This window comes from Euphorbia lathyris, chromosome 3 (genome assembly GCF_963576675.1).
Source record: "Euphorbia lathyris chromosome 3, ddEupLath1.1, whole genome shotgun sequence".
NCBI classification, from domain to species: domain Eukaryota; kingdom Viridiplantae; phylum Streptophyta; class Magnoliopsida; order Malpighiales; family Euphorbiaceae; genus Euphorbia; species Euphorbia lathyris.
The window spans coordinates 61,697,649-61,757,497 of record NC_088912.1 but is presented as its reverse complement, the minus strand read 5'-3'; the positions used below and the strand labels follow the sequence as shown (position 1 = coordinate 61,757,497).

Genomic DNA, 59,849 nt, shown 5'->3' with positions numbered 1-59,849 from the left:
CAAACTGTTTGACGATTTCCTCTTTGACCATAAGAGCTTATTCTGGATGTAACCGTCTCAACTTCTGCTTAACCGCTCTAATCTTTGGATCTGTTGGACTACAGTGCTCAGCAATTTTTCTGTCAACTCCCAGCATGTCGTCATAAGACTAGGGGTGTGCATCGGTTCAAAATCGAACCGAAATAACCGAATACCAAAATTACTAAAATAATTGATATCGACACCAAACCGAATAGTATGTAAAACCAAAATATAACCGAATCAAAGTTCAGTTCAGTTTTAAACCGAATTAGTTAAAAAATAAAAAATAACATATAAAAATTACTATTTTCCCTTATTAAATTTATCTCAACAAAAAAAAATTTAAAATACTTTCAAAATATATCTATATTGGCTTATTACCTTAACAAAATTAAGAAAAACTAAACTTGTAACATATAATATATATGAAATAATGTAGAATATGTGTAATTCACTGTAGTGCAGTTTTTTTACATTTTTGTCAAACCGAACTGTACTGAGTACCGAAATGCACCTAAAACTAAAACCAACAATGAACCAAAGTTTAAAAAAAGAACCAAAAAACTGAATTCAATTGCTTCGGTATGTGGTCTAAACCTAACCGGTACATACCCCTACATAAGACCACGCAAAAGCTTTCACATGTTTCCTTAATGTTTTTATCATCTTTTCCCTTTCTTCAGAAGTTAGGTCATTCGATATAAAAACATGTTTAGGATCTTCCGATGTACCGAGATTTATTTCAATTAATGATGAGTTATAAATGCTAAATATGCCACTAGGAGGATCTAATGCATGCATGATACCGGTATCGGAGACATCACGCAAATAAGAAAATTGAGAATTCATTGCATTAAACTTAGTGAAAAGATCATTGTCAAAGTTGAATAGGGAAGAAATATTAACATTAAAGTCTTCCTCCAAGATAAGGAGCATTTTCTCTTCAGTCTCAGTCTCGATGTCATCTTCAAGCAGTAATTTTTTTAGGTCGGTAGAGAGTTTTTTCATCTGATCCTCTAACAACTATTGAACCTCGGCTGGAGCTAAAACAACATCATAAGTATGCTTCTTACCCTCGACAAACTTCTCTTTAACCGCATCAATAATCTTGTCTGTGCTTCGGCCTTCACTAGATTTTTGTTCTTCGTAGACAGTCGATCCAGAAGCATCATGATAGTGTGTAAAGTCTAGTGTGTCGTATTTTCTAATGATGACTAAATGTGTATTGCGGATGTAGTGTGATATGAGTGTGCTATGGGACTATGGATGTGGTCTTTCTAATTGCTCTAAATTCACTAGACGTCACTACTTAGGGGCAAGTGTACCCCGTCGTATCAAGTAATAATCCGGTTAAGACCGGGTATCGAATCCATGGGATTTATAATTACAAGTATTAGACGACTCGGTTTTATACGTTATCTAAGCGGTGTATACTTTGGGATTGGTGCGCGACACAACTACAAACTACTTCTAAACTATTGGCGACACAGGTTTATATAACGGAAAACTCCACGGAATGATATGGGCGACGATAAGTTATAAATATAAAAGGCAATGACTCCGAATATATTCGATTGACAATTTACTCTTGCAAAGACGACTACGTGTAGTTCGACCGACCCATGAAGTACTTAGACTATGTGGTTCCTAGTCAAGGCGTGTCTAATGCTGGGGGTCAGAAACTAGGGCCCGTAAGTTCCGTGGCTTGTCAGTTCCTACGGTTTCCGGTTTGTCACTTCCGGTAAGGCAACACCTATATGAGTCCCTAAAGATAGCCCGAATGGCGTCGAAAATCGCGTTCCCCTACACAATAGTCAATTATGAGTATCAAAACAAGCAATAAACATCAACACGTATATAGAAACGGAAATTGCAAATCATATATTATAAATATGGAAAGCATAAATGAGGAATACAACCAAGCCTAGTACATAGGAAGAGTGCAAGCTAGTTAGCAAGTGAAGAGGGAAGAATCGGCCCTCGGGACTAGCCAACCGGACTCAAGGCCGTCTCTTAGGACTTGGAGGTGGAACTCTCGAGCTTGGTGATGAATGATGGAGCGGAACGTTGATGGAACGTCGGAATAACCGAACAAGCTCTCGAGGTGGGAGAGTTTTATTACATAAACCCCATCTAAAACCAAAACTATACAACAACTATCTCGGTAAGGTAGAGGTAGAAGATAGAAAGTAGAAGGTGTCTAAATGAGTGCTAGTCACTCTTATTTATACATCAAGCTAGGGGTAGAATTGTAACTTCACAAGGTACAAGTATGGAGCAACATTATTTGGTGCAGAAATCCCATGATACACCCCGCGTAAGGTGATATACGCCCCGCGTAAGTGCCCATTCCGTCAGAAATCTCCTGCATGTGGACCAATTCTATGTCTACTTGTCTCAAATACGCCCTACGTAGCTGAAGTACGCCCCGCGTAAATGAGTCTCTGATCTTTTTACGTTGGAGAACTACCGTTTACGCCCCGTGTAAATGGTGATACGCCCCGCGTATGGAGAGTTGACTCCGGGAGACAATGCAGTCTGACTTACAGGATTAGGCCAATCATTTCCGACATGTGTCATACGCCCCGCGTAAGGTGTCATACGCCCCGCGTATGCTGAGTCATTTCCACATGGTGCCTGCGGATAAGGCAATTATTTCTGACACCATGTTTTACGCCACGCGTAAATGACGATACGCCCCGCCTAAATAATGATACGCCCCGCGTATTTGAGTAGATTTTCACTCATTCCTCGTACCTGAAATACAAATCTTGAGAGCCGAGTTAGCTTGACGTTTTATTTTCTAATATTAATAAAAAATAAGGAAAATTAACCGAAAGTAAGGAATTTATTTTTATTTTGTTATTTTATTAAAACAATCTATTTTTGTAATTAAACTTATTTATTTCTTCTAAAATTAAACCGTAAATCACGCCAAAAGATAGGGACGAAACGCCCCTATCAAATCTCCTCGGACTTTAAAGTTTTACTTGTCCTCAAGTAAAAGAAATCGAAAGACAAGGGATTGAGATAATTGAGAAACAAACCGAAGGTTGGTTTTACCAAGTGCGTGATTTCAAAGTTACGGTTTTATGCAAAGGTTTCGGTAAGTACCTACGCAAGCAATTGAGTACAAAAACTTATTTGAGACCTCCATGATTAAGTTTAATAGGCGATATAAACGGGAGCCGATCATTTTTTTGAGAACTCGGTAGTACCTCACCAAGGAATTTCACTCTTACGCTCAATTTTTGGTGGGTCGGTGTTTTCGCACTCTTCCTTGCACTTACTCGAGACCATGTTGAATTTGCATTTTCATCCGGGTTTTTCCTCCTAAAATATGGTTAAACAATATTAAAAATGAACCCGGAGGGGGGTTGTAATGTGGGTGGCTTCTTTAGTGGTTAGTTTAAAGAAACTCAAGTTCCAAAATACCGACTTATGATCGCACCGTATTTTGCTTCGGTCTTAGCTAATTTTACAAGATATACTTCAAAATTGCTCGGGTGGAGCTTGAGAATGCCTTTTTATTTTTATTGTATCCTTTGTTTTGATAGAGGCACAAAAACAATATTTTGAAAGCTTATGGTGCTCATTTGCTAAGGCCGTGACTTATTTCGGGTAATTCGGGTGCAAATTGATTTTGTCGGTATTTGAACAAGAGGAAAAAGGGTTAAATGTTAAAAGGGTATTAACAAAAAAAAGTTGGTTAATAGGCTCGAAGGGGTTTCCTAATGTTTAATGAAAACGAGAAAAATAAATTAAGAAAAATTAGTCTAAATAGGTTCAGTTTATCATCTATTGCCTTTTTACCAAAAATAAGTGTTCTTAACCTGGTATTAGATGCAAATTCTATGAGTCGAGTAAAGTCAAAGCCCTCGAAAAATTGTGAAAGAATTAGAGTTCTCGTACGAACTCTTTTAGGCTCAAAAATACCTCACAAAGATTCGGGTTTAAATTGTGTACTATCAAGTCTTCGCTAAATTCTCAACTATCCCGTTTTTATAGCCTTTTTAAAGTTCATTATGGAGATGACATGTGAGTTAGGACTCAATGCTTTTGTTTAGTACTAGCCTAAGCTTTTCATAAATTCCCTAACTTCAAAATCAAGACTAAAATTTCTCAATTAAACCATCCTTTGTGTTACGATGTTTTTATTTTTAACGACAAATAACGGAACTTTAATTAATTTCCGAGGGAGGTGTAGCGTGTCGGAAGAATTTCAAGAGTTGATAAATTTGTTTAATTATTTTGATAATTATTTGATTTTTATTTTTGTTTTTGTTAGTGCAAACCAAACTAAAAGTGCGGGGTTGCACGTCCTTCCGCGTTATTAAAATGACGCCTATTCCAAGGGCGTCGCAAAAAGAAAACAAAACAAAAACAAAAATAAAGAAGGACAAAATAGGACTCTTAGAGTTAGGTCCTACGCAAGGCGTGCCCAGGGGGGCGCCCCGCGTTGGAGGTGCATGTTGAGCCGTTTTTGGACAGAGACTCAAATACGCGAGGCGCATGAAGAGGGGCGCCTCGCGTGTTCCTATCTCTGAGCCATTTATACAAGAAAAACGGTGGGCACGCGGGGCGTAAAAATGGAGTACGCCCCGCGCGGCTTATTTTTGAAAAAAGTGGGATTTGTTTTTCTTTTTATTTTTATTTTTTTTATTTAAAAGAAATGACATAAGTCGGTAGGAAAACGAAATGCGGAAAATAAAAGCTGGGAAAGAAAAACTCCCTTATTCGAGCTTGGGTTGCCTCCCAAGAAGCACTACGTTATAGTCGGTGAGCTCGACTTAGCGTTTCCTCCTAGGTGTATGCTTCCTCTCGCGTTAGAAATGCAAATTCTTGAATGAACAATCCGTACCTACAAAACGGATTGTTAGATTCAAAGAAATTTAATGAAAACCAAAAACTATATTTAAAGAAATTATTGAAGAGTTTAGTTTGCTCCCTCTTTGACTCCTTGGGTAGCTTAAAGAGAGTGAAATAACCCGAGGTAGACGGAACCTCAAACTCTTCTAGTTGTGGAGTCATTTCCATGGGTCCGCACACAACCGGCTCATCGATTAGGATTTCCGGCTCCTCGCAGTTGAGACAACCTACATGATTTGGGGATTCCTCTTGAGAGGGCTCAATTAACTCGACATCTACATGTTGATCACCCGGATTGGTGTCTCGAATTGATTCGTCCGCGGTTGAATCGAGACGAGACATCAATCTAGTGATTTGATTTCCCAAATCCCTGCAATATGCCTCATTGTTAGATAATCTCACTTGAATACCTTTAAGCATAGAGATTACCCCATCGAATTGCGAGGACGATTGTTGGTGCGAACATTCGTCACCCATGAGATCGTCCCACAGATGACAACTATGATACCATGGAAAAGATTATTAGTACGAAACAAAATAAATTTTTCACAAAAAGAAAATGATATTTACAAATGCTTAAACTAACAATAAAACGTTTTTGTCTAATATTGTAGGAAATTATAAATCCCCGGCAACGGCGCCAAAAACTTGATAGTGCGTAAAGTCTAGTGTGTCGTATTTTCTAATGACGACTAAATGTGTATTGCGGGTGTAGTGTGATATGAGTGTGCTATGGGACTATGGATGTGGTCTTTCTAATTGCTCTAAATTCACTAGACGTCACTACTTAGGGGCAAGTGTACCCCATCGTATCAAGTAATAATCCGGTTAAGACTGGGTATCGAATCCACGGGATTTATAATTACAAGTATTAGATGACTCGGTTTTATACGTTATCTAAGCGGTGTATACTTTGGGATTGGTGCGCGACACAACTACAAACTACTTCTAAACTATTGGCGACACAGGTTTATGTAACGGAAAACTCCACGGAATGATATGGGCGACGATAAGTTATACATATAAAAGGCAATGACTCTGAATATATTCGATTTACAATTTACTCTTGCAAAGACGACTACGTGTAGTTCGACCGACCCGTGAAGTACTTAGACTACGTGGTTCCTAGTCAAGGCGTGTCAAATGCTGGGGGTCAGAAACTAGGGCCCGTAAGTTTCGTGGCTTGTCAGTTCCTACGGTTTTTGGTTTGTCACTTCCGGTAAGGCAACACCTATATGAGTCCCTAAAGATAGCCCGAATGGCGTCGAAAATCGCGTTCCCCTACACAATAGTCAATTATGAGTATCAAAACAAGCAATAAACATCAACACGTATATAGAAACGGAAATTGCAAATCATATATTATAAATATGGAAAGCATAAATGAGGAATACAACCAAGCCTAGTACATAGGAAGAGTGCAAGCTAGTTAGCAAGTGAAGAGGGAAGAATCGGCCCTCGGGACTAGCCAACCGGACTCAAGGCCGTCTCTTAGGACTTGGAGGTGGAACTCTCGAGCTTGGTGATGAATGATGGAGCGGAACGTTGATGGAACGCCGGAATAACCGAACAAGCTCTCGAGGTGGGAGAGTTTTATTACATAAACCCCATCTAAAACCAAAACTATACAACAACTATCTAGGTAAGGTAGAGGTAGAAGATAGAAAGTAGAAGGTGTCTAAATGAGTGCTAGTCACTCTTATTTATACATCAAGCTAGGGGTAGAATTGTAACTTCACAAGGTACAAGTATGGAGCAACATTATTTGGTGCAGAAATCCCATGATACGCCCCGCGTAAGGTGATATACGCCCCGCGTAAGTGCCCATTCCGTCAGAAATCTCCTGCATGTGGACCAATTCTATGTCTACTTGTCTCAAATGCGCCCTGCGTAGCTGAAGTACGCCCCGCGTAAATGAGTCTCTGATCTTTTTACGTTGGAGAACTACCGTTTACGCCCCGTGTAAATGGTGATACGCCCCGCGTATGGAGAGTTGACTCCGGGAGACAATGCAATCTGACTTACAGGATTAGGCCAATCATTTCCGACATGTGTCATACGCCCCGCGTAAGGTGTCATACGCCCCGCGTATGCTAAGTCATTTCCACATGGTGCCTGCGGATAAGGCAATTATTTCTGACACCATGTTTTACGCCCCGCGTAAATGACGATACACCCCGCCTAAATAATGATACGCCCCGCGTATTTGAGTAGATTTTCACTCCTTCCTCGTACCTGAAATACAAATCTTGAGAGCCGAGTTAGCTTGACGTTTTATTTTCTAATATTAATAAAAAATAAGGAAAATTAACCGAAAGTAAGGAATTTATTTTTATTTTGTTATTTTATTAAAACACTCTATTTTTGTAATTAAACTTATTTATTTCTTCTAAAATTAAACCGTAAATCACGCCAAAAGATAGGGACGAAACGCCCCTATCACATCACCCACCTCTACATGGCGGTAAGAGATACCCTTATCAAGGTCTTCCCCGAGGATTACCTTTATCCTTTTCATAGCACAAGATACCTTCTCTTCAATCTCTAGATCTACTTCCTCTTCATCCATAGGAAAAGGCTCGTCTATTTTTAGCATAAAAGGAGTATCTTTGCTCTTTAAAAATCCATGGTGTCGTTGAAAATTTCAAAAACTGGAAGATTCATTCCATCAATTACCATAGGCTCAGCTTCACCTATATAGGCACTGACTTCACTTTTCACAAATGGTAGAAACATCTTCTTGCCATTCTTACCTTCAGAGGCTTCTTCATATTACTGGGCTTAAAGCCTAAACCATGGCGGTGGCATTGACCAATTTCGATATTGAAAGAAGTCGCCCCTTATTGCTCTTTGCCAAGCCCTAAACCTGGAATAAAGTTTATATTCAGCATAACATTGGCTACCCCTTGAGGTTATAGAAGTCGATGACATGCCTATTTTGCTTAAGCTTAGGACAAGGTTTAACAAATTTATTTAAATGGGAGTTTGGATCTTCTCTTGGATCTCCGCCAAATTGGCCAGAGTTTTGTATAAGTTGAATCATTGCCGGCTTGATTTCGAAGTTGTTTGCTCCAATGGTAGGTTCCACGATACTTGAATTCATGTCCAAACGGGTTGGAGTGAGTAAATCTATGATGGAACATTCCTCTTGCGCCATATTTGCTCTTTGATTAGCTAAGTTCCTGTGGAAAGTACGTTCAATTGTTAAGCCCAAAATATACCTGTTAACTTGAGGAAAAATCCTTGATCGGAGCACTTCCCTGTGAGGCGCCATTGGGATCGGCCGGGGACACTCCGATGCCAAAGTCAGTAAGATGGATCAAGGAAACCAACGGAATTGACAAGAATTGTGAGAATGTGTGTGTACCTTGATAACCTAGGGGATCAGGCTATATATAGCTGGGAAGTTGTAACCTTCAGGTAACTAGAAAGTCTCCATTAATGCCTCATTAATGGTGGTTACGGGTTATTCTGAACCTGGCGGATTAGCTAATTAATAACTCATTAATGATCTTTTATGGCCGAGTCGGCGGCCAGCCGTTATAGAGGCGAATGGAGAGATTCGCCTTATAGGTCCGCCGGCGGATCTCTCTGAGCTGATCTGGGGAGATCCGCCAACCAGCTTCCTTTTGGAGACCACTACGCGGCGTACTTTGAGGTGAATATCCCTTTTGGTCCTCAGGATAATATCTCAATGTTATCAGAAGCCCCCCCAAAATGTCCTTAAAGTCCTTTAGGGCTTTTGAACTTCCGCGCGCCGTCATAAACACTTGCATTAATGAGCACATTGTTTAATGCCATTGGATGATTGACATGTGTAGTGGACACACTGTCCTAGGAAGAAGAAAACTTCTTTCTTCTTCTTACGCTTTCTCTTTCTTCCTCATTTCTCCATTTTTCTCCTGCGCTCGAAGCTTTTCTGGGATTTCTTCTGGGTTTTGCACCAAGCTTCCGATTTCTCATGTAAGTTTATTTTCTTTTCGCTTTAACTTTTCCTGGATGTTTAGAAGTTCGTCTTCATCTTCTAGATCAACTTCAGAACTTTTTAATTCCTCTCCTCCTCCTGAAATTGAAGTAGATTTTAGCTGGACTACCTTATCATCGGAGAACTCCCATTCTTCCGAGGACACGGTTAATTCCGATTTAGCTGAGTTTGATAACTCGGCGCGTAATCATTACTAGACTCGTTCCACTAGGAATCCCTCTCTTTTTACTTCTATCTCCGGTGTTGTTCCGGCCGGTGACCCTAGGTGGTTCCGGGGATCAATGGCCTCTTCTTCGATTCCTCCTAAGAAAAAGAATCCCCGAGCGGAGTCCACTCCGTCTCGCATGAATGCCGCGGATCTAGCGAACCTGGCGGATCGCTTTCCCTAGATCAAAAATTATGAGACCCAGCTCGCCGCATCTCATCAACGTCCTTCCTGTCCACCTAACGGCTTCCTCACAGTGTATAGTAGTCATGTGGAGAGAGGGTTCCGACTTCCTCTTCCAAAGATGATGGCGGACATCCTCTCTTACTTTGACATCACAGTCAGCCAGCTACATCCTAACTGCTTGGACATCGCTTTAGACTGTTACCTTGCCTCGAATTTAGGAGTTGTATACACGGGCCGTATCTTTAGAGCTTTTCACAAACCCTCAAAAAGGAAGTCCGAATCTTATCTCACGTTCGCCAAGTTCGGAGTTTATTCGCCTTTTAGCGAAAAAATGTCTAATGTTCATTGCTGGGATGAGAAATTCTTCTACGTGAAGATAAAGGATGGCAAACCATTGGGCTTTCCTTCAGTCTGGAATCCCAGGCCGCTACATATGGCGGGTGACATGCGAATTTTAACGAACAGTGATGAGGAGGTGGCGGAGCTCATGAAGCAGATTAAGGCGGATGCATGGACTTATGCAGATGCCTTAGCTTTCATGATGAGTGATATCCCATTGATTCGCTGGGAAGGGGATCGATTTCTTTACTCAAAGATTGCGCAATTTGACCAAGGTACCCTTTATTTCTTCGTGAACTTTGATTACTTTAATGTTTTCTTTGGCAGGGGTGTATCTAAGGCCAATCACGCTCTTGTAGAGACACGCAGGAAGTTTTTGGAGGCTGAAGCACGCAAGAAAGGTCAAGCGGTGAATTCTCAAGCTGATACTGGTAAACGTCCCGCAGAGAAGGTGGTTGAGCCGCCACTAAAGAGGAGGAAGCCCAACACCACTGGGGGCCTTAAGCTTATGGCGGACGCCATGAGGTCCGCCAAACCTGCTGAGGAGACTACACAGGTAGTCTACCTTTTGATTTCCTTTCGTTCATCAAGTTTTGGACCGGAGTATGACTCTTTCATGTTTGTGTAGACGGCGAAGCCTGATATTGGTGGATACTGGTCCGCCAAATTGGGAGCCCAAGGTTCTTTCGAGAACGAATCCATCCTAAATGATCTGGATGAGGCCTTGGGTCAGGTGGGCGAAGTGCAGAGGAACTATGACCAGATTCCTGGTTCAATTCATGCCCAAAAGGGGAAGACGGAGCTCCTTTCGGTGAGTTTCTTTTAGAAAAGATGTAGAAAGTATTAGCTCCTTAATCCTTTTGCTTTTTGATTGAATCGTTTGTTTTTGACAGTTGTATGCTCGCCTTCGCACCATGGAAAATGAGCTCCTTCAGAATGTGGTGGATAAGGCAACTATCGAGAGGTTGGAGAAAGAGATAGTGGAAGCCAATTCCACTATTGCTTCTATTAATGCAAGTCTTGCTTCTGCGAATGCAAACCTTGCTTCTGCCACAGCCGCCTTAGTTCTCAGGGATGAGGAGATTAAGAGTTTAAAGGCAAAGATTGCATCTGATGCCAAGAGCCACGAAGACGCCCTTGGAGAAGCTGAATACACGGCGGGTGTGCAAGCTTTTTATTACGGCGAGATGCTTATGGCGTATTTCTCCTTGGCGCATCCTGAGATTAACTTCACAGATCCGCAATTCGCCATCCCTGAACCAGAAAATATGGCGAGGTTCAATAAAATGCTAGACGCTAAGGAGTACCTCCGTGATTACGTTCGGAGATGGATGAAGGGACCTATGGAGGAAACCAAACCCTCTACTACGGTTTTGGTGGATGAGCTTGATGAAGTGCCCCTTAAGGAAACAGCTGAACTGTGTTCCATTATCGGTGATGATGGTATGTGGAACACCATATCTTCCTACGATGTTGTCTTTGACGAATTCCACCATTCATTCTGCAGTAATGGAGGAAACAGCTTCGGCTTCTACCCATTTGGTGAAATGGTCCACTGCCACTACCACGTACCTTCTTTGCCGACGAGTTGGGGGGAAATGGGCCGACAATATCTATTCCCTAGAGGGCGAATGGACGTCCTTCTATGATTGGCCTCTGAATGTGTTTGGTAGTATGTGATTCATTCGCATGAATCTGACAATTGTGACAAGATTCTACCAATTTTTGGGCATCCAATTCAGCCGTGGGCCAGTAGAAACCTGCTAACCTGGATTTTTTCAAGATGGTGGCGGATGCTTCATGTGCCCCACATGATCCCTCATGTAGCTCTTTGAGGATCTGTTGCCCTTCTTTCGGTAGAATGCATTTCAACCAAGGATGACTAAAGGACTTTCTGTAAAGGCCGTCATGATCAAGGCGAAATAAGCTGCTCTCCTGACTATCCGCTGTGCCTCTTCTTTGTCTTCAGGTAAGGTTCCATTTAGCAGATATTGGCGAATGACCGATCTCCAATCATCTTCTACCGTTGTGAGTAGGGATACCTCCTCTGAGGCAAATGCTGGAGCTATTTTAACTTCGAAGGGACAATCCGGCTCTGTCCAGTTTTCTTCACAAGAGGCCATTTTGGCCAAATGATCAGCCTCTGTGTTGGACTCCCTTGGTACGTGAATCAGCTCCCATTTAGTTTCCTTAGCTTCAAGGTGATCCAGCAACTTTTTGACTTCCGCTACGTATTTGGCCAGAACCTCGTCTTTCACCTCGTAATTCTTGATTACTTGGTTGACCATTAGTTTAGAGTCGCTATAGATCACGATCCGCTCCGGAGTGATTTCTTGGAGTAGGCGTAATCCCAATATCAGAGCTTCATATTCAGCAGCATTATTAGTGGCATGGAAATTTAATTTTGCTGCGTATCGTAATTTTATGTATTGGGGACCCTTGATCACAACGCCTGCACCCACTCCATCTGCCGAGGAGGCTCCATCGGTGTACATTGACCATTCCTCTATCGGAGGCTTGGGATGATCTATCCCTTCGTCAGTGAATTCATTCACGAAGTCCGCCAGGACCTGACTCTTTAAAGCTGACCTGCTTTTATACCTCACATCGAATTCGCCAAGGCGAATTGCCCATTCCATCAACCTTCCCGAAGTGTCTGGTTTCTGCAACACCTTTCTCATTGGTATATTTGTTCGAACCACTACAGTATGCGCCTGAAAATATGGCCTAAGGCGGATTGCCGTGGTTACAACAGCCAGTGCCATTTTATCAAGTTTTGAATACCTGGTTTTGGCGTCTTTCAAAACCTTGCTCACGTAATAAATCGGAAACTGCTGGCCATCCTCTTATCGTATCATGACCGTGCATACGGCTTTGTCCGTGACCGATACATACATGTAGAGGTCTTCTCCCTTCAAAGGTCGACTCATCATGGGTGGCTCTGTGAGGAACCACTTGATTCCTTCGAAGGCTCTTTCACAATCCTCATTCCACTCGAATGCCTTTTGCTTCTTGATGACTTCGTAAAAGGGCTGGCATCTGGGAGCTGAACAAGAGATAAACCTGCCCAAGGCTATGATACGCCCGTTAAGGCGTTGTACCTCTCTGATATTCCGCGGCGCTTGCATTTCCAGGACTGCCTTAACTTTGTCAGGATTTGGGCTAACTCTTTTTTCGCTGATCATGAACCCTAAGAATTTTCCAAATGTTGCCCCGAAAGTGCACTTCTCTGGGTTTAACTTAATGTTGTAGCGTCGGAGTACGTCCAGTACCTCCTTTATATCATCTGCATGCTTTTCTACGGTCGTACTTTTGATGATCATATCATCTACATAGACAGAATAATTACCCCTTTTACTATCTGCGAATATCTTGTTCATCATCCTCTGATAAGTTGCACCTGCGTTCTTAAGCCCGAAGGGCATAACTTTGAAACAATAAGTGGCTTGGTGTGTTACGAACGAGGTCTTGATTCTATCTGAGGGCTCCATAGGGATCTGATGATAACTTGACTTCACGTCAGTAAAGGAATACATTGCGTGACCGACGGTTCCATCTACAAGCATGTCAATACATGGCAAAGGATAGTTGTCCTTGGGGCAAGCTTTATTGAGATCTGTAAAGTCAATGCACATACGGTAAGATCCGCTAGCTTTTTTCACCAACACGACGTTCGCCAACCACTGAGTGTAAAGCACCTCCTCGATGACATCCGCCCTCTGGAGCTTGGCGATCTCTTCCTCAATCACCTTCTGCCTTTCCGGGCCATGATTTCTCCGTTTCTGAGCCACAGGAACTGCATCCTTATCAATGTTGAGTTTGTGAGTGATTACTTCTGGGCTGATTCCGAGGAGAATTTCATCCTTCCATGCGAAGACATCCTCCGCCTCACAAAGCACTTTGGTGATTGCATCTTTAATCTCGCCCTTGAGCCCCTTAGCCATTCGCACCTGCTTTCCATCTGCCATAAGGTACATTTCGATCTCGCCCAAGGCCATTGTGACGCGCTCCTCTTCATCTTCCTCCTTAGATTGGGGGCGAATCATTAGTGATGTCGAATACGTCTCTTGGGCCACCTTTTGGCTACCTTTGATCATTACACCTCCTTTGGCCGTGGGAATGTAAAGTGTTAAGTGGCGAATGGAGATAAGAGCTGCGACTTCAGAGATAAAAGGTCGTCCGAGGATGATATTGTAAGCTAACTGACCATCCAAGACCGAAAACTCTAAATCTCCCCTCCAAACTTGATCATCGTCTGTAAGCTCACAGTCCAAAGTAACTTGGCCTTTTGTTTGAATAGTATGTCCCGTTACTCCCAAGATATCGACCACGGTTGGCTCTACTTGAACAGGATAAATCCTGAGTTTGGCGAAAGCTCCTCGGGTAATGACATTGCATGAACTTCTAGTATCAATCATTACCCTTTTCATCTCCCAGCCTTCAACCATCATAGTGACGACCAGAGCATCTGCATGGGGTGGTATCTCAGGACCTGCATCTGAAAAGGGGCGATTTAATGACGTCCTGTCAAGGGCGGTAGTCCTTGCCTTTTTCAATGTTGGCTGGTACCCAGGTCCGCCTGCTATGACATTGATGGTACCCTTTCCTTTCTTCTTTGGGTCCTCCTTGGGTCTGTCACCATCTCCTCTTTTGCCTTCCGTTTGGATGAACCGATCCAATTTGCCCCTTTCTATGAGACGCTCAATTTCTCGAGCTAACTCCCAGCATGCATCAGTGTCATGGCCATTTTTCCTGTGGTACTTACAATAGTTTTTAGGGTTTTTACCATTATTGGTATACTCCCCCCCCTTTGGTTCGGGGTATGAAATGCTCCGCTTGTGTTGGCTGTTCTCGATCCACATAAGAACTTCACTCTTAGAAGCATTGAGACGTGTGAAGGAGGTGACAAACGTTGATTTATTCCTAGAATCTCTTCGCTTGTTTCGGGAGGAAGAATCCTGACGCTTGTCTTTGTCCCGATCTCGAGGACGAGATTCGCCCCTGTCCCTTTTTGGCGATGATGGTGAACCTCGGCGAATGTCGTCCACCTCTATAAAATCCTTACAACGCTCCATCAGCTCCGCCATGCTGGTAGGTTTCTTTCGGATGAGATCTTCCTGTAAACTCTTGCAGGTAGTGTTTCTTACGAAACATTCCACAGCTACGGAGATATCCACATCAACGATTTGTATGCACAATTGGTTGAAAGTGTCCACATACTCCCGAAGGGGTTCATTCGCCTTCTGCTTTAACTCAAAAAGCTTTCCAGATTTCACCACTACAGGAATACAACCGGCGAATTTAGCACAAAATTCTCTGCTCAATTGATCGAAGCTGTTTATCGAGCCCGGAGGTAGAGATTGAAACCACAAATAGGCTGGCCCCCCAGCATGGTGACAAACATTTTGCAGAGCATGGGCTCAGTGGCTCGGTTGAGCCTGGCCAGTATTCGATACTTTCGAACGTGAGCTTCTGGATTATCTTTGCCTGTGTATATTGCGAGATTGGGAATCTTAAAAGCTCTTTCTGTCTCCTCCGCCTCAATCCAAGCTGCAAAAGGCGAATCTCTATTGGCGAACGGGTTGTGCCTGGCATTTTCTTCATTCATACGGAGCACTAGGGCCCTTACTCTATCATCAAAATTTTCCGGATCCGCCCTGGGACGGCCTCTTCGTGGCGATCTGCTTGGAGAAGAATAAAAAGAAGAAGAACTTGAATCAGACGATGGATCTGATGGCGAACGTCTTCCTTCATTACCGCGTCCACTTCCTCCTCCGCCTCCTTCTCCACCACCACCTCTCCCTCCGTTTCCTCCACCTGGGGGAGTCGGACCGCTTCCTCCCCCCTGGCCTCCTGACGGGATGTGTCCAACAGTTCCTGAAGGCGGCGGCGGTGGTGGTCCACTTGCATGGGATGCCTTTTCTGACCTTTTACTTCGCCTACGGCCAGTAGATGGGGGCGATCTGCCACGACGGGAGGATCTTGCTCGTCGGGGCGAAGGTGACCTTGTCCGCTTATCTTTCTCTTTTCTATGCTTCTTGCGAGTTGGCCCTGTAGATCCGCCAAGGGATAAATTCGTCCGTGGACGCCTGGGTATATCGAACCCACCAAGATTCAACCCCGGACCCCCAGATCCGCCAGGAAGGGTCGTATGATTTCTTTGACTTCCTTCACCAGGGAATAACTCCCGATTAATTGGTCGCTCGCCACCTGATGTCGTGGCAGTTAACATGGAATCCGTGTTGTGAGCTTGAAGGAACAAGGAGCTATGGGCACCTGGTCCAAGGCCAAAGTTTAACAAAGGCAAAGATGAAACGGTTGAAGTAGACGTCGTGCTCCAACGCGGAGGAAGAGTCATGTATGTTCGAAGGCGATTTCCTATATCAAGTCCATATCGCGCCTCGATATCCTATGCACACATATTGATAAAAGCAGCTGTAGGCATGTTATTGTCGACATGCGTTATTGGAGCAGTTGTATCGGTGCGACCAGCACTAGATGGTGTAACTAACGGTGTTTTAATCCCTGAGGAGGGATTTTCACCTCCGTTGGTCATTGCGTTTTCAGCGTGAACGAAAAAACCCTTTGTTTGATTAAGGATTCCACCTTCACCGCACCAATGTTAACTTGAGGAAAAATCCTTGATCGGAGCACTTCCCTGTGAGGTGCCGTTGGGATCGGCCGGGGACACTCCGATGCCAAAGTCAGTAAGATGGATCAAGGAAACCAACGGAATTGACAAGAATTGTGAGAATGTGTGTGTACCTTGATAACCTAGGGGATCAGGCTATATATAGTTGGGAAGTTGTAACCTTCAGGTAACTAGAAAGTCTCCATTAATGCCTCATTAATGGCGGTTACGGGTTATTCTGAACCTGGCGGATTAGCTAATTAATAACTCATTAATGATCTTTTATGGCCGAGTCGGCGGCCAGCCGTTATAGAGGCGAATGGAGAGATTCGCCTTATAGGTCCGCCGGCGGATCTCTCTGAGCTGATCTGGGGAGATCCGCCAACTAGCTTCCTTTTGGAGACCACTACGCGGCGTACTTTGAGGTGAATATCCCTTTTGGTCCTCAGGATAATATCTCAATGTTATCAATACCTAAAATATCATTAATATTTACATCAGTTTTCCTATGAAATCATGTTATTTATATCTATTTAGAGTACTTTTACGTCCGGATATGTTTCTTTCATACAAGGTACCTAAATATTTGGTAAAATCCAAATAGGAACGAATACGAATCAAAAACGAAGGAAAACCCCTAAGTTACGAGCCAAAAAGACGAAGAATTCAGCACACCGATACGAGGAAGACGGGAACGGAGTCAGAACCGAGAAGAACATCCCGAATCTCAACAGAGATTCTGGAATCTCGGTAGAGATTCTGGGTCGGGACCGAGATTCCCTAATCTCGGTCGTGACACGCTAAATTCTGGCGCCTCTCTCCTTCGTTTCGAAGACAAATCAACAACTCCCTAATCTCGATAGAGATTTCCCCATCTCGGTAACATCAGAAATTCCTGCAGCACATCCTTCACATGTTTAAATTCAAAGAAACGCGTCCGTTCGGGTGGATAGAAACGTCTCTTCGCAGCGGACATGACCCTTCAACATGACTCATCAACATCTATAAATAAAGAGTTGATTTCAGAGTTCAAAAAAGTTAGATTAATTAAGAATAGTGCAGATTTTATGTAGAAACTCTGACTCGGAAATGAGTCAGAGATTAGATTTCATTTCTGTAAAAGCAATCTTGCCGTACACAAGTTGTTCTTAAATTAATTACAAACACAGTAGCAGTTAGATTTAGATTAAGATCTATTCGAAGACTAGTTTACATTTTGGTAGTAGAAATACCATCTCTATTCTGAAGATTCAGCGAGAAGATTAAGTAGCGGATTTGACCCCGGAGCCTGACAAACTCTAACGAGGTTTGAGGAAAGGATTGACGACCCAAAACTCTAATGTCGTTTTGAATGCTTCCATGCTTTTTATTCTCTGTAAACTTGTATCAATTCACACTTCATCTAATAAAGTTCATGCAATTCAATATATTTTTATGTAGCACTTTGGTAAATGATCCGAAGTGAGTTCTGGTGTTTTCATTAAAACGTAGTTAAATTCAATATCTTTACAAGGAAACTTTGTTGAACACTTTGGCAAATTCGTTCTTATGGACGATATGATCGTTACGTCGGCTTATCGGAAATAAGTATTAATTTGATTAAGGTAGCGATCTTGCCCGACCGTAGGAAGATCGTATGCGGTTCAAAGCCTTTTAATTGAAGGAGTTTACGTTTATTACACATTTATAGTTGTTACAAAGTTTAAAGTTGTTTTCTTTGCTTAATGCAAACGAGTACAATTATTCTCTTACTTTAAACACTAAACGTTCCTGTTTTGTAATTCATACTCAAAACAGAATTGATTTCTAACATTCTACATATTTTCCAATCTGATTCTTATTAATTCAATCTCAAAACCAAATTCAATTAAACGATTTTCTATATTATAAACCTAAAACGTGAATTAAACTGAATCAAAATAAGTTTTCGTTAAAAAGTGTTCCCTGTGGGATCGATATCTTTTTATTACTACAAGCGAAATCGTGCACTTGTGAAAATCGCTCAACAGTTATCTAATCTGTATGTCTTCGGGAAGGCCTTAAAGAGTGGGAAATTAGGTAAGGGTTCGATTATATGTTAGTGAAAAATACAACAAGGCAAGTGACTACCTTATGTAAGACAATATATGGGTTCAAAGTACATGCCTCCATAATGGGGAAGACGAAGACATTTCAAATAAAAATGTTCAAAACAAAGCTTGAGTGTCCTAGGGACAATGTGAACAGATTGGTTGGGTCAACATACATATTAGAAAGGTATATGGTAGAGTTGGGAGAAAATTACCGCGTCTGTGTCCTTAATTTTTATTTATTATACCCCGAACCCTAAGTTATATTATATTCATTTTAGGATTGGTCGATTAATTGGATATTACGAGTATAGTTTAGAGGGTAATTGCATATTTTTAGAAGTAATTATAAGTTTAGAGTGAATTTTAAAAGAAATTTGATTTTGGGGGACCAAAAATGATATTTTAGAATTATGATATCGGGCTATATAAAACCTTATTTTCAGAATTAGGATCATTTAGATCAAAAGGATTGTGCTTATATCCTTCTCCTCCACCATTCTCTCTCCCTTCTCCTCCACCTTCCACCACCACCAAAATAGGGCAGCTCCACCGTTTTTGGTACTGCCGGAGATCTAACCGTCCAAATCACTTCAAATTTTAACTGGAGACTCTAGACACATAGGAGAAACTTATTACTATAGGGATTTTGATTTGGAGGTGTGTACAGAGAATACATGCTAGGCAGATTATGAGGCAGATTTGGGGTTTTGTAGTGTTATTCTCAAATTTAGGCTAAGGTAAGTAACTATCAACTAGTATTTTGGTTTGCATGTATAAATATATGTATATTGAGCTTTAAAACTCCATAAATTTATATCCTAAGGGTTTTCTTAGAAATGATATGGGTATTTGTTGTTGATTTTTGAGTTTGTGTTCAAGGTTTGAAGGAAATGAGTTTACAAGGGTAATTTTGGATTATTTTGATTCATACTTTGATGTTGAATTGATTTTCTTAAGGGTTTAATGGTTATTTAGTCAATTGATGTTGAATTGGTTTTCTTAAGGGTTTAAGTGTTATTTGGGTTCAATTGATGTTGAGTTGAATTTCTTTAAGGGTTTTAATGCTATTTTGGTTCAATTAGTGTTCAATTGGATTTCTTTAGGGGTTTAATTACTATTTTGGTACAGTTAAGCTCAATTGATGTTGAATTGAATTTATTTAAGGGTTTAATGATATTTTGGTTCAATTGGTGTTAAATTGGATTTCTTTAGGGTTTTATTTGCTATTTTTGGTTTAGTTAATGTTGGATTTTGATTTATTGATGATTGTAGTAAAATTTGATCTATTTGATGAGAAAGTGTATAAAATTGAAGTTTGGTTGGATTTTGGGTAAATTTTGTATCCATCAAGAGTAGTCCGGACGGGTGGTTTGATATTTGAAGACCAGGTTCAGTGAGGAACATGGCTTGTGTACACAATCTAAAGACCTCGTCGGGTATTGGAAGCGAAGTGTTGGGTAAGACCAATACGGGATTAGGCATGGTTAAAAAGACGTCTCGATTATGTTTTCATGTTATGGATTGATTTACAAAGGGATACTCGGTGATGGATATGATGTTGAATTTGATTCGAACTTCGGTTTTTAGTAAAATGTTTATATAAACATCATTACAAAAATAGAGACTGGAATGTTGAAGCAATGCAAATGAAAATTCAAAGGGAATTGGGGGCAGAGGTTAAACCATCGAATTGTTATAAGGAAATGAGAAGGGTTGCCAAGAATTTTGAAGGTGATATTAAAGAGCAATACAAATGATTGTATGACTATGCAGAACCATTAAGGAACAAATACAGGGACCATGGTAAAGATTCAAATTGAACTGCAATTTATGAAAGATGAAGATGAACCAAGTTCAGCAAGTAATGCGACAAAAAGACGGAAGGAAATTATTGGGTTCCAATATATATACATGCGGTTTACAACTCAGAGACATGGATACTTTGCTGGTATGAGGCCATTAATAGGGTTATATGGATGCTTTTTAAAATCTTTGTTGGGTGGCCAATTATTGTGTGATGTAGCTAGAGATGGGAATGAGAATATGTCCCAAATAGCAACTGCTTGTCTGGACATAAAATGTAAGGCATCTTGGTAGTGGTTCTTGCCGTTATTGGTTGAGGATTTTGGTACTCCAGCTGAAACCAAATGGCATGTCAGATCAGCAGAAGGTAATAATTATCCATGTTTTGGCATATACAATATTGTTTGTTAACTGTTGGTTTGTAAATAATTATACTTATATTGCTTAATGTTTGTTAATGGCTGGTTGAGGCGGTAAATACAGTGATGCCAGGTGTGGAGCACAGGTTCTGCGTGAGGCGTATGTGGGATAATATGAAGTTACAATTTAAAGGGACTGAATATAAGAATATGTTATGGAGGGTAGTAGGAGCTGGTAGAGAACGATATGGGAATTTCACATAAAGGTCATGAAGAACCTTAATGAGGCTGCATACAATTGGGTGATGAAGCATGATGAGGCCAATAACAACTGGTCCTGCTTAATAATCTGTTTTTAGGAACTTTAGAAGGGCATCTGATTTACTAGGAATTGCCAATACCAGTGGACAGAAGAAAAGAACTCCAAGAAAAATTAGTGGTTAGGGTTGGTTTTATAGCATTTTGTAGCTATTTTGGACATTTTTTTATGTAATGAAGATGCCTATTTTGGTATGTAATCAATGTTCGAATTTTGGACAAATTGGTATGGTATTTCATATGTCCATGTTTTGATATGTAAACAATGGTTGTATTTTGGTCAATTTGGAGTAATGATATTGACATTTTATTTAATTTGGAGTAATGTCAATTTAGAGTAATCATATTTTGGTCAATTTGGAGTAATGATTTTAGGTCATTTTGGAGTATTGATATTGGCATTTTGGTCAATTTGGAATAATGATTTTGGCCATTTTAGAATATTGATATTGGCATTTTGGTAAATTTAGAGTAATGATTTTGGTCATTTTTTGCAATACTAATGCATAGGTTTGTGTATATGGTCATTTTGTAATGACTGTGTTAGGGTTTATGTATTTGGTCATTTCTCTTTTTAAGTAATTATGTCAGGATTTATGTATTTGGTCATTTCTCTTTTTGTATCAATTATACACCTTATTACACACAAAATAGAACTTCACAATATAACATTGACAGTGGAAAATTACCACAAATGAAAATAAGAATAGAACATTACCACAAAATGGACCAGTTTATAGATAACAAAAATATAATAAATACAACTACTTTTATTACAATTTATATTGATCCATTGGAAGCTAATATTTTACCATTATGGCAATTTCTTCATCACCTCTACCCTTTCAATAGGCACAACTAACACAATTGCTATTACAAGAATAGAGACAACAACATATCCAACATACATCACCAATTTCACTAAATCAAAGTTTCTTTTCTGATTCAACTCTAACTTTTGTGCTTCTGTTTCTTCAATCTTCTTATGCAACTCTTTTTCCATTTTAACACAATTAACCTTAGATTTATTGAGTTCCACCTCCATCTCTACCACCTTTTCATGTGCTTCTTCCATCTGTTCTTCATATTCCTTGATTTTTTGCTTGATCTTATGAATAACCTCCCTCCTTCTGCTATATATTGGAGGACCCAACCATACGAAATAATTACATTTTGCTTGGTCTTTATATTTGCCACAACCATAAAATCTTCGCCCAATATTTGCATTTATTAAAGTTGTGCGAATGGGACAAATCAACGTCCTCCAATTCTAAGAGTCTGTTATGCTATCCAGAGACGACTCGATACTTGAAGCCATCACGATTTGTAGGTTGTTTATTTAACTCATCAAGTCGAATTATGGATTAAATACGAACTATCGAAGAAAGAAAACATAACAAGCTTGAAGAAATTGAGAAGAGTCCAGGAACCAAATCGGTTAGGGAATTAATATCAAACAAATAATCAAACATACCAGGCTTGAAGAAATTGAAAAGAGTCAGGAAATAGTTTTAATTTAGGGAGTTGAGAATGATTATTTTGGGGATTACAGGTATGAGGTTTTGGGCTTTTATAAGGAAAAACTTCACTTTATCCGGACAAGAATGCCCTTTTATGTCATATGAGTTTTTTTGCCACTTCATCAACATATAACGTTGTTTTCACCAATTGACTATTATTAATAATGATTTGAAGCACAAGGTACTTGTTTACAAATTTTTTAAACCACATAGTTTATGATTGAAAATCGGTGTAATCACATGGTTTATTTTTGTACTTTTTCCTAATAATTATACGAATAATATTATCATATGAATGGTAGTAAAAATAATCTATATTATCAAATAAGTTTAAAAAATATTCATGATGGGTTTGGCCTAAGAGCTCGATCACTGACTCCATCTTCAGAGGTTTATCTATGCTAGGGTAGGCCCATTGGTTACATTCTGATGTCAAAGTTAGTAAGGTTGTAAAAAAAACACTAACTATGAAAAGTAACGTATGTCATAAAGAGAGAGAAAAGCAAATTATTATAGAGGGTCTTTAGAGGCTGAATTACCTTTTGTGGCCTTGGGTGAGGTTGTGGTTGTGGCGTAGGGAGAGAGGGCTTTCTATATCCTCTAGAGGGATGTGCCCTTCTAGGAGCTTCAGGCCCATTTGGTCTTCGATCTTTAATTTAGAGGATATGTGACAGATGTCCCCTCCTTTAGGTATATTTCAAATCATTGCATGTGACGTAAAAAAATGCATGTCATTTGATGTACGTCTCCTAAGTAATAACTGCCAATTTTTGAGTGATGGATGATTGTGATTTATATATATAATTTATTGTAATTTGATAACAAAAGAGTATATAGCTCTGAACTGAATGAGGAGGAATCATTTCACCTCATAAATTACTCAAAGAACTCGGGACATGGGGGGTTCTATTAAAAGCCTTTCTAACGAGGCTACAAAGCAAGTTAGTTTTTCATTTACATCCTTTTTTATTTCTTTTCCTCGATTTATGTTATTAGTTTGTTAAATACGAAGTCGTACTTAGGGTTATATTAGTCGAAGATATCCAAACTTTTCTCGAATTTAAACATTTCTTGGACCAGTGATTCTAGTGAGAATAGTTAGAGCCATTCCATCGAAAAGTCTGAGGAGCTTGAAGGCATAATTAGATGTAGGCATGCTTTCTTTCCTACAATGGACATTATACCAATGAGTTGTGGCCAACCGATATGCACAATAGAACCAAAAGGGGTAGCCGCTTTGGACAACAAAAGCCTTAAATTAAATACCCAATTGTATCTCATGGACAACATGTTAAAACACCTTTCCACATGATTTTGATTTGACAAAATTATTTAAAGTATAGTTAATTTCCCATGATAAAATATTCTAACACATTAAATTTAAATGCTTTGATTTATTAATACTAATGTGTTTGTTCAATGTTGAGTTAATTGATTTATAAGAATCAAGACATTAAAAGTTTAAGGCCCAAAAGCTCATAAGAGAAAGTCAAGCCCAAGTCAACAGTTGAAAGCCACACGGCCCAAGTAGAACAAAACGCAGCCCAGTAGAGAGAAGGATCGAGAAGCCTTCTCAATAGCTTTAAGGCGATGCTGCTAAGTCAAGCGACAAGGAAGTCAGGTCAGCAGCTGACCTGGACAACTTGGAGACAAAGTATTTCCACTAAACGAAATGTTCAGACGAAGCAGAAAGCTGCCTGGAAGACTTTTCCTAAAATGTGGAGACACTCTGACCAGCCTGAGCAAAAGCAACTGATCCCTGACGAAGACAGAAGATGCAACGTTCTTATTGGCCGAAGACACTAAGCACTGACCGGGTGAAAGCGACAGAAAGCCATTTCCCTCCAACGGTTATTTCGAAATTCAAAATGACCGGTGCCTCAAATGTCACTATAAATAGGCCTCTCAAATGCTTCATTCGATGTAGATCTTCATCAAGTCGAAACGCTGACCAAATCCCAACTCGAAGTTCTGTTTTGAAAAGCAAAGAAAATTCTTACACCAATTCATACCTTTGTGTAAAAGTCTAGAGTGATTCAATCATCTAAAGTGTTCTTAGCTTTTGTTAGAATAAACACTTTATCATTTCTAGAAGAATAGAAAGGAGAAGCTGAGTTGCTCGGTTATAGCACTCAGCAGTAGTTATAGTATTGAGTAGAAGAATAGAGGAAGGTACTCTTGTATACTCAGTAGCTATTTTGTAAACGGTTTGTGCTCTACCTTTAAAGAGCTCAGTAGAGGATTCAAAAAGCTCGGAAGGATTTCGGGGACTGGACGTAGGCAAGGAGGCCGAACCAGGATAAGTCTGATGAGTAACATATTTCTAACCCTTTACTCCTTTATATATATTGCTTGATAAGTACTGCCTAGTAAAACGCTAAAGAACATACGCTGAGTTCAGTGATTTGAGTGTTGAGCTCAGGAATAGACTTAAGTGATATCTCCTAACTCACGATAGAAACAGTTTTAGTCAGTAGTTGACTAAGCCTGCTTCTAACCTTACTCAGTATTGCTATACTAAAAGACTTAATAAAAGTCTTAGTTCAAAATATAAGTCAGCCTTACGTGAAAATTTTAAATAGTTCCTAACCCCCCTTTGGAACTAATCTTGTCACGTTACACGGGACCAACATAGCATGGCGGGTTTATTGAATCCTGAGGACGTTTCCATGATCATTGTCGTGTAAAAATTTCAATAGAAAAATGATTCCTAGGATCTCATGCATCAAGTAATGGCAATAATATTTACCTTTCACCGAAGAGTGGGTTGAAGAGGCTTCTGAAATGAGATTAGAGATCACAAATGGCAATCTCCTCTACCCTCCACACATAAAATCTCCCGATTGAATTGTTAGTATGCTAGCACTCATTTGATTCACTGTCAAAATACGACCATCAACGTTCTTGCTTCAATGGCCGAGGGCTGGGGCTAGGGCTTGAGATTTTCTCCTAAAGAAAGTATTAGTGAATAATTATTTGATTAGGGTTGATGTGAGCGGCCGTGGGACCCGATTACCCTACTTTCGAGGTGTGTTTCAGTAAAAAGGGTTTCGTTTTTACATTACACCGTCACTTACCGTTTTTAAGAACGAAGCTTAGTGTGTCCCTTCTAGTGTATGCAATTGATTATTTTTCTAACCCTTTTATCATGTTTTAAGGTTAGATTAATTATTTCAGAGTCGCCACCCAAGTTTTAATGTTCGGGAACATGTCAAAAAGTTAGATGATATACAGACTCACAACATGTCACCTCTTCAGAGTTAGGTTCGTGACTTAAACTGTTTAAGGGTCTGATTAATAAACTCGTAGATTTGTCTCTTATTAAAACACCATTTATATTCTAATTAAATTCCATTTAATTATCGATTTACATTCGAAAGCGATAAATAAAATACGGAAATGATAAAAAATATTAGATCATAATTCAAATGGCACAAATAGCCCTAATACATCAATTCTAGTCCTAATAAATAAAGCTATTAAACTTGCAAAACAATAAGCGTTAGCCAGAGATATCAGGACCCGTCTTTCGGATCTAACTATGACATCAGACTCGATCAAATAGGACTTACTCAAGCCTAAGATCTAACACACATCGTGCAATTGTGTACACAACCTAATTTAAATGTCTAGTCAGTTTAATATCTTTAAAGGACGAAAATACCATTTTACCCAAGATTGCTTTTATGTCATTATATAAACAGAAAATGATTAATTTATCAAAATGAAATGAAATCTATCCTACCCGGACCAGAAGCGGAAACCTGTCTACATGTCTCTATCACCGATCTGACATAGCGTGCCCAATCGGTAGCAGAGGTCATTGATCGGTGACTGGTTACAGATAGATTGTCTCGTTTCGTGTCAGAAAACCCGTAAAAGTCAGAAAATAGAAATGAATAAACAATTTGCAATTAAAAGGGAGGACTTTTAAAACCCTTCAGAAGTTACCTCTTAAGCGCTTTTTCCAGTTTATCATGTGTGGCGGACCGACGAGTACGAGACGAGAACGTGGATCAGCAACCCAAACCCGGAAATAATACTTTAAAAGATTTGAAAGATGGATTCAAAGGGTAAATTTCACCAATGGTGTACAACCTTTATCCAATTTCACACTTTAGTGTACAACCTTCAATTTGTCTCACTAATATGTACGAACTTATAGGTGACCTCCTACTATGGTGTACAGCAGGTAAAAATGACCGGTCAACCCGAAGTCAACGCGCCACATCAGCATTTTTCATTCAATTCATTAGTAAAAATGGGACCCACAAATTATAAAAAAATTAATTTTATCATTTTCTCTATTTTACCCCTATTCCTCACTCTCTTCATCTTCTTCCTTATATTTCTTTCTCTCTCTTCAAAATTTCTTTCTCTCTCTAACATCTATCTCTTTAAATTTCTTTCTCTCTCTAACTTATCTCTCTCTATCCTTCTTTATTTCAAGCATTACAAAAAGAAATAACTCTTCTAATGGTTGAAACAAACTGTAAACAAAGATGTTTAAGATATAAATTAAACTCATAACAGTTACTTTATCTTCGAGATGATTAAACCTATTCCATAGGAGTTGGACCATTAATAAAAGATCATCTAACTCCATCTCTGGAAGAAAAAAAAGACAGAGATACCACAAGCTCATTCAATGGAAATGTGGGTTCCCCTTGAACACCACTGTAATATAAATCAGTAACCGCACAAATTGAGTAAAGAAAAAAAGAAACACCATATATTCCCAAGCTCTGAGCCACCTAAAAAACCCAGGGTAAAATAGAGTCATATATTACCATTTATACTGGATTCGCACCTTTTGAAACTAAAGGTTTTGAGAATTGGAGCATTGGATTTATGTGGCCTTGAATTGGAAATGGGAATATTAGCTAATGCTGCTGGTCTTTTTTTTCTTGTAAATGAACACTTTATAACGATTTTTCTTGTAAATGGAAGTTGTGAAAATTACAACTATTTTTCTGGTAAATGGACATCTTTGCAATTTGTTTGAACTACTAGAACTATTTCTTTTTGTAATGCTAGAAATAGAGAAGGTTAGAGAGAGAAATGAATTTGAAGAGAGAAAGAAATTTGAAGAGAGAGATGTTAGAGAGGGAAAGAAATTATGAAGAGAGAGAAAGAAATATAAGGAAGAAGATGAAGAGATTAAGGAATAGGGGTAAAATAGAGAAAATGATAAATTTAAATTTTTTATAATTTGTGGGTCTCATTTTTACTAATGAATTGAATGAAAAATGATGATGTGGCATTTATAATTCGGGTTGACCGGTCATTTTTACCTACTGTACACCATAGTGAGAGGTCACCTATAAGTTCGTACATATTAGTGGGACAAATTGAAGGTTGTACATCAAAGTGTGAAATGGGACAAAGGTTATACACCATTGATGAAATTTACCCTGGATTCAAAACCCATTTTACTCCAAAATGTGATTATGTCGAAGATCTTTAACCCAAAATGTCGATTCTTTGAAGTTTAATGCCTTCAAGAACTAGATTATAGTGAAATAGGATGTAGGAGACCCGATTTCGCCTATATAAGACTAATAAATAGTGTTTAGAAGGGTGTTTGTACTCTCCACTATCTCAATTTTGATGAAAAACTTGTGTTTTCACTCGCTTTCACACTTGATTTCACTAACTTTCTCTCTTTTTCACTTACTTTCCCTCTGTTTCACTTAGTTTTCTTCTTTTTCACTTAAAATACCGCCCTCCTTCATCCCATGTCTGTTATTTCCATTGAAATACTGGTTTGGGACAAAAAAAAACTGCCTGAAAACTACTAGAAACTGCCGGAAAACCGTTGATCATCGCCGATCGGTGACCGACGTGGCAGGCGCAAATTTCTAATACCAGGAAATAATAAAAGTTAAAAGATTTTGATAAAAAATAAATCAAAACAAGAAGACGGGGCTTGCGTCTTAGCTCGTGTTCCCGTACAACGTGACGTGAGGCCAACCAGCATAAAACCATAAGCAAGAAAGTAACATATACTCATCACTACAGTCGAAAAAATTCCATGCTCATAGGCTGCCTCCCAATTAAGCGCTATTTTGAAGCCAATACATCAACTGTGACCTTGGTAAAAAATAACTTAATCGAAAAGAGCACAGTGAGAGGGAAAAAAAAGCCATACATGAGCAGTTGACTTGTCCTCTCATGGTATATTTTCATATTACCTGCATCCTTCCTCAATTGAGTTTTGATCAAACAAAATATTTTGCCTCCCGATTGAGAATGATGAGGTGGTGAAAATATGCCTCCTGCTACACGATCCTCACTGTTTGCGAGGACATGACTGACGCAAAACATGTGGTGAAGTGAGGAATTGGACTTTATATTCTGAGAAGTGGTCGGACTTTATAATACCTCGTCCTAGAGGTTCTGAGATCTGGCCGGACTTCTAACCTAGTCTGGAAGATGTTGATAATCAAGACCTGTTTGACTTAGTCTAAAAGGTATTCTAAATAGATTTGACGTCCCAGACGACCAGACGTTATTTTGATTTTGTAATGACCCATATGGCGGCTTATCATTGGTTTTGGATTTGAACAAATTGCACCTGGGCAAGAACGTCCATTTTCGTTTATTGCTTGCATTAAGAGTACAAATAATTCCCTTCTCTCTGGGAGGTTAAAAATGTCAAGAAGTTAATTCTAAATTAACTATGAGATAATAACTGATAGAATTGCATTCAATGCATTTAATCTGATTAAATGAATTTGAATGACATACCATTAATTCTCATATTATGAATATGGAAAGTTGGTAACTGATCGACGGTTTGATCGCCAATCAGGGACTAGGTAGCCGGTGATCACTGCGAGCAAACAACCTATAAATATTGCATGGGAATGTCATTGTTGGTTACGCAATTTTAACCAACATTTGGCATTCCAAGGTTTGTGGTACGAAATCAAGATCAATTTCTTTCACTGTTATTCAACAAATCTACGCTACAAGAGATAACCCTAAATCCGTTGTTTGTTTATTATTAAATCTGACTTCATTACCCATCTCGTTGAGGTTAGAGATAATATATATTGGTTGTTTCTGACGGTTAATAACAGGATAGTGCACGAGTTAAACCAACACAAAGCACAAGATAATAAAATCACTTTTTAAGAATATGAAAATCTTTTCTCAAAAAAAATGACAATCTACTAAACCTCTATAAGATTTAAATTATTTATTATAATATATATGTATAATATATTAAAAAAAAGTACAATCCATCTCAGATCCAAAAAAAAATCAACTTTATTTATGATGAAAAATGTTTTTATTTATATTTAAAATTCAGATTTGTTGTTGAAATAGATATGATAGTATTCTAGTTATGGTTGAAGTTTTGATAAAGGAAAGTATTTAGGCGGGTATAACTGAAGTGAAGTGATTCTGAAATTGAAATCCGAAATCAACCCGACGTAATTTAGTCTGTAGAGCACAAACTTTTATTTATTTATTTACACCCAACAACACATACATACAGCTACAGCTACCATACAATTTTATTAAAATTATGTTAAACATCAAACACATGGCGATGCTGTCTTGTGGTTGTGGTTGTGTTATCCCAGTCTATAACAAAGGTCCGGATTTCCATAGGGGCAAGTTCCACCACCAGTTTTTGAGGATCCACTGCCCTTCCCCTTCCCCTTTCCACTCCTCTTGACCTTTCTTCACCTTTCCACACAAGTCTTTTCTTTTCCATTTCTCTTCTTTCCTGATTCCCAGATAAGCTCATTTCTACCACTTTCCCCATCTGAACATTGTAACCCAATATTAACTCTACTCCAAAACAAACAAACAAATACTACATTTAACTATCATTACCTTCTTCCTAGGGAACAACTTCTTCAATTCAACGCTTGTCATTACTGAAAGCTCTTTATCTTCTCCAACCTGTCTTGTGTATCATTTCATCAACATCACCAAATATACATTCATTGATTCCTATAAACCACACCAGACAACAGCAACATATAATTTTTATACCTCGTATAAATGTGCTAAACGAAGGAGAACTTTTCCATCATCAAGTTCCTATATTATAACCAAAGTAAGAGATCACTGTTAGAAACCAAAAAAGGACATATCCAAGCAACTCATTGTTGTTTGGAATCCCTTGTCTGTTACTTGTTCAAACTCAACTATGCAAATTAGGAATAGCACAGAAAGCAATTCTCATTTTCAACCATCAAGCCAAGCCATACTACCTCGAGAGTTATAACAGCAACATTATCAGGTAAACTGTAGGAGGCATCAATGCCTGAGAAAGAGGTTACGTGAGAACTCATCCAGTTATTTCCATCCTGCAAGAGGGAAATTACTTTTATGAGACCAATCCACAAGATAAATGAATTGTTTTTTTAGTTTACTTATGATTCACCTCTTCAGCAAAAGCCAGCAGGAGAGGTGAATATATCTCTTGGCCAAAAGAACGACGCCACTTAGCACCTTCTCCTACAGGATCAATTCTGAAATAATATTTTCCTTGTATCTGCACAGAGTACCAGTCGAGATATTGATTCCTTTAAACATATGGATCATGCAATATTCTTTTTCACATTTGGGTAAGTGACAATTTATTGATATATAGTCTATTTCACATGAATCCAAGCGCTTGAGACTTTTCTTTGGCTTCCAATAACCGGGATGCAGTGAGGTCAAAAGTATTAAGAAAGAAACCAAACAAATTTTGACTTTTGACCCATAGTTGTTAAACGCGCAAGGCACGCTAAGGGCTCAAGGTGCAAGGCTGAGGCGCGCACCTTAGTAACAGGAGGCACATAAAAAAAAAAATATAAATATACATATATATACTCTTTTACTAGTTAAGTATAAACAAAAAAGACACACTTATGACCAAACAAACAAAACAAAACCACATAAAAACATAATACTAAATCATAAATGTCAAAAACACCAAGTTAGATATTAACATATATTTAACGTCTTAACCTAAGTACTAACTATAACTAATGCTACTAAACCGATAACCATTTATTGTCAATCAAAAAGAATACACACAATTCCAGGCCTCTGGTTGTTCTTCACTGTCTGTTGCAATTTATGTTTGCATGGAGTGGATGAGACTTCTTTCTTTAAGTGACTGCTCTTAATCCTTCTCTATTTTTTCTATATTTAGTTATGCTCTTAATATTCTTATTTAGATCAAGGGTTAAGAATAATTTTCTTTAAATTAGATTAGTAGTTGAGTGAGATTAATCAAACAATTATTTTACAGAAAACACTAACATAAAAATAAAAATAAAACCCTAGTGAAAACCCTCAAGCCCGCCTTGATCCAGGCTCTGAGGCGCAAGCGAGGCGCACAAGGCGAGAGCCTTTTGTACAATGCCTCGCTTTCTGCATTCAAGGCTCAAGACCTTGAGCCTTCAGTGAGGCACGCCTTTAACAACTATGTTTTTTGACCTACAAAGCCAGAACTCTTTTGAAGAAATAGCTAACTGCAGCTCTCAGGTTTTATAGAGCAAAATATGCTTACCGTCAATCCTGCACATTGATCAAGAACACAGACCGTTTCATTTAGAGCCTCCGCAACACCCCTAGAATCGTCAAGCAGCAGTCTCCTATATCAATAGAAGTATTAATTATGATTCCTGTAGTGTTGCACAATGAAAACAATAGACAGGATTCACAGCCACTTGCATTTGTAGTCAATGCTAAAAGAGAGTAAACGTAATGTAATACTGTAAAGCAAGTCCTCGTAATATGGAAAATTTGACTTCCACTATCAACTAATAATTTTTTGGGGGGGAGAATTTGAGTATAATTTAAATATTTAATAAGAAGGCCATTCAAGGACAGGAGAGACATGACTTGGTTCTGAGAGAGTAAAAACAGGGTAGAGGGCCTGAACAAGTATAGATCCTAAAGGATGGCAGTAGGGACAAGAATAAATTGAACTCACATCGGAAATGGAGTAGTTGGACTATAAGTAAGGTGTAATTTCCAATACGTGTAGAAGCATTTTAAATGCTCAATGAATGAGACTTCAGCCAAAGCACACAGTATCAACATGATATATTGGACCAAGCTATTAAAACCAGGTTTTCCGAGTACAATACGTTGGTCCAGAGATGAACCAGATAGAAGTTGCTGAGCCTGTATTTAATTACCCTATCCTGAGAGGGCGGTGCTAGAGACAAATGGACTGAACAAGAAACAGCCCTAAGAGACTGCGGTAGGAGCAAAGTTAGAAATGGTGAGGGAGTCATTGAGCTATATAAGTAAGGTGTATTTCCAATATAAGAGACACATATTAAAGGCAAAACACCCAAAGAATAAGAGTTGGACAGTTTCTATATGGAATTGGGTTAGGCTCTTATTAGATCTCTCTATGATTTCACTGGCAGTCAGCCCCATACTAACTTAAGTTTCTGTAGATTCCCTTGCATGTGCGCAATCTCTCTTTTATGCATGTTCCCCATCTCTTTGGTGCCACATTGTAATGTTTCCCTTTTTCAACAATTGACAACTAAATAAAACAAGACAAAAAGATCCCCCAGTTAACTAATAAAATCAAACTTTTTTAAGATGGCAGTTAACAGCTGTTCTAAGTCATGACATGTTGACGTCAGAAAGGTGATGGCATACCGATGAAGCATCAGCTCTATTTCTCCATCCACTAAGCTAGCTCCGCCAAGAGGTCGATCAACAAGAACTGAAAACTCTTTCTTATCATCTTTGGCATAAATTCCAAGATTAATCTGAATGCACAAGTATTTTACAGAAATTCATGTTATCACTTTTAGAAAAGGTGGCTTGCACAATGTGTTTTGATAATCCAAAAATATAAATCATATTCATATTATATTTGGAAATTTTTGATATTTTCCAAGTTTATGCTTGCTACAATTCTCCTTTTCAAAGAAATAAATCATCCCAAAAATGGCATGACTCTGCAAAAATTCAGTTAATTTAATAAAACCAATTCAAATTTTCAATATCTAACTTTCGTACTAAAAATACTAACTTTGGCACTAAAGTGAAAAGTTTATTAGTTTTGAGAATATTTGATAACACCACTTAAAATTTTTTAGTTAAGTTAAAAAGTGACTTAATGGATAAGTCAAATATTTAACATAAAAGTTTAACCTAAACATTAATAACAATAATAATTTAAATTTAAAAATTTAAATAAAAAAGTGACCCATCTCTCTTAAAATATCTTTATATTGTCACCTTTGATTATAAATATTCTTTTATCCCCAAACTATCTGTATATCCTAATATTCATTATTCTATATTTTCAGCATTTACAAAACATAACAATTTTGACATTTATAATACTCAACCCTTAACATTTAATACTTGTTTTCCAGAACTTAATTTTTAATTTTACTAAACACCACCAAAATTAATGTCAATGCGGATAAAAGTAAGTTTCTTTTCTTTGTGAAGATATTTCCATCAACAATGATTTAAAGCCGGATAATCTAAATAAGTTATACCACCTTTATTATTATTATTAAGTTAGAAATAATCTGAATCGAAATTCCATTAAAAAAAATCAAATCAAATTCTTTTAATAAAATTGTGCTGAATTACAGAGAGTTTTTCCAAAAAGGGTGTTAGAGATACATACTGGATAATAATTTCCAGCAGCTGGTTGATTTACTTCCAGATCCCAATCTGATCTATAATCACGTAACTGCAAATAGGCTGGGTTAATTTGATGCTCGAAAGTAGAAAATGAATGATCATCTCCACAAGCTATGGGGCCAAATAGGAAAATGTCAAAGATGGCATTTCTGCAACTTCATATTCCATAAAAATAATCAAGTCTACTTTAAATAACATAATGGAATTGTCAAGAAAAAAAAATAAACTTTAGCCTAATAACACTCATTTCACCCAGGCAATTTTTTTTATTAGTATATTTAGCACAAAACAGAATAGCAAATATTCAACTCACTCGTTTGATAAAATCACGTCCATTAGAATCAGTATAGAACATTTTCTGAGTTGCCATGGTAGTCTTAATTTGTGTTGCAACTTCTTTTCCAATTCCATCATCTATTGGCACAGGTCCAACCTGGTATGGCAGTTGCATCAATCATTGTACCACATGAAATGTTCAATAATTGAGTAAAAATACAAAATCTATGAATAGAACTATGAACAAACAAAAATTGCTTAAAAAAAAAAAAAAAAAAACTACGAACAAACTTGATCAGCATCAAAAGTTAAATAGCTTTATTGAACAATTCACGTAGTAAGCTTACAACAAATTCTACTTCAACGTGCTCTCTCCCCTTGTACAATCTGGTGATCTGCATGCATGTAAAAGAATAATAAGAAAAAAAAGACAACATTTATTAAGGGTAACATATACTGAAAATCCTCTAGATCAAAACAAAGTTTGTAAAAAACACTAGGCGCTAGGCGCTAGGCGGACGGACAGGACCCTTGAGGATTAATCAGGGAATAGCCAAGATTAACCGGAATTGTATTTTTTATTTATAAATCAAGAAAAATGTCATAAATTCAATTAAAATATGTATTATACTATCTAAAAACACATATATTTGTAACATATATCTTTAAAAATGTATAAACATCAATATTTTAATAACAATATCATTGAAACAACTCAAACAAATAAAATATAATGTTCACAAGTAATATAATTCACCAAAAATTATTAAACAATGTCCTTAAAAAGTCTTAAATCATATCATCAATACAAGTAGAGAATGCAATTAAACAAAAATATTCGAAAATAACAAACGCTTTTATTCGTTGTCGTTTAGGCAGCACTTAGGCGGCCTAGGCAGCTAAAAATCGCCTAAGGGCCAAAAAAACGCTAAGAGGGACTAATCGGAGAAAATCGGGGAAGATTTTCAATTCCGAACGCCCAGGCAGTCCAGGCGGCCTTAGTTTTGAACAGTGTTCAAAACCTACGATTCAAAAACCAAAGAGCTGCAGAAAATTCCCCAAATTTAGGAAGCAGCTGCAGCTTGCAAGTCAATAACCAATCATGGTTTGTAGTTACTATAATAACGCACAAAGTTTGCCAATAGTTTTAGGCTCATACAACGAGAACCTACTCAACCTCATGAAGAAAAGAGAATTACAACTTCCGTCAGTAATCAAGCATTAGGTTTTACTTGGAAAAAGTGTTCAAGATTCATAATTCGAGCTTCGAACCTATATTCTTTAGTTTGTACAAGATAAAAAAAAAAGCATCGGCTTGCAGAGAGAAATAAAATATCATGAAGTTAATAATTGAACATAGGACACGGCCATGTTATGAGCAAGGTACCTGATAAATCCATTGATTTATTTGTTGATGTACTTCATCTATGATAGGTCCGCGCATAACTGTCAAAGGAACCTGGAATTTTAACAGAAGTTCTATCAGTAATCACTATGACTTTTTATGTTGAGAAGTATTTCAGAAAACATCACAAACCTGACTACTGGGATTGATAGGGAATGTGCCATTTGGACGGAAGATGTATGCCCCAGCATTCTTAATGGAGAGAAAAGAAATAATAAGGGATGAATTAAGGAGATCTTCTAATGATAATATGCAAATGAGGTAAAAAAAAATTCCACCCAACTTATGTCCATAACATATACCTGTGGATCTTTATCATTTCCAGTTCCATTATACGCAGCATAAAAACTGAAAGACTGTTCAACCATCTCCTCTACCTTCACAAATTTGGAACACACACATATATTAGTTAAACAAACAATTTCACACATTTAATTGAAGAGAACTTGTTGAAACACAGCCTAAAAAATACAAGAACAATACTAATGATCTTTCAAATAGTGTACGAGACACAGATTGAGTAGAATGATTCTGTTGATACATACCGAGCTTCTGCTATTAATATACTTAGTGTGTTTGGTTTCATCTGCAGAAAATGTAAGCTTCAAATTCCCCTGACCCACTTTTATAGTAGATTGTTCACTTCTTTGAAATGTGTGTATCGCTGATTTGACTGAACGAGCACCTATATTTGAAGCAATTATAACATAAAACAAATGTCAATAACTAGGACACATGGGCTTTAAGGTTGCAAAACTTGGCAAGATCAATTTCAAAGGATATGAAACCCTTCCAGCTAACCTGCACTTTTGGCACCTGAGATGGCGTAAGTGCTGAAACCAAAAGGCGGAACAGAGACTGCAAAAGCAAGCTGATACTTAGGTGTAGCCTTTGGTGGTTTACCCAAGTATGCCTGAACATATGACTTCCTAAGGGTCAGGTATGCATCTGCTAGAGGAAGAAGTTGCGATTCAATTTCTCTTCCCACAGAATCATGCACAGTAACTTCATCATCAACAACCTACAGTTAATTAAATCTTGCAAGTTAATAAACGAAACAATGCTCATCAACTTACATTTATTAAAAATCATTACATGCTATAGGAAAAAGGTGTTCCACAAAAATGTAATATCTCTATAGTCATGCATACTAGCAGAAAGGATGGGAAGTACTCACAGGAATTTGAATTACATCATTTCTCTTCCATCCAAGAGAATTGTAGACCACAACAATCTACAAATTGGAGGATATACAAGTGATATATCTCAACATGGAACAAAAAGTTCTAAGTTCACAACTCAGGAAATAAAATACTTATAACACTCTTACCAAGTTTTTCCCACGGTACTGGTTAACTTCTGACGCGGGACAGTAACTTATATTCAGAAGTGGACACTGGAATATAGGAAAAAAACGAAGGAGAAAAAGAAGAAAGTTAGTTTACACCTAAAAATCTAGATACTTAGAATTTCAACAGCAAAAAGAAAAAAAAAAATCATCTTAATCTTTAGCAAAGAAGGTCAAAATTCCATACAAGAACAACGACAAATAAGCTTTAATGCCAATTGGTTGGCTTAGCTACTCAGGTTCCTCTTTTGCAATCAGTTCTGTTAGAAATTCACTGCTCTGAGAGATCAGGTCAATCTCTATAACCATTCTTTCATTTGAGTTAGGTCAGAGATTAATATAAGATCTATGATTGAGCCTTAAGCTGTTGGTTAAAATGGTTCCATGACATGGTATCAGAGCCTCTTGGACCTTTCGGATGAGAGTTCGAGTCCTGGCAACCTCATTAATTTGTGGAATTAAAAACACAAATTAATATAAGATCTATGATTGAGCCTTCACTATCAGCTTGAGCTGTTGGTTAAAATGGTTCCATGACAAGTTCCAATCTTTCTCTTCCCTTCTTGATTGTACTTAAATTTTATTTCCTCACATTTGCGCGAGAGACCATCCATGAGTTAGGGTAGGGTCAAAAATGTCTAAACCACCCTAAATGTCCTCTTATTTTATCTTCAATGGGGTCATGCCACACCTAGCTTCTCTATAAAAAAAAAAAGGGCGGTCCGGTCGCACTACGCGCCCCCACTGAGCGAGGGTCCGGGGAGGGGTCCCACCACAAGGGTGTACTGGGGGCAAGCCTTCCCCTGCCAATTTATTTGGCAAGAGGCCTCTCCTAAGACTCGAACCCGTGACCTCTTGGTCACACGACAACAACGTTGCGCCAAGGCTCGCCCTCTATGATGCAATCATTTCTGGTTCTATCCATCCTTGTGTATCCACTTATCCCATTATCCATCTCAACATCCTCATATCTGCTACACTAATTTTATTCAAGTTTCATTTTCTTACTGCCCAACACCCACTTTTATAGAGCATAGCCAGTCGGATAGTTGTGTAGCGCTTCTCCATTTCATCCATCTGACCTTGATCCTATTCTTTTCACTGTGGATAATAGACCCTACGAATTGGAATAAATTGCATGATGGCACTATTGTCCCCCTTAGGGATACTGTTGCATTATCCTCGATTCCATAATTTTGTTTAATAGTGTCAAGGAGCAATTTGATCCAAAAGCTTAACTCGATAGGTAAGGCCCACAAATAACTTTTATTATCATCTCTGATGCACCACTGCACACGAATGCTATTGGGCTTGAAGCGTGTACAACACAAGCTCATCTTACTATGTGTTGAAATTCCATTAACAAATGGAGAGGCTCTAATACTATGTAAGCAAAGGTCTAACTTAACCCAAAAGTTACCTCAAAGGAGGAAGATTGCCTCACATAAATAAAGAATCATATAGCTCTGTAATCATGCGCAGAACCATCTGAGTGTCGAACAAATAGTTCATGGGTGAACCAACATTATATACAAGGCTCTGGTACCATGTAAAGAAGCTTAAGTTGATAGGTAAGGCCTGCGAATTACTTCTATTATTATCTCTCTGGCAGATAGCTTCAGCTTGATGATAGACATATGCCCATTTATTATCAGTTTATCGCAACATAAAGATACGGATATCACTAGGACCTTTTATATGTCTCCAACATAAATGAGAGAAAAAATATAATCAAACAAGGGATATAATGAAAAAAAGAGAAATGAAACTAAATAAGTTTTTCATTAACAGAAAAGTAAGATATAAAGTTCAAAGATGCTTGAGTGTTTGCCTGTTGAAATTTTATAGCTGGATTTTGACATCCATTTTGTAATGTAAGCTCAGTCAAGCAAGCAAGAGAAGAAGCCACTACTTTTTCAGCCTGCATAAGAAAATAATTAACATAAAAAAAAACTGAACGCACAACTTTCTGATCATTAACCAAATGTTGCCACAAAAATTGTGGTCAAACAAGATATTTACTTCTGTATAGCCTATTGACAGCCGTTTTGCATAATCATTAGCCACATGTTGCTTTTCTGTACCAGTAACAGCATCGTGATGCTGAGCAATTGCCATTGCATCTGCCAATGAGTCTGTGTTTGGCCTTGTATTACTTCTCCCTTTAAAAAATTCTAGTTGCCTTGCAGCCTGATGTCAATAAGTATATAAGATCATAGCATGAAAATTGTTGTTGAACCATGATGAAGTAATTGTAAAAAAACTTAATCAATCTAATGATACCAAATAGTAGCCACTCATCATCCTGATATAGCGTTTCAAGGCTGGTCTACTTGAAAAGTATCCTGTCCAATAAGCATTTGCTCGATCTGCATAACTGAAATACATATACCTCAAATTTTAGAGTGACTCAAGGCAAGGAAACAATTGCAAACAGATCATAATTGACAACAGGCATTCAACTCACGGGAAGAAGTCATCAGTCTTTGATGGCCAGGACTCATTTGTGGCATGCTTTGCATCGGTATACATGGATGGGGTAGAATAGAGAGCATTGACACGTCCATCCTTGAAAGTATTTTTAAGCCACCCCATTTGGAATTAATAGTGTTCAACAGATAAATCGGATGCTATAGGAATGTAAATTATAAACTCGTAACTCATAAAGGATGCAGATCAATGACTATTCAAAAGATGTTCATCATATGGATATCTCTACTGCAAGAAGGCAATCCATATGGAAAAGATGTTCATCATATGGATAAAGGCTTAATGCATAATTACACCCTTAAACTTGGCACGTTTTGCCTATTGGCACCCTGAACTTTTAAAATAACCTATCACACACCTATAGTTGGCTTTAAAAACCTATGACACACCTATAGTTGGTTTTAAAAACCTATTACACATCTATGGTTGGCTGATTCGGACCTCCTACACACAAAATCGTTGATTTTTCGTCTTTAACGGATGAGGTGGTATAGGTAAAAAAAAAAAAAAGGGCGGCCCGGTCGCATTACGCGTCCCCGCTGAACGAGGGTCCGGGGAGGGGTCCCACCACAAGGGTGTGAGTTCGTTCGGTATGTCACCTCATCTTTCAAAAATGAAAGATCAACGATTTTGTGTGTAGGAGGTCCGAATGAGCCAACTATAGGTGTGTGATAGGTTTTTAAAGCCAACTATAGGTGTGCCATAGGTTTTTAAAACCAACTATAGGTGTGTGATAGGTTATTTTAAAAGTTCAGGGTGCCATTAGATAAAACTTGCCAAGTTTAAGTGTGTATATATGCAATAAGCCTATGGATAAACAAATTTTCCATTAGTCCAAAGTGGCGATTCCCAAGGACCCACCACAGCTATGCATGACTTAGAAATGCAAACAAGGATTCAATGATAGGTAGAGATGTGCCTTTCAAATTTTCCCACACCATCAGAGCATACAACTAATATTCGTATCAGTAACCGATGATTGGCTTAGTTCAAATGATCTTATTTCACTTTGTACATTGTAAGGTCATATTGATCATTCATGAGCATTTGTCTAACAAAATCCCTATCAATGGTCACCATTTCAGGACGTACTAGAGACTCGAAAGAGATAGCAAAGATAGTGATGATGCCTAATAATCAGCTAAAAGTCAACTGAGAAGTCTTTATTGAATGCTTACCATGTTAACATAATGGATCAGCTTATCCATCTGCCGAAACCATGACTCTGCATACTGATACTTAAAATCGGTTCCCATGGTCCACATTATATGATTTGTTCGAGTAATATTAGCCTGTGAATGGGTTAATAGACATTGTAACACAGCAGATACACCATTAGATTGATAGTATTTGCTTTATCATCAACACAAATAAACATATCACGTAATATGGAGAGATCCATTGAGTGTCAAGCTAAAAAAGGCATTGTGACTAGATTACCTGAGATAACGCAGCACTAACAAAGTCATTGACTCGCTCTTGAACATTGTAATCAAACAAATTGATGTCATCCTTTGATGGACAAAATAGAAAATGTTAATATACTTTTGCAGACTGGCAAATATTCAGGAGACTTAGAGTAAAAGTTAACTCGTTATTGAGTTTTACTTGCACAGGAGGGCCTGGATCATTGACTTCAAAGTAGAAACCACCAGGTGGAGGCTCATAATTTTCTGGGAATGCACCAGCAAAAATCTGCAGCAATGAAAAGGGAAGATACGAATGGCATGAAAGAATTGTTCCAGAGAAGAAAAAATATCTAACATATCTTCCTATAGATAAGACAATTTATTCTATTCACCTGTGCAGATGAACCCAGACTCTTGGAACCTTCCCAGACAACTTCAAGACTCTTCTTATTTTTACGCTTAGCCCTATCTTGGTAATCGATCCGGCCAAAGAAAAGAGAGTCAAATCCCAACTACATAAAAAAGAATTGCATCATTCTGTTTCCCATTTTAGAAGCTTGATGGAAAGGGATCTTAAGTTATGCATATAGAATTGAAGTTAAAAAAATGGAAGAATGTACTTCAGCTCCCAACAAGTAAGCCTGCACAGCAGAATGCCCAAAAGGGTCTATTTGCCAACCAATTCTTGGAGTCACACCAAAATCCTTTTTGATAAATCGATGCCCAAGAGTTGTCTGGTCAATCATGTCAATATAATGTGTAACTGCCTCATCATGCATGCACATACCCCCATTTCTGCAACACAGAAACAGAAGCAACGGTTTAAATATCCAGAGAAACAGATCCAAATGTCCCTAGAAAAGAACAAGTGCATCAATAATGAACAACAACTGCAAACAAAAAATCAATATTCTATTAGTAGAGATCAGCATCTCTAACAGTGTGTTTTACATGAATTCCAGTTGACCCGAGCTCACAAGTTGCTTGACGATATTCTGCACAGCCTCTCTCTGATTTCTCCACCATCTTTGGAAAAATGCCTACATAATCAAGCAAAAACTATACCCATAAAGACATAGTACAAGATTTTAAGGGATGAACATTACATGTAACACCATAGAAAGAGAGTGGCCAATTAGCAATCTATGTCATAAATGCTTATAAGATGAAGTTTGACAGTCTGTGCCATAGAAGACATAAATGGAACTTCAATGGAGTGCTGGCTGCATAATTGTGAAATTTCATTGTTTGAGGGCCTTCCCAAGGTACAGAAAGCAGACATATCTTAGAACCTAATCGTTCCAATTGTTTAGAACTTGTCAATGGTATTACAGGGCTAAAAGCTAAAATGCAGCAATAACGCAATGATCATCAGCACAATTTGATTTATATAACTTTCTCTGAATTTCAAATTGCAACTGGTTATTCAACCAATATTCTAAACTCCATCGTCCCATGTTACTAAGGCCTTGCTTGGATGGTGGTATTTGAAGGTTGGTGAGGTTAAGTGAAATTAAGTAACCTTGATTGTTTTGAGGTGTAATTTTTGAGGTGTAATTGAAGAGCATAGTAAATGAAATGAGGGTAGATATGAGTGAATTTTGGGTAATTTTCCTTACATCCCATGCCGGGGAGGAATCATGGTACATATATTTTTCTTCCAAAATTACCTTTTGTATTTTATTTTATTTACATTATTAAACCATCACCTGCTTTAGCTTCAATCCAAACACAACTTATTTCATAGAGCTCACTTACTTCACCTCAGATTACCTTAAAATGTAACAATTCTCGAGTCCGTTACCAGGCCAAGTAGAACTAGACTCAGAACTTCTGGGGTCGGGAAGACCAGAAAAAAAGCAGCTCAAACAATATCATATAGTAACTTTCAATTTCTTAATCGTTGAAAATAATTGGTTCTTTCTCCACCATTTTATCGGGAATAAAGTAAAGTTACTAAAAATTCAGAAAGATAACAAAAGAGAAAGATAATACCTGCTCGACATAAATGAATTTGCGATTCTTGTCAGCCAAAAGAGCAGGAATGAGAGAATCCAATACATTTTGCACACAAGCACCCTGCACCATTAAAAACCATCAAGTACACTCTTCAGTCTTCACTCTTACTCGTCCACAACCATACACGCAATCGATCATATATAATACTAAAAAAGAAAAAGAAAAAATGAGGAAGATGATGACTTGGATTGAATTGTTGGAGCCAACATAGTACTGATCGACGGTCTTTAGCCAACCAACATCGTCATGGGTGTGAGCAACCAAATGAACATTGAGCTTTCCGGGAACTATGCCTTGTGAAGTATTATATACCATAAACTTGGATTCCACCCATGAAATCGGAAAAGCCAGAAACAGAAAGAGGAACAGCGAAAACAAGACTCTGATCTCCATTTGATCACATAAATAGATCCAGAAAAGTCAAAAAGTAGTAATCAGAGACTTAGCAGAGTTCGTTCGGCTTTGGAATGGATAAGGATAGAAGGGTTGCGTCGGAGTGAGTCAAGTGTTGCCAACTTCCTTTTATAGCAAATGTTACAGCCGGCGAGGTTAGCGATCACAGTCAAGTGCCTCAGTAATTTGCATATAATATGCAAACGTGTACCATTGATATATATATTATAAAGTCCAACAGTATAGTTTGTAAAATTTTACATTTAGTGGATAAAAATATCGAACAAAATTGGATGGAATATTTATTTTAATTCCCTTTAAAAAGCAGCAGGACACTTGTAGATCTCAATATGCATCAAATTTTGTGAAAAGGCAATAAAGAAACTCATTTATTAGATGCAATAAATGCAAGTGTTGATAAAAAGAAAATGGAGCGAGGAAGATGAAATTTGGATTGGGTTAGAGCAATTCGCACTCTATGTGTGGAAGGGAGGGGTTCGTTACGGAGTTAATAGCATTTTCGATTGAGAAGAGCAACATAATATGCTTGTAATTAAACAGTTAGGTAGAATGTGCACTAAGTAACCAAGATTAGGTTCGATACCTGGTTTCTCCATAAAAAAAAAATTATTTTTCGATTTTTCATTCAATATTAAGCAATAAACGTCTTCATATTTGAAATTAAAATTCAATTTTTTTTTGTTTTCCAATTTAATCCCTGCATTGGAATCCAAAATGATATTAATATCTGAACCATTCTACCATTCTACCTATCTATATATTTCTCCCCCCTCTATATTTACTCTCAAATTACCATTCTACCATTCGGTCTTAATTCAGTGTGTAACTCACTAGATTCTTACCACTACCAATCGTATATGTTTATTGCAATTAACTTCAACAAATCAATTCAATCAAATGCATAACAAAATGAGTGCCCAAACTATTTTATCAGAATCGCCACATTCTCCTAGAGCCATAAGAAATCAGGCTGAGTCTAACATTTACCTTTATGTATTAGATGTAGTATACGATACTTCATTAACTATATCCTTAAACGAATTTGTAACTATGAGAACTGTCAAGTTACATATATTTAGACGTTTGTTTTGCTAGTTGAGGTAGAATTAACTCTAATTAGATAAGTTAAATGAAATCTCCATTTCAACTCTTAGCTCTATCACATTGCAACAATTTGAAGTTAATTCTCCACAAGAGACCATGGATATATCTCCTATCTATCAGGAGGGATGAATGCTCAATCTATTATTAACTATCATGCAATTACTTTATGTGATACCCAATCTCGGCCCAAGACACACCCCATGTATCCTTCTTGTTGGATTGTGCTAAAGAATAGAGTCAAAACATCACACTCCATAATCCAGAATCACTAATTAATAATTGTTTGAGTTTGAGGATTACTTATACCTACTAATACATTTAAGATAAGACAAGTGACACTAGATATCCAAATACCTAAAGCTCGTGAGATCAGCTTTCTGTTCATGAATAGAAGACATTGTTACATGCAAGTCTCGATAGCATTATGCTAATCCCATAAACATAATATTTGACTTGGGTTAATTTAAATTTATCAATTAACTAGAATTAATTAGAGTCATAAAGTGGTTTCACTTCATGCTTGTATGGACACTTTATGATTACTGTTATAAACATGTGATTTCTTTTATAACTTGTTTAGTTGTGACAAAAGATAAATGCCTTTATATAGTTAAAGTTACTATTTAAAATAAATCAAATGACTTAATAATGAATAATTCATCTATTAACAAAGTTATAACCTAAAACAATTGTCTATAGGACACTAAACCAGCATTCTCCCACTTAGACTAAAGCCAATTATTTCTAAGAACAATCCCATAAGCGTTTGCATGACGATCATGAACCTTGTGGAGTAAGGCCTTCGTTAAATGATCTGCGATGTTGTCTGCAGTGGGCACTATTTGAATTCTCACATCCCCTCTGGTTATTGTCTTTTTGATGAGATAATACCACTTAAGATAGTGCTTGAATGATTATGAGATTGTGGTTCCTTTTATTGCAAAATGGCTCTATTGTTGTCATAATACATAGTAATGTGATTAACAATGTCAAGCATCACTCTTAGTTATGTCACAAACTTCCTAATCCAAACAACTTCCTTTGCCGCTTCAGCAGCTGCGATATACTCTGATTCGGTCGCAGAGAAAGCTATGTTTTCGTGTTTGGAACTCTTCCAACTAACCGCACCATTATTTAGAATAAACATGTATCTTGTTTGGGTTTGAAATCGTTTTCATCTATTAGATGACTAACATATAAAAATCCTTATATTTTCAATCACCCTCTCCATGTACAAGGAACATGTCTTTAGTCCTTCTCAAGTACTTAAGAATGTTCTTGACAGCCGTCTAGTGATCATCACCTAGATTTTCCTGATAGCGACTTGTCATGCTCAATGCAAAAGCTACATCAGGTCTGGTGCAAAGCATAGCATACATAATCAAACAGATCATATTGGAGTATGCAATTACAGTTATGCGTTTCTTTTCATCCTCAGTTTTAGGGCACTGATGATTACTTAACTTGATCCCATGACACATGGGTAAGTTACCTCTTTTCTATTCGTGCATGTTGAACCACTTTAGCACTTTATCAATGTATGTGGACTAGGATAGACCAAGCAGTCTTCTAGATCTATCTCTATAGATCTTAATCCCTAAGATATAAGTTGCTTCTCCCAAGTCCTTAATGGAGAACTTACTAGGTAACCAAATTTTCACTGAGTGCATTATAGCTATCTCATTTCCCATTAGTAGAATATCATCAACACATAATACTAAGGAAACGACCGAGCTCCCACTAGTTATCTTGTACACACAAGCCTCTTCTTTATTTTGTGTAAAACCAAATTCTTTTATTGTTTTGTTAAAACGTTTATTCCAGCTCCTAGATGCTTGCTTAAGTCCATATATAGACCTTTGAAGTTTGCAAGCTTTATTTGCATCCTTTCATGTAAAACCTTCAGGTTGCACTATATATATATCCTCAAACAGGTTTCCATTTAGGAAACCTGTTTTCACGTCCATTTGTCAAATCTCATAATCAAAATGAGAGGCAATAGCAAGCAAAATTCTGATGGATTTAAACATGGCTACTGGAAATAAAGTTTTGTCATAGTCAACTCCTTGCTTTGACGATAACCTTTCGCTACCAACCTAGCCTTGTAGGTATTAACCTTTCCATCTATGTCGGTCTTATTCTTGAAGACCCACATGCACCCTATGGGTTTTATCCTTTCTGATGGATCAACCAAAGTCCACACTTGGTGTGTACACATGGAATCCATTTCAGAATTCATGACCTCAAGCCATGATTTGGAGTCTGGGCTTACAAGAGCCTTCTCATAAGTCACTGGCCCATCATCTAACAAGAGAACCTCTTCATTGTCTTCCACTTGAAATCCAAATGTCTTTAGGATTTGACAAACTAGACCAGACCTATCAGGTAGTAGTGTCACTTGTGCATCATCTTGTGAGACAGATTCGGGTTCCACCACTGCTTTCGTTGTTTCAGTCGATGCCTCTTCTTGAACTTTATCAAATTCAATCATGCTTCCAACTTGTGTTTTTAGTAGAAACTCTTTCTCCAGAAATACTACGTATTTGGATACTATTACTTTCTTATCATCCGGATGATAGAAGTAATATCCTAATTATTCTTTCGATATCCAATGAAGAAGCATTTATCAGATTTAAGATATAACTTATCTGATGTTATGTGCTTAACATATGCTGAACATCCCCAAATTCTTATGAAAGAGAAACTGGGTTTCTTTCCTATGAACAATTCATACGGAGTAGAACTGGCGGGTTTAGTGGGTACTCGGTTCAAGGTAAATAAGGCAGTTTTTAGCGTGTAGCCCCATAATGTCTTTGGAAGAGAGGTTGTGCTCATCATGGATCATACTATATCTAATAGAGTATGATTTCTCCTTTCAAATACATTGTTATGTTATGGTATATATAAAGGAGTCTGTTGTGAGGGAATGCCATGTTCATTTAGATAATTCAGAAAACAAGTAGAAAGATATTCTCCACCTCGATCTGATTGAAGTACTTTGATATACTTTTCTATTTGTTTTTCTACTTCATTATTGAAGCATTTGAATATCTCAAAAGCATATGATTTATGCTTCATCAAGTAGATAAATCCATATCTGGTACGATCATCTGTGAAGCTAATGAAGTAACTGAATCCTCCCCTTGCTTGTATTGACATAGGACCATATACATCTGAATGTATTAGTCTTAGAGTGTTTGATACACGTTCACGTTTATTGTTAAAAGGTGTCTTTTGTCATCTTTCCTTTTAAACAAGATTCATACGTTCCCACTAAAGGAGACTAGCTTGTTAAGTTACATAAATAGAAACTTTATCTAGATAGGATCCTAGCTCACTAAAGAGTTTGTGAAATTCTTCGAATTAATAGAGAGGGTTATTAATTTGGTAAAATAGTGGGAGCAATTTACACAGTAAAAGTCCTATGTTTAAATTGAATGTATAAATCAAATAAATAACATACGTCACTCTATCTCACTCTCAGGTTAAAGTAAATACTCAAAATCAACATGTCTAAAATGGATCTGCGTAATATTCTAACTGATAACAAATTGACTGGTTCAAATTTCACCAACTGGTTTCGCAACCTCAAAATCGTTTTGAAGTTCGAAAAGACTGGGTATGTATTAGATACACCGATATCCATTGTTCCTACTAATGATGCTCATATTGAGAAGATTGATGTTTATCAGAAGCATCAATCAAATGACGAACATGCATGATGCATCATACTTGCAGCAATGACTCCTGAGCTACAAAGGCAACATGAGAACACGAGTGCGTATTCCATGGTCTTGCACTTGAAAGAGTTGTTTGAGAAATAGACTCGATGCGAACGTTATAAGATAGCGAAGTTGTTGTTTTGCTCTAAGATGCAAGAATGGCCTTTTGTTTTAGCACATTTTGTCAAGATGATTGGCTTTATCACCAAGCTTTCTAATTTTATGATAGATCATGAATTAAATATCGACTTAGTTCTTCAATCCCTCCTAGAGAGTTATTCACAATTCATTATGAACTATGAATGACTTACAAACCTCTGTAGATGAGCTCTTGAATATGCTCAAGTCTGTTGAGCCCAATTTGAATAAAGAAAGGGTGACATCTGCACTTGTTATTGAGGGATCTCACAACAAAAAAATGAAGTTTCCTGATTCTAAAGGTCCCAAGAAGAATAAGGGCTTTAAGCCAAGTCAAGCTAAAGGAAAGCAAAACAGTAAAAGCAAGAAGCCCAAAGGGGAATGTCGCCATTATGGTAAAGAAGGGCATTAGAAGAGGTACCTAGACTCTCTCAAGAAGGGCCAAGGCGGTGCTTCTACTTCGGTTATGTTCTATATTTAAATAAATCCAATTCAACAGTCTGATGCTTGGGTATTAGATACCGGATATGGATCTCATATTTGTACATATATGCATGAACTAAAGCAGACTAGGAATATGAAGAAAGGAGATGTAAACTTGAGAGTTGAAAATGGAGTAAGAGTTGCTGAAGTATTACCATCTGGACTTAGCATTGAAGAACTATTTGTATGTACTTGATATGTCTCGTAACATTATTTATAATAGTTGTCTTGTGGATGATGGTTTTAATGTTTCAATTAAGAATTCAAGTTATGTTTTCCATAAAAATGAAATGTACTATTTTCCACGAATATCATTAAATAACATATATGTATTAGATGATAAAGTTTCTAGAAAAGATAATACAACTTATTTGTAATATTGTCGTTTATGCCATATAAATGAGAAGCACATGTCTAAATTGCATCAAGATGGGCTTTAAGGAATGTAAATTATCTAGCATAGAGAATTTGATTCATTAGATCTATTGTACTTCTTTTCAATCGATAAATCACAAAGCAAGCTATGAAGTGTTCTTGGTAAACTAGCTACAAGATTATATTTTGCAAAATAACTATTAATAGAAAATGATTTATTTTGCATTTGTTTCTTTTGCAGCGATAAAGATTTTAAGGATAATGGGTGTCTATCAATTGAAGATGCTTAAGGCTCTACTAGAAACATGTATTTAACCGCCGATTGAACTTTTAATCACATAGAAATAGTATCAGAGTTCTATTCAACCAACTAACAATTTTTTTTAAGAATATAAGACCGATTGCTACGGAATATCCATCCGGAAAATAATTTACGAAAGTTGCAGAAATAATTCTTCTACAAACATCAGTAGCAAAAATCAACCGGAGATTTATAATTCTCCTTGAAACATCTGTTGGAAAATTGTAATTTTCCTACAAATATAATATCGGTAAATGTCTCGGATTCTAATAAAGACATTTACCAACAAGAGATGTACATGAGCTGATGTATGCTATAATGAAGTTTATACTTGAAATAAGTGCCAATTTAATTACGAGGTAAATCTTTTTTTTTTTGTGATGTTATTGTTGATGTCCAAAAAGTTAATTGTACATGACTTAATTTATTATCTTTTTTTTTGAAACGAAAGAATACTTTATTAGCTGAATTCAGCCGGAAGAATAGTAACAAGAAATGGGGGGTTCTCGAACCACTCCATACGAACAGACTCAGAATTCACTGCTCGAGCAAGGCTATGAGTAGCACAATTCGCTGAACGTTTTACAAAAGAGATAGAGACATTGTCTAACTCGCTTATTAATGCAATACAGTCAAAAATAATGTCAAAAAAGTAGGATAGAGCTTGATCCGCTGCCTTGATGGCGTGAACCACAGATATGCAATCCGTCCTCAACTCAACATTGTTGATTCTATTATCCTTTAACCAGGGTAAGGCTTCTTTGACTGCCATAGCTTCAACAATGACTGGATCATGAATTCCCTCAATTATACCATGTGATGCAAACGAACAAGCACCTCTGTGATCCCGAATCAAAAAGCCAAAAGAGTAGTACCCTCTTTCAGAAAATACACCTGCGTCCGTATTACACGCCAAGGATCCAATTGCAGGCCATTCCTAAACAGCAGGAATAGAATTCGATGTTCCCTTGTGTTGCTGTCGCAGTTCCCAGGCGATGCGCCATTCTGCAGATTCATGTGTTGCTCGGTGGATGACTTCTGCTGCACTCGACAAATGCTGGTTCCATACCTTGTCATTACGGTTTTTCCAAAGCCACCATATCAGATACATTTCCTTATCTGAATTTATATTTCCATTGATGATCCTAACAAGCCAATCCATGAAATCCAGATTGCCTTCCATCCGGTTATCGCCATAAAAGGACATCCAAACTTGCTTGGTAAATTCGCACAAATTGAAGACATGATTTTCATCTTCAACATCATTATTACAGATTGGGCAAAGGGGTGATAAGTTGCTGTGTCTAAGTTGCAGGTTTCGCATAACCGGCACGCATCCGGATATTATTCTCCAAAGGAAATTCTTGATTTTTGGTGCGATAGCAAGCTTCCATATGTTCTCCCAAATACTACCATCCATACTGACATCATCCTGTGCGTTTTCATCAGTGAGCCTGTACCCAGATTTTACTGAATACTTCCCAGACTTCTCAAAACCCCAGAACCATATATCCTCTGTTCGATTGCTTCTCCTTGGGATAGATAGTATTAGTTGTTGGTCCCTACCATTAAACACAGTCTGAATGAGTTGTCGGTTCCATAAGTTATCCTCCATAAGTAAATCACGGACACTGCCAGTGGGAAGATCAGGGTTAATCACAGATGTGATTTTTGGGTTTGCAGCATCAGGAATCCATGGATCCTCGTAAATTCTAGTTAAACTTCCATCGTTGATTTTCCGCCTAAGCCCTTTGATTAGTAGGGGACTACTTGCATGTATGCTCCTCTAGACAAACGAAGGATTATGGCCCACAGTCGAGTGTAGGAAGTCTGTTGTAGGGAAATACCTTGCTTTGAGCATTCTGGCAGCAAGTGATTGGGGGTTCTGAACTAAACGCCAGGCTTGCTTTGCGAGTAACACAATATTGAAGTCATGAATTCACCGGAAGCTTAATCCCCCTTTGCATCTAGGGGCACAAAGTTTCTTATAGCTCATCCAGTGAATTCCTTTGTCAGAATTGATATCGCTTTTCCACCAGAAGCGATTTAAAAGGCGCTCGACATCTTCACAAAACTGCTTCGGAAGGAGGAATATGCTCATGCTGTAAGTGGGGATCGCTTGTAATACTGCCTTAATTAGAATTTCCTTGCCAGCGCGTGAGAGATATTTTTCCACTTAATTTATTATCTAATATCATAGGTATCACAAATTTTCTAATGCAGAAATTAAAACCTTAATCCTTTAAGAACTTAATTATTAGATCAATTCCTCCGTTTGATAAATAAGCTTTATACTCGGTGAGTGAATTTTATAAGTTATTTCCAATTAAGTGACTAGTTGTTTCCCTTTTTCGGGATTGCTTTTTTTTTTTTTACCAAACTCGGGATTGCTTTTTGACCTTTAATTTAGGAGATAAAAAAAATGTTTAGTAAAAATTCGAAACAGTTACTTTTAACATAAAAATCAACTATTATCTATTATTTTAATTTGTTCCATAATGTTTGTCGTTTAAAGAAAATGCACACAAATTAAAAATTGTAATTAATGTTAATATTTTATAAAAGAATTTGACAGATTTACCCTTACTAATTGTGGGACCATTTTAATGTTGGGTCAAAACTTAAGGCGGTTACATTAAATTAAAGATTACGAGTAATTAATGTTAAGAGAAAAGAACTGAGCTCTACTCCTTATGGGCGGCTGATTTGGGATTAAAATTTCAAAGGGTAAATTACTCCTATGGCCACTTAACTTCAATTCTTAAAGGTATGACTATTGAACTTTACACTTTTTAATACCGGTGGACACTCAACGCCTCAAAATGACTGTTGCCGGTCTCAAAATAAAAAATTCAAAGTTTTAATGATATTTTAAGGAACTTTAATTTTTTATTTTGTTTGTTTTGAGGTCATTTAAGTGTTGTTTGGTTATGAGAGATAGTGAATTTTTAGAGAGAGAAAACTTAAAAAAAATGTAATTTTGAAAAATAAAAAAAATATGGTTTCATAGTAAATGTCGTTCTGAACTTTAATTCTTGAACATTTTCATTTTGAGATCGTTAATGGTCATTTTGAGGGGTTTGTTAAAACTGAATGGCCACTCAGTGTTAAAGTGTTAAGTTCAGTGGTCTTACTGTTAAAAATTAAAGTTTAGTGGTTATAATATTAAAATAAGTAAAGTTCAATAGTCATGAGTGTAATTTATCCAAATTCCTAAAATCATTTAAATAATGCGGTGCACTACTCAAATTTTTGATTAAAAACTTTTTCTTTTGTCATTTATATATTGGAAATCTAAAAAATCAATAAATAAATGAAAAAATTGGAATACCGTATTATTGGGAAGATAAAGTAATCAAACTAGGGGCAGAATGGATAGTTCATAAATTTATTCCTCTTGAAAGGAGCACTACCTCAATCAATATGAAACAAAATTGAGTATCTCAAACGACAAACTTTGAGAAACAAAGAGAATAGTAAATAAGAACATATGAACTAAACGCATCTTGTTTATTTGATGTATTTTCTTGGGGAAGACTATCTTATTATTATTCACATTTTCCGAGTGAAGAAGTAACTCGACTTCTAAGGAGAGATTTCTTACACTAATAGGTATAGGTGTTTAAGAGGTGGTCGGGGTGTTACCGGTGGATATCCCCTACTATAATCATAATTACCCAACCAGGAAGGGTTTGGTTAAAGGGTCGGTGGATTTCCAGCAAAGTATAACCATAAACTGAAACTTCCACTTTAAGTATAACCATAAATTTGTTTTTCTATAATTTAGAGATAATATATTTATATTATGAAAGGAAAATCATTTTACTAGAGAACCAATTTTATAACTTCCAAGGATACAAGAGCCCTTTAGAAGGGCTTATATCCTTAAAGAGGTACCCAACTTCATAACTTACAAGATATAAGAGCCCTTTAAGAATTATAATTGATGGAAGTAGTGTACTCTTTTGTAATCACCATCATCAATTCATCATGCTTACAGGGAATAATATTAACTGCTCTTACTTTTTTATTATCTAAATCATTTTATTACTCTTTTATTATTTAAATCATTTTATTAACCTAATATGTTATACATTTTTTTTAAAGTTTGCGCAATGCACTTACATTAAAGAAGAAAGAAAAATCTCCACAAGATCCGGATGTGATTCGAACCCATAACCTCCCAAGGCATAGGTAAGCTCTCAACCACTAGGCTAAGAGCTTCACCACACCTAATATGTTATACATAATTTATAGGTCTTTACAGATAACCTTTTCATTTAAATTAGTAAATATATAATTTAGTATTAAGAATATTTACAAAAACATATATACACAAATACCTAGATACAATATTTCAACAATTTCATATGAAATTTTTCACATATATATATACAATTCCCTATAAAAAAACACATATACACAATTAGTGAAAATGAAGAAAAAGAATCCTGCAATGCACGAGTTTATATCTAGTATATAATATAAAACAGTAATAATGGAGTTGAGGTTCCACTTCCTTCTTTTTTATTGATAAAAAATATAATAAATTAATTTTAATTATATTTATCTATAAAAAAATTATTTTATTCATATTATATCTAAGAGTTCTATAGAATTATATTAATTCCTAAATTCTCTCTAATTCTATGCATATATATATATAATATAAAATAGTAACGATAGAGCTGATGTGTCACTTTCTCATTTTTTACTGATAAAAAATATAATATAATATATTAATTTTAATTATATTTATCTATAAAATGATTATTTAAAATAAATATAAAAATAAAATAATAAAATTTAATTTATATAGCACCTTTATTTTTATTTTTTTGATAAACCGGTAACTTGTATTACGAAGAAAGAAACATAACATCATTCTGAATACAAGAAGAAATAGAAGAAGGATAATCTTCTATAAGAATTTCCATATGAGAGAGAGTCTGTGCCCAAGCAGCTAAATTATGAGCGACAACATTCGCTTGACGCTTCTCATATACGAACTCGATTGAGGAAAATGAACGAGCAACTTCTATAATATCCCCTAGGATTATACCCAGCCAATTTGGCAAAATTTGAGCTCCTTTAAGTAAATTGATAGCTGAAGCTGAGTCTGAAGCAACCAAAATGGTTTGATACCCGCAATCCCGAACCACGCGTAAAGACTTAATACATCATTTGTCTTTTGAATTTGTTCAAAAAACTTGATTGACCCTTAAACTTTCAAAGTATCTCAATAGCCCCTTGAACTTGTATAAAATGTTCAGTTAGCCCTTTGAACTTGTATAAAATGCAATCAATCAATTAATCACTCAGTTGCAAAAAAAAGTAAATTAAATACAGAAAATGTATTTCACGCATCTTAGAATGTTATTACATAATTCAAAAATAGATTAAAATGGAAGTTTTTACTCGCTTAACTATAGAACTTATCTTCTCTAATATTAGAACCGCATACCTCGATCTTGGTCATTTTACTTTTTTTAAGATTCATGGAATACATCTTCTGTATTTAATTTACTTTTTTTTACAACCGAGTGATCAATTGATTATATTTTATGCAAGTTCAATGGGCTAACTGAACATTTTATGCAAGTTGAGGAGGCTATCGGTACACTTTGAAAGTTCAGGAGGCCAAATGATGTATTAAACCATTATTAAATTATAATTTTTTTAATGTTTATATGCCAAGATGAATCATGCATCCCACCGACAAAAAACTAGTATATATATATATATATATATATATATATATATTGATAACTAGGGATGAACTTCTGGTTAGCTTTCTTCCCTGTGGGGGCGTCGTTGGGTTCGACGGGGGGAAGCTCCGATGCCAAAGTCAGTATGGAATTTAGAGGATAAACCAAATTGACAAAGTAGGGTTTTAGAGTGAGAGTGAGTACCTCAATAGCTTGGGATGCAAGCTATTTATAGTCATGTAGTTGTAACTCTCGGTAACTAGAAAGTCTCAATTAATGCTTCATTAATGGCGGTTACGGATCTCCTTTAAGCTTGGCCGTTAGCTCAATAAAGGATCATTAATTTGTCTTTATTAGGGATCGGCCCAACTTCTCTCCAGGCGGATCGAAGCATGATGGCAGGTCTCACGTAAGTTTGACTACGGATCCCATGTGGTCGAGTCTAGGTGATCCGCCATTCTGATAACTTATTTGATACGCCATTGTCTTCCTGGCGCTCCTAATACACCGCCGTTTTGGTGAATATCCTCTTTGATCCCGTGGAGAATATCCCAACGTTATCAGAAGCCCCCCTTAAGTTACGTTAAAGTCCTTTAGGGCTTTTGAGCTTCCCTGCACGCTGTCATGATGAACCACATTTATGGCCACTCTGTCTCGGGTCATTCATCGAACGACATGTGTCGTAGGCGCGCTGCTCGAGGTGAGAGGGAATACCTTCTTCAACCTTTCTCTTCTCTTTCCAATTCATTTGCGTCTTCTTCCTTATTTCAAGACCTTCGAGTTTTGCCAGAGCTTTTTCGACGTCCAGAACTTCCAAAGTTCCCAACTCCCATGTAAGTTTAACCTTTTCGTCTTATTTTCTGAATTTTTATGAGTTCTTCGTCTGGGTCTACTACTGAACTTTTCAATTTAACCTCCACTTCCTCCGAAACTCAAATTAACTGGACCACCTCTTTCGAGAGTTCTAGCTCTTCTGAAAGTACGCCTAGCTGTGATTTGAGTAGTTTGGTGAGGGAGAGTAGGATTAGAACTCGAAATTTTTCCACCGCCGTGACTCGTACTACTCCGGCGATAGATTCTATGAGACTTTTTAGGATGGAGGCTTCTTCCTCAACCCCAATTAGGAAAAAGGCTCCTCGGGCGGAGTCTACTCCGTCTCGTATGAGCGCCGCGGATCTAGCAGATTTGGCGAATCGCTATCCGTGGATCAAAAATTATGAGACTGAATTGGCGATTGCGCACCAACGACCCGCTTGTCCGCCCGTTGGGTACTTATCTGTGTATAGCTGTCACATGGAGAGAGGGTTCCGTCTTCCTCTTCCTAAGATGATGGCGGATATCCTAGCGTATTTCGGGATTACTGTGTGTCAGCTGCATCCAAACGGCTGGTTGGATGTGGCTCTAGATTGCTACTTAGCTTCAAACTTGGGGGTGATTTGTAATCCTCGAGTCTTCCGGTCCCTTCATAAGCCCACGAAGCGTAAGTCCGAGTCTTTCTATACCTTTGCCAAATTCCAAACTTATTCGCCCTTCTGTGGTAAGATGTCAAACGTTCACCTCTGGGACGAAAGATTCTTTTTTGTTAAAATAAAAAAGGAAGAACCTCTGGGGTTCCCATCAGTTTGGAACGCCAAACCTCTGCATATGGCTGGAGATCTTTGCATAATGACGAAGAGCGACGAAGAGGTGGCGTATCTCATGAAGCGCATTAGGTCAGATGCCTGGACATACGCCGATGCTTTGGATTTCATGACGAATGATATTCCTCTGATCCGCCGCAATGTAGATGGAATTTCTTACGCAAAGTTTACCCAACTAGATGAAGGTAATTTTGTTTCTTCTTTAATCTTTGATTATTTCGTGGTTCCCTTGTCAGGGGTTTGTCTGAGGCAAGTCGCGCCCTTGCAGAGATGCGTAAAAAACAGAAGGAGCTAGAGGCTCAAGGTGATACGCGAGCGGCTGATCACCGCATGGATTCTGGGAAGCGGCCTGCCAATGATGTTGTGGACCCTCCTCTGCCAAAGAAGAAGAGACCCGCGGCTTCCAGTGGTGGAAAGTTACTGGCGGATGCTATGAGAGCCGAGAAACCAATGGCGAGGCTTGAACAGGTATGTTCATTCTATCATTCTCTTTTCTCTAACTGGGATCTTATTTTCTGCCTCTTAATCCTTGCATAGGTGATGAAGCCTAACTTAGGAGGTTACTGGCTCGCCAAATATGGTGACAAAGGATCTTTAAGGAATGAATCCGTCATCAATGACCTGGACGAAGCTCTCGGTCAATTAGGCGAGGTACGGGAGAGCCAAAATAAGATCTCGGGATCAGCCCATGTCCAGATGGGAAAAACAGAGCTTCTCACAGTAAGTTTCCTCTATCCCTTTTTGCATTTTTGGATGAAAGAGTGATCTCCTTTAGGGTGAGTTTGTTGTTTTTATTCTTTTGTTTGAATCGGTTTTTTCTTTGATAGGTATACACACGCATGCGTGCTATGGAAGCGGATCTCCTTCAAGGATGGCGGATAGAGCTACCTTAAAAAGAATGGAGAAAGAGATAGCCACTGCTAATGCAAATGTTGCTTCCGCCATTGCCCTTAACGAGAGTAAAGATGCGGAGATCCGTAACCTAAAGGGGAGAATTGATGAGCTGGAGGGGGATGCTAAGAATCATGAAAGTGCCTTGCTAAACGCGGAGATCCTGGCGGGAGAACGCGCTTATTACTACGGAGAATGGATTATGGCGTATGTCAGGCTTGCCTATCCTGAGATCGATTTTGTAGACCCGGAGTACGTGGTTCCGGATGTTGTAGACTGCCTTAAGTACCGCAAGATCCCGAACGTCAAACACTTCATCCGTGATCATATTCGGAAGGTGATGAGCGGATCTTTTGAGGAAGCCAAACCTGCTGTGGATCTTGAAGCAGAGGATCTTGATGAAGTATCCCAGGAGGTGGCTGATTGCACTGTTCTTCAGGAAGGAACCATTCCTGTAGAGAAGGAGGTCCCTTCGAAGGGCGCATCTAATGAGAAAGATGCTAAGGTGGATGCTCCTATAGATGTTTAGTTTTTGTGAATGTAACTAAGTACAATTTTATTTTAATCCTTGTTACAACCATTTATCTTTACTTTACGCTTCATATCTTTCAGCAAGTAAAGCTATATGATAACAACCTAAATTATTCTTGAATAAGGAATAAGGGAAAATTAATAGAAATAATGGCAAACCATTATTCCTTCTAAAAGAGATATTTATGCATGATTAATGTGGAATTAATGATAATTAATGCAGGATCAATGCATGGGTGAATATGCAAATAATAAGGAAAAGAAAGGAGTTTCTAGCATTATGCCACACCACGTGGACCATGGCGAGATACGCCATAACGAGATACGCCCGATGAGAGCGAGTAGTGGAGACCCGCCATAGCTCTCAAGGAGAGCGTACATACGCCTTGACGGGTCTAAGAATACCAAAAGGCGCCTTTATTGCCATCCATGAATGAGAATAAATACAATTAAATGGCAATTAATAGCCATTAAAGGAGAATAAAGACTTGATTGTTCGAATACTCCAACTCTGAGGGTTTCAAGGATAAATGCTGGGATTAATGGAGAATTGATGGCAATTAAAGATGAGTAATGACATGACTGTTTATCTACATCTCCAAAACATCCAAATATCATACATGGGGAAAAAGTATAATTAGACAAAGAATGAAGGATCCGCCATCAATACTCTTATGGATAAGGATCCACCGATGAATCTCCAGATACAGTTCTCCATATATTGATGGGAAAGAGTTTTCTACATTAAATCTGGAATTTTATGATGAAAAAGATAAGTTTCCTCCCCTTTCTTATTCCATTTTTAATTAAAGAAAATTGAGATCCCTCACTCTTATAAAGTGCTATGAATATCATTACATGTTGTTATGATAAATCTAATAAATTGTGAAAGATAAAGTAATAGACACAAATCTTTCATTAAATTTTGCATGCTCAATATGCCTTATATTTTTATGCATGACAAGTATAATATGTCATTATCATTGAATTAGTACAAGATGCATGTATAAGATCCGTAATCTTGGAGTTTTATAAAAAATTTATCCATTCAAGGTGATTTTATCACTTAATATTAAAATATCATAAAAGGCTCGTGTAATTACAGATGATTTAGATCTGATTAGTTTTTTGGATGAACATGCATATAACTATTAGAAGAAATTACAAAGAAATCATATTTGGTTTTTCTTGTACTATTCACCATCTATGTATGGTTTTTCTCATATATAGTACTTTTAATATCAAAAATTCATATTTTTGAATATTGTTTTGTCAAACAGTTATTTCATTCCCTTTTTTACAAGGATGCGTTTATTCATAATAAAAACTGTTTATCTGACATTGTTAGAATTTCTTTTACCAACGTAAGAAACTTGAACATATTGAATCTATTTGTGATTATCATGTAATTGTCCCTAACTATTAAAGCCATTATGGACTGATGAATTACCAAATTGGATAAACGAAACTTTCATACCCTGAGCTAACTACAAAATAGTGCAAGCGTCAGTTTCGGATCAGAACATTAATTTATGCAAAATTCTTAGGATATACATGATAGTTCCTTAGAGATTGTTTGGATGATGGTATATGAAGGTAGGTGATGATGAATTTTGAGCAATTTTCCTTACACCTCAAATT

The 59,849-nt window shown here is 37.5% G+C and overlaps 1 protein-coding gene across 1 annotated transcript; it reads right to left on the bottom strand.

Annotated features, from left to right (window-relative positions):
- Positions 1–29,702: 29,702 nt before the first annotated feature.
- On the bottom strand, positions 29,703–43,456 carry LOC136222032 (probable alpha-mannosidase At5g13980). The gene is made up of 29 exons (XM_066009509.1): positions 43,085–43,456; positions 42,878–42,961; positions 41,834–41,922; positions 41,503–41,677; positions 41,275–41,394; positions 41,082–41,168; positions 40,914–40,985; positions 40,652–40,765; positions 39,451–39,551; positions 39,267–39,360; positions 39,006–39,173; positions 38,815–38,904; positions 36,966–37,031; positions 36,813–36,869; positions 36,437–36,656; positions 36,181–36,320; positions 35,938–36,012; positions 35,768–35,827; positions 35,618–35,689; positions 34,578–34,625; positions 34,268–34,387; positions 33,938–34,003; positions 32,947–33,059; positions 31,835–31,919; positions 30,716–30,826; positions 30,543–30,638; positions 30,322–30,369; positions 30,160–30,228; positions 29,703–30,088 (listed from the first exon to the last, which is right to left on the bottom strand). Exons 1-29 carry the CDS (start codon positions 43,292–43,294, stop codon positions 29,849–29,851), a joined length of 3,090 nt encoding a protein of 1,029 aa, XP_065865581.1. The 5' UTR covers positions 43,295–43,456; the 3' UTR covers positions 29,703–29,848.
- Between the last annotated feature and the right edge of the window lie 16,393 nt (positions 43,457–59,849).

What these genes read in the sequence shown, in the direction of transcription:
- LOC136222032 (XM_066009509.1), bottom strand. Translation starts at nt 43,294, where the DNA reads ATGGAGATCAGAGTCTTGTTTTCGCTGTTCCTCTTTCTGTTTCTGGCT. An exon ending in CTTACTTGTTGGGAGCTGAA is followed by an intron (nt 41,395 to 41,502) that starts GTACATTCTTCC and finishes TTTTTTATGTAG; the next exon opens with TTGGGATTTGACTCTCTTTT. An exon ending in TTAGTGCTGCGTTATCTCAG is followed by an intron (nt 40,766 to 40,913) that starts GTAATCTAGTCA and finishes ACCCATTCACAG; the next exon opens with GCTAATATTACTCGAACAAA.